The 71,465-nt window shown below is 42.0% G+C and overlaps 3 protein-coding genes across 7 annotated transcripts in view; 1 reads left to right on the plus strand and 2 right to left on the minus strand.

The window, feature by feature from the left end:
* Positions 1–1,952: 1,952 nt before the first annotated feature.
* On the plus strand, positions 1,953–37,410 carry CPM (carboxypeptidase M; the record flags this gene model as incomplete). The annotated part of the gene is made up of 8 exons (XM_080363434.1): positions 1,953–2,100; positions 23,115–23,212; positions 32,064–32,236; positions 33,724–33,908; positions 34,147–34,317; positions 35,116–35,268; positions 36,305–36,453; positions 37,177–37,410. Exons 2-8 carry the CDS (start codon positions 23,198–23,200, stop codon positions 37,408–37,410), a joined length of 1,080 nt encoding a protein of 359 aa, XP_080219560.1. The 5' UTR covers positions 1,953–2,100; positions 23,115–23,197.
* Positions 37,411–39,048: 1,638 nt separating this feature from the next.
* On the minus strand, positions 39,049–56,713 carry MDM2 (MDM2 proto-oncogene). Of its 5 annotated transcripts, none has more exons than XM_080342033.1 (12): positions 56,590–56,670; positions 56,109–56,191; positions 55,897–55,969; positions 54,023–54,097; positions 53,526–53,659; positions 53,318–53,367; positions 51,987–52,054; positions 51,742–51,835; positions 49,059–49,219; positions 47,985–48,140; positions 46,316–46,393; positions 39,049–44,825 (listed from the first exon to the last, which is right to left on the minus strand). In XM_080342033.1, the coding sequence occupies exons 3-12, from the start codon at positions 55,963–55,965 to the stop codon at positions 44,256–44,258; spliced, it is 1,455 nt and encodes a 484-aa protein (XP_080198159.1). In that variant the 5' UTR covers positions 55,966–55,969; positions 56,109–56,191; positions 56,590–56,670; the 3' UTR covers positions 39,049–44,255. The 5 variants fall into 5 exon arrangements, with proteins under 5 accessions (XP_080198159.1, XP_080198162.1, XP_080198161.1 ...); XM_080342036.1 differs by lacking the exon at positions 55,897–55,969 and adding an exon at positions 55,620–55,849 and having other exon boundaries at positions 56,590–56,669; XM_080342035.1 differs by lacking the exons at positions 55,897–55,969; positions 56,109–56,191 and adding an exon at positions 55,620–55,849 and having other exon boundaries at positions 56,590–56,713.
* Positions 56,714–68,138: 11,425 nt separating this feature from the next.
* MCM5 (minichromosome maintenance complex component 5) overlaps positions 68,139–71,465 on the minus strand; it is a gene marked incomplete at both ends in the record, with an annotated part of 10,044 nt that continues 6,717 nt past the window's right edge. The window contains 7 exons of the mRNA XM_080344801.1: positions 68,139–68,240; positions 68,686–68,813; positions 69,402–69,544; positions 69,805–69,933; positions 70,174–70,286; positions 70,392–70,568; positions 71,270–71,335. Of these exons, the coding sequence (XP_080200927.1) occupies positions 68,139–68,240; positions 68,686–68,813; positions 69,402–69,544; positions 69,805–69,933; positions 70,174–70,286; positions 70,392–70,568; positions 71,270–71,335 (858 nt within the window). The remainder of the gene's footprint in view (positions 68,241–68,685; positions 68,814–69,401; positions 69,545–69,804; positions 69,934–70,173; positions 70,287–70,391; positions 70,569–71,269; positions 71,336–71,465) is intronic.

The following is a 71,465-nucleotide window of genomic DNA, read 5'->3' on the forward strand; positions in this document are numbered from 1 at the left end:
AATATGTATATGTCGGATTATCACCTGAGTACATTTTCTTCCCTGCTTACTCATGCGATATCTCCAGATAATCTTTCAGGGAGCCCATATATATAGATATATATATATATGTTCAAGCCTCACAAATTCAAATATAAAGCTCACATGCTTGACTCCTTCCTCCTGCTTCTCTGCAGACATATTTGTAATGTAACCCCCAGTTTCACTCCCATTCCATGTAGTAAATGCAAGTAAATCTAACCAACTATTAACATATGTAAAAGACATACATATTTAGGTCTTGCAAGATTTTTTTTGTGTGATAGGTGAGAGAAGGTCTTGTCAAGTTATGAGAGTTAAAATATTATGGAGTCGGAGTAGGAAAGGCTCTGAGGCCTGCCCAAAAATGCCATGCTAGAAGGAACACTATTCAGCAGAAGCCTAATATTATATATATCTCTTTTAACCAAGTAGACTTGTACATTGCATACATCCCTTGTCATAGGTGACATGGAAGTTCCTCATATGAACTCAGAACACTTGCGCGTTCTCAATGTAGATACCTTACCACCATTTATATAGGTATATTCTTCTGGTACATTAAGAAACTATAGTATTAAAGTAAACTTTGATTTTCTTTTTCTCTAAAGCTTTGAGATTTAATAAAGTACTTTTAAATTTAACAGTAACTTTTTATTTAGCGAGAACTTTTTATTAAATACAGCATTTTCTGTTTGGAATGCAGGACTTGTTATTTGGCATTGGCTCACACTTTCATCTCCTTCAATATCTTTTTCCTGACATTGTCCTGTATAGCAAACTTCAGAAGAAGGCAGATGAAATCCTGCTGCTGGTTATAATAGAAACTGCTGTTTTCTTTCTCAGAAAAAAAATATGCAGAATTTACAACTGGTTATATTCTAACACTCAGCTATAATCACATCATATTTTTAAATACATGTAGATGCTATCCTAATTTTTGTTGCTGGAGGCCAGCTTCACACTTTTTTGTTGTTGTTGTTGTTGTTTCCTCCCTTTTAGTCCTTTACAATTTTAAAGACAATAAAACGTGATGAAAAAGTCTTTGTGGTGAATCCCAAAACTAGGATATCCCCAAGGCAATGTGGTTAGCGCAAAACCAAGAAAAGCGTTTAACTCTGCAGATACAATCCGGTCCTTTCAGTGACTGAATGCAAGCCTATTAAAAAGTAATCTTTATATATATATATATAAAGACACGAACATGCTAGGCAGAGATTTAGGCAGATAAGTTCTCTGAAGAGTCCCCCTGCATGCAGGAGGTTTTGTATATGGGCCCCAGGTGCTGACAGCTGGATCCCGCGCCAGGACCACACAGGCGCTGAGGACCCAGCTGCTGTCACATCTCTCATTTAAATAGAATAGAATAGAATAGAATAGAATAGAATAGAATAGAATAGAATAGAATAAAATAAAATAAAATAAAATAAAATAAAATAAAATAAAATAAATAGAGTTGCTTGAGCCCCTTCCCCCGCTCCCAGCCTTCAGGGAGCGGTACGCGGAGGAGGAGAGTCGGTGTGGGACTGCCGAGGACAGCGCGGGGAGCCGCTTCTGTCGTTGGGCGCAGGTGAGAGCCGTTGTCCCGGCGGAAAGGAGGGAGGGAAGAACGGGGAGGGGGGTGTGTCCTCCCCCCTCTGCCCGTTGGGCGGGCCGGGGGGAGCTGAGTGGATGGAGCCCGCGTCAGTCAGGGGCAAGGGCGAGGCCGGCGCTGGGGGATGGCGGCCCCCGCCCGGTGCTGGGGCTGCAGTTGTGGAGGAGCGGCGGCACCATGCGGGCGACCGCCGGGGTAGGAGCGGCGGGTACGGGTTTGGAGGGTGGGGTACCTGCTCCCCAAAGAGGGGATACGGGGTGAGGGAGGGAGGGCTTGTGGCTGCGGCGGCGAGCCCGCCGGTTCTCTTGGCTGTTTGGGTTCATGTGCCTCGTTCCAGGACGCGGTGGGCATCTTCTGCCTGGTTTCCGTGGCGGCCGCGCTGGAGTTCAAGTACCACCACGCTGAGGAGCTGGAGGCGTACCTGAAGGAGGTCCACGACGCCTACTCCTCCTTCACGCACTTGCACAGCATCGGGCGCTCGGTGGAAGGTAGGGAGTGGTGATGTGGGGTGGAAGCGAAGTCTTTCTGGTTTATTTCAGTCGGGACCAGCGCGGGTAAGAGCGGCTGCGGTGGCGTTCGGTGCGCGCTTGCGGGCGGCGGGGCTGCTCTCGCTGGTTCCCCAGTGCCGGGTTCCTCTCTGCTCACATCTCTGTCAAAGTTTCCTCTTTCTCTTGCTTAAGCGTGAATAACAAACTCTAATGGCACGTATGACTCTTCAGCTAGGGGCGAAGTTCTCCCAATACCATTTTTTTTTGTTTTTTTGCTGACAATTTGAAACTTTCTTAGTGGCGATTTCAGAAACGGAGCTGTCTTCAAAGAGCTTAAAATCCGTGGTACCCCATCTACTAAATGCGCATTCTAGGTGGGGCTGGAATAGGAACTTGTGGGTATGTTAAAAATATGCGGGTTTTTTTTTTTCTTTACCTATTATTCCAGTAAATCTGGACTGACTAGAAAAAAAGATTTCAAATTCCATACTGATACAAGGTCTTTTGTTTTAAATGAAGAATGGGGTTTCAGTCTCAAACTCTATAGGAAAATACACTGAAACCAATAATCACCTTTCTGACCTTATAGACATTTGAATGTATCTCTCTCTGACCAGTACTTTCTTACAATACATTCATAGAAAAAAAGTCTATTTTATTTTTTTAAAAGATATTAGAGAGTTTAGTGTTTATTAGCATATAAATAATATACATCTCTCTAGTTTTAAGCAAAAAAACCACCAAACTTAAATGTGATTTGGAAAATTAAATTGCTTTGGTAAGAGGCATGAAACTAGATAGAGAAGTTCACTCTTTAGAAGCATAATCTGTTCTTGTAATCCCATTTCATGCCATTAAATGAGACAGATATAGAATCTGTTATCAAATCTATGCTTGTGTTTAAAAAAATAATCTACAGCTTTCTGGGTAGATAATAATGAAGGATGCTAGTAGTTTCATTTCATACCTCATGTTAGCAGTTTGTTTTCATACCTACTTCATTGTGTTATGATGTGTGTATTTGGAATACTTGTGTTTTTCCAGGACATAACTTCTATTTGAAAAGAGTCTTCTGTTTCAGTGAGGTATCGAGCAGCTGTCATGTTGCCATGGATATGGCATCTTGTCTCAGTGCATGTCTATGTTCATTTTTTAGAAAGTCTCTTCTTGCGGGAAGAATCAAACTGGACAAGGAATCTTAAAGTTATTTAAGCTGTATTGTTCTTGGTTTTGTCAAAGGCATAATCATGTTAGATTATGTTATTCATCCACACAAGAGAAGTCTAGTCCATTTGAGTACAGTTTCCTCCAGGCCAAGCTACCAATTATCCACATCCTCATGTTCCTACCTTAAGGGGACTAAGTCCTATCATTAAAATATTAGCTAGATTCTAACATCTCTGGCATGAACTCTGGCTTATCTTCATGCAGGTAGGACAAAGCCTTTCATCTAACTGTAGAGATTGAAATTTTGGGTTTACCTCTCTAGATGTATGAAAGTTGATAAGATGAAGTATTCAACTTGTCTGAGTTCCATTGGCATGAAAACTGGAAATGCATCATCTCTTGATTGTGATTGAGCAATGCACTGGAACTTTATTCAGATTTTGGTATATTGCCTTCTTCTGCTTTGCCAACTGTGGGAGAGAAGAGGATTATGTGGGCTCTCCCTTGTTCTGCCAGTTATACATCATGATTCACAAAAAGGCAATCATCATGCTTTTTGCATGTCCTGTATGCCTGCAGCATACTGCTGAATGAAATAGGTGGGCAGTGGAAACTTTCTCAGAGCCATATAAAGCAGAATGACAGGGAGAAAATGTTCAGTGCTTCGCTGTTCTTTTTTTCTAAATGTTAAGAGATTTCTACCTCTGTTAAGAAAGGTACCTTTAGAATCTCCTGAAATATGGTAGAGGATGGCACTAAATTAGAGTCACACTCTCTCTTTCTTTTTTTTTTTTTCCCCTCAGAGTTTTAGAAAGTTTTGTGACAACAGTGGTTATATAGCTTTTGTGAAAATGAAGTTTCAATTTTGGTCAATGGGCTGAAATTCTATTCCTCTTAGATAAACCGACAAAAACATGTGTATGCGCATGCACGTGTGCTTACTTGTGTGGATTTACTAGTGTTGTCCCACTACCAATTAGCTAAACTGTGTTAACAAAATGTATTTGTTGATGATGAGAAGCAGAAATTAATTTAAACATTCTAAAATTGAGATCAGTGTGATGTGGTAACTTTTCTAATGAGCTGTTGACATTCCTGATGTGGAAATTGTGGATAATGAATACAAAATCCTATGAATCAGAGTGGTGGCTATAGAGCCACCAGACATAATTGTACTGGTATCATGAATGGCTATTGTTCCCATGTTATTCTTAAATCTAATCTAGGTTTTACTCTAATTTTATCTAATAATCTAGTATTATATACTACTGTCTAGACTTGAATTACGAAGAATGTGAAGTAAAGGCTTGAGTTTTGATTGGTGTGCATGGACCCAGTTCTGCAAGGCTATAGAATCCACTCCTGGAAGCCAAAATGTGGAGGGTAATAGGAACCTTTGCATTACCACTTCAGAAAGTGATTGCATGTAAGTCTTTAACAGAAATATCTGATCACTCTTCATGTCAGAAACCTCATGTGCAGATCACAAAGTAATGTGCAGATCATAAAGTAATTTAAGTCTGGAGGCCATCTAGTTTGAGCTCCTGTTCAAAGCTAGGCTAACTTGAAAGTTAGATTATGATGCTCAGGGCACTCTCCACCCAAGTTTTGAATATCTACAAGGATGGAGATTCTACACGGTCTCTGGGTAGCTGATTCACTGCTCAACTACCTTTGTTCAAAATTCTGTTCTTGCATTGGATTAGAGTTTCCCCTGCTGTGAGTTGTTACCTGCCCTTTTGCTGTGTATGTCTAAGAATGGTCTGGCTCTGTCTTCTCAGTAATGTCCCTTCAGGTAGTGGAAGGTTGTAGCTGTATCATCCTCCAGGTCAAACAAACCAACCTCCCTGAATGCAGTGTGATCATCTCAGCAGATCTCCATGGGACTTAAGTGTGGTGTGCCTCTTTTGCATTAGGGAACCCACCACTGAACACGCTACTCCAGATGTAGCTTTATTAAGGTTGAGTGGAGGATCATGTTTTCCCTCCAGCCGCTGGCTTATATTCTTGCTGATGCAGCCCAGCATACAGGTTGCCTTTTCTGCTGCGAGAGCACAATACTGACTCACATTTATCTTGTCCACCTGGACATTCCTTCCACACCCTGCAATCCTCAGGTTGCTGAACTGCAGCCCAGTTAGTCTGCAGCCTGTACAAGCATGTGGTTATCTTTTTGGGCTGATAATCTCAAAAGGGGGTTCTTCTGTTCCAGGTGCAGGACTGTACATTTACCTTTGTCAGACTTTGAGTTTTCTGTTAACAAATTCCTTCAACTTGTCGAGGCCCCTCTGAATGGTAGCCCCGGCCCTGATAAGATGTTAAACCAATATCAGCTTCGGTGTTGGCCCCTGGGGAATGCTGCTAATCATTTGTTGTCACTTAAACAACCAGTTGTGCAGTCTCACCAGCTTCTGACCTCTTGTGGTGGGTTGACCCTGGCTGGACACCAGGTGCTGCCACTATTTGCTGATGGGCTCAGCTTTGGTCAGTGGTGGGTCCATCTTGGAGCTATCTGCCATTGGCTCTATCAGACACAGCAGAAGCTTTTAGCAGCTTCCCACACAAGCCACTCCCGTAGCTCCCCTACCGAAACCTTACCACACAAACTCAGTACACCTCATCTAATCTATATGTTCCCAGCTTGTTTACAAAGATACTATGAGGTTGACTGAGCACTGGAACAGGCTGCTCATGGAGGCTGGGGAACCTCCATCCTTGGAGGTACTCAAAACCTGTCTAGGCACAGTCTTGGGTGACTGGTTTTAGATGGCCCTGCTTGACTTGGGGGGGTTGGACCAGGCAGCCTCCAGAGGTCCATTCTAACTGAGTCTGTGGTTCTGTTGAAAGCCTTGCTAAGGTCAAAGCTAAAGAAATAAAGTGGTTTCCTCTCTTTCACGAAGACAGTGATTTTTACATAAAAGGTAAGCAGTCAAGTAGTCAAGTATGATTTGTCACAGATAGACATCAGGTGAGATTTACGAAGTGTGTTTAGTTGATGTATGTAGACTACAACAGCAAGGTACACAACAGGACTAGTACTAAGAGCACCAGTGGAAAACAAACTAAAAGATGCTTAATCTGTTTTCTGGTGGTTTACACCATCATATGGAAATTTACCACCCCTCTGCTAGATTACTGGGAACACTTCTGACAGATTATGGGGAAGAATGTGTTCTAGACTGGCAATGGCCTGTTCAGTCTCCAGGTCTGTACATTTGGAAGCCATGATATTTAGTTATGCATCTCATCTGCTAAGTTGTTATCCATAAACAAAGGGAGAAGGGAGCTGAAAAAGATGTAGCACATTGGCTGAGAAACTGAGTGTTATCTGTTTGTTCTAATTTAGTAGGTAACCTCAAATCCCTCAAGATTTGTAGTTTATGAAAGACCTGATATGGTCTTTTAAGCAGGTAGGCAGAGGTGTGTTGTGGCCCAAAAAATACATTGATTGTTTTATATTGTTTCAAATGTATTGTTGAATAAGCTACTAAAAGATCTTTGGCAGGAGCTCTGTTTCTGATATGCACAATATCCAACCTCAGCACAGTATGTGTACTGTATAATAATAGAGGAGGCTGCAGATCTGTAGCAGTCTGGAGATCAGGACCTTGTGTAATATATTAACTTGTCCTGCCTAATGCTTGTGAAAAACAGACTGACTCTTCAGCAAGCAAATATTACAGTGTGCATTACCGAAAAGAGAATATTTTATATATTGTGTATGATCTGTGGCCTTTCATTGTTCAAGTTATCCTAGTATTATTCTTTTTTGAAAAAAAAAAAAAGTGTGTGGTGGCTCGGGCTTCTCTTAGATAGACCTGATGACCTTTTTAGGAGAACAAAGGCAAACAAGGTTAAAAGAGGTGAGTGGCTTTTGTAGGAGAGCCACACTCTTTAAAAACTCTTTTGAGATACACTCTGGATTCAGATAAAGTGATAGCATGTCAATTACAGCTTGGTTTAGATCTTAGCTTTTCAGGAGGCCAGTCTGCATTTTTAGAATTCCAGTCAAATTAGAACAATTGTAAACATCATCCTTAAACCGGATTCTGCTTACTGAGCAAAAAGCTGTGTATTTTTAAAGTACCTTTGTCTTTACCTACTGAAGAGCTTCAAAGTTAACTTAAAGGATTAATATCTCTCTGGCATATTCTGTCATTGGAGAGGCAAAAAGCAAAGCTAAAGATTTCGTTGTACTTTCATTAGAAATTTTCAGAAATAGCTTCTTGAAAAAGAGCTGTCCTGAAAGCTTTTCTAGGTGAGAAATGTGTGGTTTAATCATCCTATTCTGCTGCTTGCTATTCAATTGCTCTCTTTGTTGCCTTTATTGGCACATTCCATCCATTAATCTTAAGCACTTTGCTAACTTTCACTAGTCCACCCCAAGAAGTCTCACTGATTAGCCTTCTGTTATCCCTATCTCTGTGGAGAGAGAAGCTGGCTTGGTTTTAAAGTCCATGCATGAGCAGGACTTCCACATGGCTATGTGCATGGAGGATACTCTGTACTACAGGGAAGATGTGCTCAACAGAGCTCACAGCGGGCCAGGTTTCCCAGGGGCTCAGATGAGGTGCCTGTTGGAGCTCATTGTGTCTCCTTCCTGCCTGTGTTCATGGGTTTCACCCCTCGGAAAACAGAACAGAACGGTGCATGCCCAGTTTTCCATCTTATCCAGGTTTCCATCTCACAAGCAGCTGTAACTTCAGCAACAGGATGCACTAGGGCAGGGGTGTCAAACTCATTTTCACCAGGGCCACATCAGCCTCACGGTTGCCTTCAAAGGGCTGAATGTAATTTTAGGACTGTATAAATATAGGAGTAGTTACACCCCTGTGCTTGGGATTAGGAGTCGGGTAGTGCAGTAGGAAGGTTGCACCTGCCTGGTGCTGTGGTTAATAGAGAACCTAGGCAATTAACCTATCCCTAACATCATTTTGTACAAACATCAGTGGAACATGTGCCCAAGAGATGTCAGGGATCAGTTTAAATCTCCTGTCTTTTCTGAGACAGCGTGATTGATACTTTAAAGCATGTAAGGGAGGCTGTAGAAGGGAAGTGTTACCTTCAGGTTCATTTCACTCCAGTGGAACTATTTTAATAACAAAAGGCCAGGTATTGTACTTGTCTGTATATTGATAATCTGTGTTTTCAGATGAAAAATGATGTCTACCTGGGGAAAAATAGGAACTTATTGTCAGACATTGCTTGTGATATAGTATGAAGGAGCCTGGGTTACTACCATCCATAGTAAAATGCACTGTAATTTTATTGCATTTATATTAAAAACACTAATATTCTGGATATTTTTACTTAGTTTAAAATACCAGAAAACAAGTTTTACTGCTGGAGAAAACAAAACCTGAAATAGACACCCATAAAATGTTTGTACTTTACTAGAATTGTTCTTATCAGGTTAGTTTCAGGGGTCTTGGCACTGTACAAAAATAGAATGAAAAGGTCATACATAGCCCAGTGTACTTAGAGGTAAATTTCTCGTGTTACCCATTATTAAATGTTTTTACAAAATGAATGTGAGTACCAGTGTGTTTTTAAAAAGAGGGAAGGAAAAAAAAACTGTGATAAAATAGACTCTTTTCATCTTGAATTTAAAAACTGTCTAGAGGAAAATCCACAGGGAATGTGATGTGTTTAAAGAGAATATTGCAACTATTTTTCCTGTGGTTACATGATGTGAGGTATGTTTGCATAGAACACTATTACCTTCTGTTTGTTCCATTTGAATGACTGCTACAGATGGCTTTCCTCCTGTCTCCAATCCCTGATAATGTCTTGCTTTCCCTTCCCTCCTCCTCATCTCCCACCCCACAAATCTCCTTAGTATGGCATGTATAGATAATATAAGCATTGAGATTTTCAATGTTCATTTTTAGAAACAAGAGTGACATTTCCCACTCTGAGGGCCTCATGTAAAGCGTACTGAAGTCACTTGGCTCAAGTCCAGAGTTTCACTAAAAAATGGGCATTCTAAAACTTATCGTGGTAGTTAAACTTTTACCCCTTCTTGCCAACTTCTCTTTGAATCTTTTTTTCCCCTTTTGTGCCATTTACCCTTTTCCTTCTTAATCATCTTTGTTCTAGTCTTTTTCATTTGTCCTTGTCTAGTGGCATATACGTGACTAGTACTTGTGGCATATAAATCTAGGTTAACAAGAGTCTAGGTAGATTTATATGTTCATTTTATTATTGAAAGAGTGTTTGGGTTCATGGATGGGTTTGGTCTTAACAGCCTTGTAAGCTCTATTTGCAGCATATTATGTGAGTCACTGTGATGGGAAGGGAAAAAAAAACAGAGGAGGGAGACTGGCTCCTTCAGGGTTTATGTAGTCAAGGCTAAACCGTGACTTTAAAAACAAGAAGTACTAGCCTGTATTTTTAAGTCTTCAGCTTCCAACTGAGCTTTGCTCTAAACCATGTGCTTAAATAGATCTCACTGTTACTACATTAGATTTAACTTCTGAGTCCGTTTGTCCTAACCAAAGCTAAAAAGACTTTAAATGTTGAAACGCACTTTCATATTTCATCTGACTGCCTCCTCTAACAATTTAGTTACCAGAATTAGCTTAAATGGGTATACTGTGTATGTCTACTTCTAGGAGAAAAATCATAGCACTTCTACCATCTGCAACAAGTAGTTTGACTACTGTAATGTGATGGAGGTTTGTGTGCAATCAGTCTTCTGACAGCCAAGCACTAAGATTTCTGTGTGATGACAACATGACTTAACATCGCTTTCATGTCAATATGGTTAGGGTTTTTTATGCAAATAACATATAAAAAGTACACAGGTTTGTCAGCATCAGATGCTTTAAAGATTGGCAAATTAAGACATTACTCTTAGAGATGCAGTTACTCACTGACTCTGAGCATTCCCTTGAAAGTAAAATAATTTGCTTAAATCTTCTTTATGCTTGCTGTGAATTGGTCAATAGTCTTTGTCTTGCCATCTATGCTATCTCTTATACCTAAAAATAATAATGAAAGTGTGTGTATGTATTTGTATGTTATACAGTTTTATTTTACATACATGCAAACACACACACACAACACTTGTTGCAGACAATCTTGTGGAAAGGTTTTTTTCTGTGAAAGCTGCCGTACCAGAGGTTTCTGTCCCAGCCTGGAGAAAAAAAAAGTCAAGCACCTGTTTGAAGGGAACCTATCCTAGCAACGTAGATCAAACACTTCTCGTAAAAGAACTGTTATCTAGTACTGCAGTCTTTATGTTGTAACTTTGAAATGGAAAGATCCAATCTATTTAGAAATAGTCCCCTGTTCACGTGAGCAGCATTTGTTTAAAACTAGCATTGTGGGGAAAAAATTTCTGCTCTCCTGCCTTCGCTCTGCCCCTTGCTTTGTAGTTGTCCACTTGCAGTGTATATTTGTCAAGCTCTTCTTCAGAGCAGCAGAGGTCTGAAGCCATCCTGTTTTCCCTCAGCAACACTTTTCAGCTTTCCACATTTGTTTAGAAGTAGACAGACTTGACAACTGGATATCATAATTCACACCAGTGAAGTCAGCAATACTAGGGAGCTTGTGTAACATAGAATCAGCAATTGCAGCTGGTGGATGCAGTTTGATCCTTGTCTGTCTCCATCTCCTCTAACTAGTGTTGAGAAAGTAAAGATGTAGTAGATGTTTTCTATAAGAACAACCAAACACAAAACCACAGAGCTCAGGATGCTAAGAATGGTGCACTATGGACAGATACATTACTGGAGTTTTTCCCTCTCATTTGTAGGATTCTGCTTTTTGGAGAATAGTACATAAATTTTTAGCCATGTAAATAAGAAGTGTGATCTAGAAACAGCTTGTGGTCCTTCGTATTGCTCATAACTATCTGATAATATAACTGTAATTTATGGTTTACTGATTGCAAGGGGCAAATTATACCCGTACTCTGACTTCAAGTAACTTTTTACGTGTAACTCAGTGTTGACTTATACTGGTCCTAAATAAGTATTCACTTCCTCAGACTGCTGTTTTTCAGATGCTGTAGAGTAGCACACCAAGAGAAAGAGGTTCTGTAGTAAAGAAGAAAAAGAAAGCATAATCATTAATCAAGAGATGGATATCAGTTAAGGGTCTTCTACCACCAGATTAGGTTTGTTTATTAGCCTGTCACAACCTGTATTTGCTAGTCTTTTGGTCTAGCTACAGGGCTTATATTTCCCTAGTTATAGAGAAAATTGGGTGAACATTGATGGTAATGATCAGTGATGGGGGTAGAATTGCCCTTTCAGTACAATGCTCTTAATTTTTAAAGAAATTCTAGTAACAGACTTACTTAAAAAGAAACAAAACTCTCATCCTATGCCCATGTTTTACATAGATGGTCAATCTGTCTGAATTCTCCTCTTGAGGAGAGCTCAGTAACACATGCTTCCTACCTCACTTCAGAGGATGAGGATTTTTAATATAAAAGTGTTTCTAGTAGCTTTTTATTCATGTCCCACAGAAGGCAAAGAGCAATGCATCCCTTCTGGATGGCCTTTCTGCCTACGACCGCTGGCTGTAGATCCTTGGAGCTACCAATGTCTCTGATTCTCAGGGCTGCCTAATTAAAGCTTTACTGTATGTAGCTATGGTATGGCATAGTATGTTCATCTAGTCCACATACGTACAAACAGAGACATGCTCATAATACATTAATTACTTGGTAGGGAAGATGTGACTTCTTACCCTGAAGCATTTGTTCCTTAGGCAGTTGTTCTATGCATGACTTTGCATAGAAGAGAGATCTAGATCTTTTTCTCTAAGGCTTTTTTTTTTTTTTTTGTATGTTTGTTTGGTATTAGTTTTTTGTTTGTTTTGTTTTTGTGCTTTGAATGAAAGCTGGATATGCATATGATTGCTAGTTCTACTTTCAGAATTTTTTTATGAACTAGGTAACTACTGGAGATGAAACAAATAATGCATAGGTCTGGATGTAGTTCTCTTCCTCTCCCAGCTGAGATGCCACCCTCTACCCATAAACTACTCCACTTCTGGCACAGTAACTCTTATAATCTATACAGTGGTTCAGATGTGAGGAAAAGTTCAGAGGATGCTTCTAAGCAGATGATTCCGCAGCTTGATGCATAGGGCTGACTTGTTGTGGGAAAGGTCAGTTCATGGCAGCTGGAGTTATTTAATTAAATGACTGTAGCTGTTGTGTAACATGCCGACCTCACAGTGGATTTAGGATAGTTGAGTTACATTTCCTGTTTGTTCTGAGCCAATTGTTCTACATCCATGAGTCCTGCGGTTACCTGAGGCATCAAAGCAGAGCTTGATCAGGTCTGCAAAAGTAACATTTGTCCTAAAGCTAAAATAAAAACAAACTGTACTCTCAGTAAGAAATATAGTCCTACTGTATCAGTTCAAAAGTCCAGTCTGGTCCAGTGTTCTTTTTTCCAGTAATTGCTAGAGAAAAGCCTAGGAATAAGGTAGGCACAGAATGATACTCAGTAGCACTTCCAGTAATGAGCAACCTGGCTGTTTCTGATAAAGCGTTTTTCCGAATTGCGGTGGACCTAAAGTAGGTTAAGTACAAAGGTTGCTTTGATGCACAATTGCATTAAGCTGATCTCCAAATCCAAAAGGAAACAAAGGCCACCTAGAACATGTTTCTTAAAGAGACAAAGGACTGAGTTACTCTGTGGATAGTAACGCTGCCCGAGTTTTAGTTCCTTGTAGTGCTGCTGCCTTTCCTAAAAGGCAGTTCCTGAAGTTTCTAAGGAGACATTTTATTACCCTTTTTGAGAGAGAATCTGGAAGGAACTGGTCAAACTAATGTAGCTTGTTAACTAAACCAGAGACAGGTGATGATTATAAGAATTGGATTATTTTTAAAAAGTTATTCTATTTTGCATTTTTTCTTCTCTTGCCAGATAAAAAAGGGATGGAGGGGGAGCAAGAGAAAGCAGCTCGCTCTCTGAATTTGTAGGACTCTCTTGCCAGTGTTGAGGTGTGTATTGTTTGGGGCTTCCTATTCCTGAAGCCAACGTAGTGTCTGGGATCTGCCAAGGATGTTTGCAGGATATGCAGAACAGGTTACCTGATGAGGCGTTTTAATGCACTTAAACTCTCAAAGTGTACCAGCAACTTCTCAGCCATGAAGGAGCAACAACCTGTAGTCTCCTCTTGGTTTTCTACTCCCTCCATTGCCTTCAGGTGGCAGAAATAGTTTTGGCCTCCTTTGCTTCTGGTGGTAAAAGGGCAGGCCAAATAAAACTGTCAAATCCGGATAAATTGCACTTGAACAAACCAGCCCCATCTTTGTGCCTGGTTTGCATTATAAGTGATCACTTTGCTCATGATGATCCCACAGTACTGTTGTGAATGGATAATTTTTCTTTATGCGTACAATAGCTTTTCTGAAAATTACTGGATGCATACCAGTCTCACATCTTTCTCAGAAAACAAGCACTCTTTTTTAGAACTAGGTTTAAAAACTCTGTGGTCATAGAAACAAGAGTTGGTGAAAAGGAAAAATAGTCTGTTTGGTTTCTGGGAGTGAATATAAAACCAGTTAGTGTAAATAGTGGGGGAATGCCTGTTCAGGCTAATTCTATGTGTCTGTAGTGTTCTCTTCTCAGTGAGCAATACTGAATAAGGGTAGTGTATATTAATTTAAAAACAGTATTCTCCTCTGGGTTGCTTTTATTTGAATTTTTAAATTTTATTTTTATTTCTTGATTTGTTCCCATAAACCATAAGGAGACTGTGCTCTGGATTGGCAATTTTTTGTGGTTTTTATGTATAAAGAGTGTTCTCTGCTTGATTATGAGAACTGGAAATAATACAGCGTGAGTCATGTATACATGGGAAAGGGTTGTCATTCTCATAAGACAGAAGTCCTGTGAAAGTGTTTGAAGCAGCTGTAGATCGATCAACCAACGATTTGTAAACCTTTAGGAAGATAAGTAAGTACATGAACCATGAACTGTTTTGACTTCTTCCCTTCCCTTCCCAAGTGCTTTGGTTACAAATCAACCATATCCAGACTTCTAGAGTTGTTGGTTATTCCTACAGTTCTGCTTATAAGGTACTGACTCTAAATTGGATTGGCTTGTATAATATATGGAAGTAGACATGTGCTTATTAAATAGTGGCAAATTGTTACTTTTATTTTTTGCCTTGAGAGAGAGGTAACGTTATGTCTGTAATAAGGGATACACGAGAAGGGACCAGGAGTATTAAGTAGTGGCCCCAGCATAGTAACTACAACAGTGGTAGTGCATCTGTTGCTGAAACATTCTGGTCCTTTGTATCTCAAGAAATATCACAAATTGGTTGAAATTAAACTGTCTGTATCAGCACTCAGAAAGCTGACAGGTAGAAACACAGGGCACAGGATAGTCCTAACACTTTGAAATAAAATTTAAAAATGCTTAACAGATACTGTACCAATTGATCTGTCTTGCTGTTATCTTCAAGCCAGCATTGGCTTCCTTATCAATGGTTTTACTCCTTCCGACAGCTTATTAAGAACAGTATGGTTAGGTTAGTTCTTGTTAAGTATGACCTCTTTTACGGTCTTTCCATTAAGCAGGATACTTGGGGAAACAAAACAAGCAGTAAAACCAAAAAAAACTTGATAAAACAAAATAAGTAGTAAAAACCAAGTGGTAAAACCTTTGCTTCCCTCCCTAAATAAGAAGTGCTATCACTGTGGAGTGGGGGTGGCAATGGTAAGACCTGCAGTCTAATGTTACCTTGGGTTCTTTTGATGTGTTCTGCTTACCTATGCACCATGCCAAATTTTGCCAGATATGCCTAGTTAACATATGTGATTGATCTGGATCTTTTTAATCCTTCAAAATACCATGAAGAATTTCTTATATTCAAAGTGCCCTAGCTCTTGTTGGGATATGAACTTTGTTCACTACTACTGCTAATACATGCCAAGTCTTCAGATAATTCTTTCTGTCTCAGTGGACCATGAGAACATAGCATACTGAAAGTGAGGATAAGCTCTCACAAGAGAGTCTGATGTACTACAGTTTTTCATACAGATGTCTATGTGATCCCAGCCTCAGGTACGTAGGTTATTCTGAGTATAAACTAGACAGAGTATCTGTTTATTGAGCCGAGACAGCTGCCTTTTTTGGCTGGTAATTTATAAAATTTATATCCCCAAAGGATACATTTGTATTACTTACTGTAATCTGGAGGGTGCTTTATTCAACAATCTGGCTAGATTAAATTCACATATTTATTCATGTTTGTAAGGCTACTTCTGCAACGCTACTACAACAGTCATTCTGATTAAATGTTTCTGGTTATATAGGTAACATGTTGGTAACTCAAATTCTGTTAGAATTTGAATCAAGCTGTGTGTACCTTTGAGCAGTCCTCTTGTGGAAGACAAGTTCCAAAATAGCTTTAGGTTTTCCATCTTGAACTGGTGATGGCAGATCAGAGTACTGTAGGGCAAGGATGCTGCTGGTGCTTGCTTAGCAAAAGGGAATTGCTCCTGAAGTTCTTCATTAGCTGTGGTAGTGTTTTGCTAGAAGAGAGTGTTGCCCCACTGTTATCATGGAGAAACTAACACTTTGTCTTTATACTGAAGCTTGGAAGTACAATACTAAGTTAGATAAGCATTTAATGTTCTTATATTTCCATCTTCTTGCCTATGTGTGTGCACATAGCTGTGAATTGTACTCTTGTGTTACACACTGATACTACTGAGCTTTGCAGGAAACGCAAGCACAGATCAGAAAAATGAAAAGCTGAAGAACGGTTTGTGTTAGCACAGAAACTGATTCACTGTGAACGTGATTTAAAAGTTAGAAGGGATAAAGTCAGGATCGAGTTCTTGATCTCTCTCTTCCTGGAAGATTAGAAACTTTATGTGGTAATAAGCATAGTTTGACATAGTCTCAGAAAACGAGTGCCAGATGCATCTGGGAAAATACCCTGACATAGTTCTGAAATAAAAAGAAAACTGTAAAGATGTCTCAGTATCTTGTATGGTAACAATTAACCTAGATTTACACTAATATTACAGGTAGCCAGTAAGGATGGATTATCCCAAGGCATAACAGAGTATGTTGCCAAATGCAGTTAGGGAAATGTTTCCAGTATTAGTATGCACAGTTAAAGTGGATTAAAGAGCATATGGGGATTATGGTATATCTACAGAAGAATTATCAAGGAGTGACTCTTATGCTATCCTCTCTCCCCACAATATTTTGTGTAAGTAATGCAGATGCTAGTTATTTGCATAATTTCTCTTTCTTCTGTCAAACCATGATTATGTAGTGGTCGCTCTTGCAGTAGAATCTGTTACAAAAATCAGCTGGTATGTTTATTTCACTACTGTTACTTGTTGTTCTCATCATAGCATCTAGGCTGAAGCTCTTTTGCTTACACTGGAACTGAGCAGGATTGATACAGGCTATGCTGAAGGCATAGTCACCACCCTCTTATGTTCTCATTGAATAAAACCTTGTCTGTCTGGTCCCCCTTCTTATTTTGCAGTGCTTTGATTGCATGCTTTGGGGGTCAGAAACATATATTTTAAAAGTTTGTGTGGAGTGTGACAGAATGAAGCCCTGATAGGACAAGTTCTAAGGACTGCTGAAGTAACAGTAGTCAATAATCTGAAGAAAAATAATAAAGCTTTAAAGTTGTTTGCCATTTCTATTTAACTTATCTGTCTGTCTTCTTTTCTTACTACTAAGGTGGCCTTCCATACAGCGCAGGGCCACAAATTTCCAGGTAATAGGCAAACCACCCTGATAAATGCTACTTGGCATGTAGAGTTTGTTGCCAAACATGGGATAAGTAAGAGTAAAAATAAGTACATTTTATGGAAGAGGATATGAAATACAAGCCACAACAATTTGCTTCCCTTTGTATCAAATCTCAAAGGTATATTTTTGAGGTCATTACTTTTATCTGGTATAATGTCATGTTGTCTTCTTTCATAATCTAGTTTTATAGGTAGCATAGATGGATACAAATAGATTCATATCTGAGGCTTGGATCTAGACATCTAAAAACTCAATTTTGTAGCCAGTGCCAGAGCAAGTTTTGTATGAAGTATGTTCAGTGCTGTACTGTTCAAATAGGTATTTGGTCAGATCTAGAGCCGGAGTAAATGTTTTTTGACACTGTTTTCCCACAGCCCTCTCCTGGACAAACTGGCAAGAAGGAGTTTGGCTAGGTGGCCTATGAAATAGGTAGGAAACTCGCTAACAGGCCATATTTGGAGGTTATGGTGATCAGTGGTTTTTACTCAGGCTGGCAGCCTGTCACAAGCTGGATCCCCAGGGATCTATACTGGATCCTACAGTGTTCACCATCTTCATAAATGATCTGGACAATGGGATTGAAAGCACTGTCACCCTGTTTGCCGGTCACACCAAATGGTGGTGAGGTAGACAAGTCAGATGGGTGAGCCATTAAGATGGACAGAGATAGACCTTGGCAGGCTGGAAGAGGTGGATAGCAAGAACAGTATGAAGTTTAACAAATACATGCAAAGTCCTGCACCTGGGATGGAATAGCTCAAGAGCCCAGTACAGGCTAGGGTCTGTGTGGTTGGGTGGTAGCCTTGCTGAAAGGAACCAAGGAAGCCCTGGTGGACAATGAGTAGAAAATGAGTCAGCAGTGCACTGCTACAGCAATGAAGGCAAATTGGACCCTGGGCTGCATCCACAGGGGTGTCACTAGCTGAGATAAAGACGTGATCATCCTGCTCTACTCAGTGTTTGTCAGACTGTACCTGGAGTGTTGTGTCAGACAAATCAAGAAAGATGTGGACAGACTGGAGAGGGTCCAAAGGGGGGCCATGAAGATGATCAAAGGGCTGGAGAACCTGCCCTCTGAGAAAACAGTGAAGGAGTTCAGACTCTTCTTCCTGGAGAAGAGAATGCTTGGGGTACTTAAAGAGTGACTACAGAGAGGACAGATGCTCGCTCTTCACAAGGAGCCAGGCGGAAAAAGACAGGAGACAATGGATGAAAGTTGCACTGGGAGTGGTTTCATCTCAATATAAGACATTTTTATAGTGAGAACAATCACTCACTGAAACGACTTCCATAGGATGTCATGGAGTCCCCAGCACTGGAAGTTTCAAAGATGTAGTTGGAAAGAGTGCTCGATAATCTCATGTAGGCTCACTTTTCCATGGAAGGTTGGACCAGATGATCTTCTGAAGGTCCGTTCCAGCCCAGGCTGTTCTATGATTCTGTGACTGTTTCTATGTTTAAATTGTACTAGGACCTTGTATTCTAATGAGGGTCAGTCTGTCTTGTGCCTTTCTAGGTAGGGACTGCCTCAACATGGATCAGCATTACTGCAGTTCCTACCCATGAAGTCAGTGTGCAACACATGGCCAGCCCAGGAGGACTGTAGTAAGCTTCTGGGTCGAAGTGGACCTCCACACAAACTTTTGAATCAGTAGCCTAGCCTGAGTGGTACTGAGAGTGGGTCTGGTGCATTGCCCAGTCATTTCACTTCATTTCCTAGCCATAACTTCATTTGGAATTACAACAGTGCCTTTTTATATAAATGAATCTGTAAAGTGAAGAACAGTAGAAATACATTTCAGAACAAAATAAACCAGGGAGTGCAATCCAGACTGTAATATCTACAAATTGATTTGGTTTCTTTCCCGCTAGATCTGGAGATCAGATTCACTTATCCATCCTAATTCCCAGGTGTTGTTGATGTATTTAGAATACTGATACTGTGCTATGACCTGTGGCAATCCTACAAAACTGAAAAAGACTGCTCATTCTACTAGAACCTGTGGGGTCTGGATCTAGCTCTGGTCCAATGCAAGTCTTGTTGATTGTTGTGAGATACAGAGACACATGTTTGTCTTGCGTACTTGAAATATAATTCACTAATTAGTTAAAATCGGTTCTGGTTTGGCCGTGAGAAATGGCTTTTTGGTATACATTCAGTTGATTCAAAGCATGAGAGGTAGCTTAGCTGTTCACTTCATGTACAAAAACGGAGTTATCTAGGCTTTACTGATTAAAGGAAACTTTATCTGTATGCTGAATCGTTTTATATGCAGTAAATTACTGCTGTATGGGAAGAAATCTTACATCATCCCTCATAGGTACAATATCCAGTACTGCAGGCTGAGCAGACACAGGAATTTATTTTAATTGTTAATGGTAGGTTTAATACTTCTCACAAGCTGGAAATGCCAGGAAATAATTGGTGTCTCAGTTCATGGGAGTGTTTATCATTTAGATGGCCCTCACACAAACTATAAACAGTCTAAACAGCAATGCTGGAAAGGCCAATTTAAATCAGTACTGAATAGTAGTCTATACTTAGTTCTTTCTTGTGTTTCCCATGAGTGCAATTTCACAGTGATAGCAGAAGGAATGAACACTGCTGATGGCAAAGCACTGGAAATATATATATATTTAAATTGATATCAGAATACACTATTATTTGTAGAAAGTTTTAAATGACAGATATAACTATAGCATTTTAGCTGTACTTTGACTCTTGTTGATTTAGTATATATGGCATTGAATCAGTGCTAGTGCCGCTATGGGAAAGCGAATAAAGAATATGGCACTGTTCTACATTGGCTCAGGAGGTGCTCCAAGAAACCTGTATGTATGGATGTGGATGTTGTCATTGCTAGCAGCTGGATTTAAAATCGCCCTTGTGATCTGTTCCCTTTCCAGAGGCTCTCTGGTTATTTGTGAGATAAGATGCTTCATGTCCTAGGCACTACAATATTGTTTGGCTGTTGTGATTGGTTGGGTATTTTATGTATTAGATAATAGTTAAGTACAGAAAGGTAATATAAATGTGACAAATAGATTTTTTGGTTTAATGTCCTGATCCTGCACTAAGCTACCCTGTTTTCCCAAAAAAAAGTCCTAGCATGACTTTTCAGGATTTTCGAGGAGGCTTGAAGTATAAGCCCTACTCCAAAAATAAACCCTAGTTACAGTTCATTTAAAAAGTCAATTTAGATAGTATCCAGGCAGCTACACATGTAAAAAAGTAAAATTAATTTGCAATAGAATGCAGCAGGACAGATGTGACAGGATGTGATGACGTGACTATGTTTGAATAAATGTTGAATTTTTTTGTTCAAGAATAAACATAGATTGTCGTTCATGGAAAAATAAGACATTCCCCGAAAATAAGCCCTCATGCATCTTTTGGAGAAAAAAATTAATATAAGACCCTGTCTTATTTTCAGGGAAACAGGGTATCTCACCTTCTAGGTCACTGCTTTGTGCTTGTATAGGAAATCATCAGGGATGTGAGGAAAATAATGCTTTTAATTAGCACTTATTTCACTTGCTCTGGAAGGGCTTTTTACATGTAATTCATTGAATGCATTGTCTCTGAGATATTTTGAAGCCCTGTCTGCATCTTTGGTACTCACACAGACAATGGGCAGTACCAGGGCTGGATGAATTCATAGCCTCATAGAAAGTATATGCCTCCTCTGTAGGAAACCATGTATTATACAGTTTAACTGTATCCACCTCATCTAAGAGAGTGCTGGGACACCATCAGATCCCCAGTATAAGTCCTTTGCTACCATAATCTTATGATTTCAGCTCTGTCTTTTAGATGTTGGCTGTGCTCTTTTGCAACGGAGTTTTGTCTGATGAATCCCTAGCTAGGGAAGCTGCATGTTGTAGGTTCAGAGTAGTCATCTTACGTTTGGGCTGTTGTGGAAAGGCTGTGATCGCAATGGTAAGCAGGTATGTTCCCCTCAGTGCAGCAATCCATATGGCAACTGACAAGTCGGGCACCAAGGAGGGATGTCTGAATTTTCCTTCCAGTAGAAGGAAGAAGAGCTGGGCAGAATGGCTCAGAGGGCATAAGGACAAAGAATCGTAGGAGCACTCTGGCAGGACTTCCTTGGTACTATGTAAGTTGCCCCTGGATACAATCATGGAGAGGATGCAGAGGTAGAAATGGAGGTTGTTGTCCCAGCTTGATTTTGAGTAAAAATAGCATGTTTTTTCATTAGTAGGATTTTTTTTTCAGTTCCAAACATATACTACTGCAGCCAGACTTGTCCTCTATTATCACAGAATTGCAGGATGGTTGAGGTTGGAAGGGACCTCTGGAGGTTTTGGATGGGAGATGATCTGGGGTGGTGTTGGTGGGGACTGGTGATTCTTTTTCCTTTCCTTTTTGAAGAAGGAGGTGCTTAAAAACTGGCGTCTCTGGTTTCTCCACTCTAACTTGTCTAGACTTACAGAAGTCAAACTATTTTTTTTTGTTTGTTTTTAATGAAACTTGCTCTGCATAGAACAAAGCCAAATAAACAGCTTCCTCACCAAAGCACTTACTGTGAACTTACTTTTAAAAGCGTGGATTGCTTGCTCACATTGTCCTTTAATGAGTCAGTAGCAGCATCCCACAGCTTTGTACGTAACATATGGATGTGAGGGTTGAACACCAATGTCTTCTAGAGTGGCTGTGTAAAACTAGGGGATCCCAAGACCTCTCCTTGTTGGATCTGTCTGCTCTTAGTGCTGTCTTGTTGCTTCTTGATCCTAAGCCTGAGAGGATTTAAACCTGTTAAATGATAATTTATTGGCAAAAACTGACTTTGGTTTTACCCACCTCACAGTTGTTCCAGTGCATCTTGTAGCATTCCTTCTGTCTTCTTCAACTTCTTTCTCCCCTTCCTGAAGGTACTGCAGTTGCCACAGCATTTTTGTTTTCGTTTCTGTAATAGCTATGCCACTGGCTCACTGCAGCTATACCATGAGGGTCGTGGCAAATTGTTATGCTCCAGAGTTTATTTACTGTAGATTTGGCAACTCACAAAGATGAAGGAAATAATGTTTATAGTACTGAATATGGAAACACCTAGATTTTTCTTTCCTGTAAGTCACAATGACAGTTGGAATCCTCCGAGACAGCTCACAGGTCCCAGCAAGCACTGTGTGAGACCTGGGGACCAGCAGCATGTGTGCAAGGTTTGGGTGTTAGAAATCTATGGGCTATGACTGCTATTATCAAGGAACTGGTCCAGCTTCATTGCTGCCATCTACTGAAACTGGAGCTTTCCACCTCATTGAGCAGACTAGTGGGAAGCATAGTTTCACAAATGAGATCTGAAATGCCACAATATCACTAAAAATAATAATAATAAAAATGCCTCCCCTTTCCCCTTAGAGAACTTACAAAATGTATGTTTGTTTCATTTATTTTGTTACTTAGTTCAGCTTCCTATGCAGCTTCGGCAATCCAAACTAATGCTCTTTCTGTAGCTATTAATTCTTTCCCTGCTGATTTTTTTTTAATATATCTCTGATGCAGCTCTGCCCAGTATCACTTGTTTTCTGAGCAGTAACTCATGAATGTGTTTTGCTTTTCTGCATTATCTTTAATACAAAAAAAAAAAAGTTATTTCTTTGTGATGATGAAAACTTCTGTAAGTGCTTCAGAAACCCCCTGTAATTTAATCTTTTTTTGGGAGAAGAGTGTGTTTTAAGTGCTCTTTAGTTGCTTGGTGACTTTGCTTGACAAGATCTTGCTTGCTAAACTTGATTTAAAAAATATTTGTTACAAAAACCAAAACAACCCAACTACTTTCTAGCACTGGTTAAATGCTTTTGAAATTGTAGTGTTCATTACCAACTTTTGGTCAGAAGGCAAAACATATTTATTCCTATAACTAACTTATCAAGTACTCATAGAATAAACAAAACCTCACAGTCTACTTTGATATGCTATATGTAGTACTGACTGGGCAACAATGAAATAAAAGAGTTTGTACAGTGGTCTTAATGACCAAGTTTTTTGTTTTTTGTTTTTTCTCCAAGTTTTATGTGATTTTACACTTGTTTAAAAAAATGTCTTTTCCCCTTCCCCTCTTAAAGGTAGAGACCTGTGGGTTCTTGTTCTGGGAAGGTTTCCAACCCATCATAAGATTGGCATTCCAGAGTTCAAGTATGTTGCTAATATGCATGGGGATGAGGTACGTTTCAATTTTTGCAATGTTGTTTATACAAAATATGCTTACCAGAGGTTTAGAGTGAACTTCTCTCAGGCACGTGTTACTTATTTTGAGGTATGTTATACCTCAAAGAGGACCTAATATGTATGTATTTCTTAAAGAATTGCAAGAATAAAGTTCCTTCGTTTTGATGGAAGCGCATTATAAGACCTTAGATGATGGTAATGAATCCTACACCTAAGACCTCTCTTAAGTAGGGAGCTTTGTCTTATCCATGTGAGTAAACCCAGAGGCTTTAACTTTCCTGGTAATGAGTCAGATGCAATAGTTTGCTTGGGTATTATTACTGCCTAGGCATGAAGTATGACTGATTGAACTCTTAAAATATATTCTGATTGAATAATAATTGCTGTGAAGCACCAAATGATTTATTTAAGGAAGAAAATTTCTCTTGGGAACCTTAAGCTAGGAATACCTAGTTTCACCTGAGATAACATGAGTACAAAACAAAAAGCAATTTCAGGATTAACTTGCCCTGGAAACAATGCACACTTATTAACGATAAAGGAGAAAATGATGACTATCAGCTTTCCTGATATAGTACATGAATCTGGAACAGAAAGACTCAAAGCTTTGCTCTTCTTTATAATCTTTTCTTGCTTTCTGTTTCCCTTGTTCTCTAGCTTTACCTGCTTATATTAGTCATATTCAGGATAAGTTTAAATGACATAATATACTTCTATGTGGTCTTTAATATGAAGAGTTAATATTTCAACAGAAATGGAAAAAAAAAGGAAAAAATCAAAACTATGAATTCCCAAATCCAGGAAAAATACATGTAGTAGGAAGTGTATCGTGTGTATAGCGTAGCATATCACAAGATATTGCTATTACTAGTACTGTGTGTGAGCACTTTCATGCCTACAGGCACTTGTGACATTATGTGCCAAGAATTTTCCCCAAGTTAGACTAGTTTCACCTTGTTTGACAGTGGCTATACTCAAAGTGCTGCTAGGAGTCTGCATTGGAATTTAACTCTGTGTGGGAGGAAGCTGATTCACCGTTTCAAAGGGATACATGTGTTACTGGATGCCCAAGGTAGGGTTTGCAACTCCTAAATGGGGTTATGTTGGGCTGGCGACCAGTCACTAGCACAGTTCTACAGGGATCCATCTTAGGGCCAGTGCTCTTCAGTGTCTTCATAAATGACTTAGACTCAGGACCTGAGGGGTTGCTTAGCAAGTTTGCTGATGACACAAAATCGGGAGGAGCTGTTGACACTCTCGAGAGCAGAGAGGCCCTGCAAAGGGATCTGGACAAATTGGAGAACTGGGCAATCACCAGCCACATGCAGTTCAGCAAGGGCAAGTGCTGGATTTTGCATCTGGGACGTGGCAACCCTGGCTGTACATACAGACTGGGGGATGTGATGCTGGAGAGCAGCTCTGTGGAGAGGGATCTGTGGGTTTTGGTCAACAGTAAGTTGAACATGAGCCAACAGTGCCCTGGCAGCTAAGAGGGTCAACCGTGTCCTGGGTGCATCCAGCACAGCATTGCCAGCCGGGCAGGGAGGTGACTGTCCCACTCTGCTCTGCACTTGTGCAGCCTCACCTGGAGCACTGTGTGCAGTTCTGGGCACCACAGGATAAAAAGGATATAAAGCTACTGGAGAGTGTCCAGAAGAGGGCTGCAAAGTTGGTGAAGGGTTTGTAGAGAAAGCCATATGAGGAGTGGCTAAAGTCACTGGGTTTGTTCAGCCTGAAGGAGACTGAGGGGAGACCTCATGGCAGCTACAGCTTCCTCACAAGGGGAGGAGGAGGGGCAGGTGTCAAACTCTTCTCTTTAGTGACCAACAACTGAACCCGAGGGAATGGGAGGAAGATGTGCCAGGGGAGGCGTAGGTTCAACATCAGGAAAAGGTTCTTCACCCAGAGGGTGGTGCAGCACTGGAACAGGCTCCCCAGGGAGGTGTCACGGCCCCAAGCCTGACAGTGTTCAAGAAGAGACTGGACAAGCCCTCAGACACATGGTGCGAACTGTGGGGTTGTCATACGCAGGGACAGGAGTTGGACTCGATGATCCTTTTGGCTGCCTTCTAACTCAGGACATTCTATGATTCTAAACCCTGGTGTGCATCAGCAGGGTGGTCCAGGGTGCCCAGGAACTGAGGCTCCTTATGACACTCCCTGTGGACTGCCAAAGAGAATTGGAAACCAATGGCTACTGATGTCCCGGCTTTGGTGGGAGTGAGGTGGAGGGCAGGATGTGATCTTATCCAGAATGGCCTGGCTCTCAAATCCAAAACTGCTGGACTGCAGAAGGCCTTGCCTCCTATTGAAACCTCCACAACGAAGCACTCCTGCCATTATCACTGCCCACCTGGATGTGCATAAGGAACTTGGACCACGGAGGGGCTCACTGTTTGTGTATCCACAAGGTCAGGAAGTGCTGGAGAGCAGGCGACCTAGGTCACTGTCTAGGATCTAAATTTTTATATTGGCTTTGTGAGGAAATGAGGCAAGACTGTTTTGTGGGGGTTTTGTTTGTTTGTTTAGGTTTTTTTTGTTAAGGTATCTGGCACTATGTCTGAGTTTGTCTGAACAGCATTGATCCTTGAGCTGCTGAGGAACCATATAGCACTCAGCATCACGCTAAACTCTATTTTGTTCATTAGACCAAGCATACACCTAGAGAAGATTCTGGAAAGAGAGCTATTCCTCCTCTTCAGGCCTTAATGATGATCTTTGCCTTGTGCTATTTTGTGTATATTGATATAATGCACAGTTGGTGTTTGCTTTTCCTATCAGACCTTAAATGTATTTCAGATGGCAGGAAATGAATTCCTCATATAGAGAAGCATTGGAGAACTTGAATATTTTTTCCCATAATCTAAGAGTCTCCTGAACTAGTCACTGGGGAAGGATTCAACTACCCCTATAATATATTAAGCAGATTAGGTTTTGCACTAACTATGACAAGCTTCAACTTGTGTTCTACAGTCTTTCACAACTGAAGATTGAAGGATTATGGCTTCATTGATCTAGTTAGGTCTTTTGTGCTTCAATAATGCTTTCCACAAATGGTACAAAGTGAGAAAAGTTCTGTTCTCAGGTGTTGTTTGGGGATCCTGCCCTTCTAATGGGTCATGATCACACAGATGACATTTTTCTTTTTTTAACTCAGCTGGGTGGTTGCTCTTAAAACCTAAAAGTTGGGTAAGGAGCCCAAATTGTATGTGTGCAGGTGTTCACACACGCTGCTGGAAGAAAACCTAGGTTATTTGGAGAGCCGCCCAACAGGGAAGTTGTAATAAAATCATATCAGTACACAATACTAGGAGGAGAGTATTTTTTTCAGAACTGGAAAGATTAATTTTATGAAGTAGGTTAACTTTTCTTAATACTTTAAGACATGACCAGACAAGGTTTAAATGACTTTATTTTATGATCACTGTTGCCAAATAGAGCGAACTTTTGCCCCAGATCCCCAGAGATGCAACAAAAGACTTCCCCCGTTCTTTCTGTTCCTGTACAAAGTTGGACACCATTTTTTAGCCTTACTTTTTGTTGAACCCAAACCAGATTAAGACTGATCATTAGAGGTAATTCAGTCATTTGCAGAGATGTGAGACTTTAGTCAAAATGGCACTAAATCACTGCACAAAATGCACAAATCTGTAAAATGTTAGAGTCTGTGCTGAGGAAGATGAGGGAGAAGTTTCCTGCTGTTCTAGGGTAGCTCTCCTTCTCAATTAAAAAGCAGCCTCTCCTGTCTCAGGCTTGTACTCTTACTTGAAAGGCCTCTTTCTCCTCAATGTGTACACTCGCATATTCCCCCTGGGGAAAAACTCATTCCAGTTAACACTGACCACAACCAAACCCTCAAACACTCCTAAGTCATAAATGGAGCAGAACTATCACCTTTTGACCATCTGTACCAGTGACTGGAGTCCAATCTGCACAATGGAACCACAGGATCTAATTAAAAAGCTGTTCTTAAACCACATATATCACAGCTGGAAAACTCTTTAAGGAAAAGCATGTCTGAACAAAGTGTAAACAACCTGTACATTTCTGCTTGTTCCCCTTAATGTATTAAGTATAGTGTAGCAGTGTTTTACCTCTTTTGTTACGTGAAGCTGAGGCTGTACTGATACGGCTGAGCTAGCTCACGTGAAAGGATGTGTTTATCTTGCTGGCTTGTCTTGTGATTTAAGTTAAAGCAACTAGACCTTATTTTCCATGTCATCATATACACAGTCATATCCACAGAAGGATTTCCTAAGGTATGGTGACCTATTAGGCATTCAGTGACTGAGGACCAGGGTAGGTTTATTTCTGATTGGTATCATTGGGGCTTAAAAACAAATAACAGACTTATGAGTCTTCTGTAGATTTTCTCACTCTTATTTCCAAAAAATGAATGGAAGTTGCACGTACACTATCAAAATGCCAGTATAAAAAAAGGCTTTTTTTTTTTTTTAAATTACCAAGTTGGGCAAAAATAATTGTGTCCGCATACTGTACAACCTGCTATAAGGAATTTTCAGCACATATTCCTACATCCTTCATACTGTGCAATATAGTATGGAAGTGACGTGGCAGGGAAACAAATACAGGCTCCAGAAAAGAGAAATTTAAAAAAATAAATATTTCTTGTTTAGCAAACTTTTTTCCACCTGGCTTCACTATCAGCTGATGTGATGTAAAGGTCAGAAGCAGCAGAGGTTTCAAAATTCAAAACAACCACATCTATTTGCTAACCTCAGAGCGTAAAAAAAGCTGGATGCTACTTAGACCTCTTTCAACACAGGTAGGGCTGCTGCCTCACCCCAGTTACCCTTTTCTTTATCTTTACTCCCACTCTTCTGAGGGGGAAAAGAAACAGTGCTCCATTTCTCAGCCAGGTGAAGCCTATACTGAGAAGCCTGTGGAATTTGTCCAGGTGGTAACATCTTGTGGCAGCTACAAGTTCAAAAGGAGACTTTGTGTTGCCATTTCCTTCAGGGATAAATCAAGAAACGGCAATTCCCTGTCATACATGTGGTAGTTCTTATATTTCTGGAGTGATTACTGCTCCAGAAAGAAATGGATATGTGCCAAACTGTATTCATACAGTTGCTTTTGCACTTGTGAATTTTATAGTAGTAAAGGACAAACACAGTGGGTGTGTCGCGTAATAATTAGACTGGATATAATAATTAGTGCTTTACAAGTGTTAAAAAAATAACATCTTGTTAAGTGTGGCATTTAAGTGACAAATCAGGATGGACAATTGGTTTCTCTGCTGTAACTCTGCTTCCTGAGGCGGGGTTGTGCCCGGTATGCTGCACTAGGTCTGCAGAACAGTCAGGGCTGGAGCAAGGAGACCAGCAAGACCATGTTGCGCTGAAACAGGTCCTACCTGATGGTTTGGATATTTCTTTCAACATAGTGCAACTTACAAATAAGGCCATGTTTAAGGAAAGGATTTTAATCATAAAAATGGGCAGAGTCTGTACACCCATAGTCCCCTGGTATTAGGTCTCTATCATGTGGTAACAAAAATGTTTTAAAAACAGGGGTACTGCAGCGAAGCGCAACAGTGCAGGTGCAATTGGAGCTAACCTTAATCTTTTAACTGGCTGCTGGTAGCGCTTCTTGAGTCAGACCTTCAGTAGCTGCATGGGGTGCTGACCCAGCCGTGCCAGAAGCGACAGTCAGCAAGTTTAAAGGGTATATCTATGGAAATGGCAGTCACACCCTTTTCTACAGCACTGCTCCATGCCCTGACACAGGCTGGCTGCTTCATTCAGGACTTCCCCTGAGGCTCACTGAAAGCCTCCCCTGCTGACACGCTACCTTTGGGGCACACAAGGAGACCTGACAGCTGAAAGCGCACAGAGAAACTTCATATCTAACTGTGTCCCTAAAGGTGGGAGAAAGGGCTTTCATTTGCTTTTGTGTCACGCCTCATTTGAGGTATAGCAAAACAACACACCTGGGCATCACCCTTGGGATCCTGCAATTAAAACCAAATATTCATCATGTGTTCTCAAAGCCTCAGAGCACATAAAGGCTGTCCCTTGCTCCCTACATCTTCATATTAGACTAGAGGCAAGTTAAGTTGTCTGTCCTTGGCTTTACAGTCAGCCACTTATCTCCACCATGTCTAGAACCTTTATTTGAAGCTCTAAAGTAAAAATAAATGTCTCATAACTATTCTCCATAGGTACAGCTGGCCTCTCTAGTAACAGGGTAAAGCTTGGCTGGGCAGGAGATGCCTTCCAAGGGCTTGATCAAAACTTGAGCTATACTTTCCCAGAAATTAAAGCTCCCTTCAAACACCTCTAGAAATGCCCAGGTACTCTGGACTGAAATAAAACCACCCCTCTGTCACTCCACCAAAATAGAATGGTAATAAATACATATTCTTCCCCCACTGGTGAATGATCAAAGTGCCACCTCTCTGTGATAGAAATTAGCTGAATTGCTTAATGTACCAAGTATTAGGGTACAGCAATAACTATGCAAGGAATCCTATAAAATAGGGTTAGTTTTTGAAGTACTGTATATGTAAGTATGGCTTTAACTCTTAAGTGCAAAGAATGCCATTTCTGTAAAACTAGTAATCTTCTGTTCTTTATAAACATTGTCCTTTTTCTACTGCCTTCTCTGGTTGCTTTTCTTTACCTTTTTTCCACTTTCCTTTTCCTGCTTCTCCACCCTTTCTTTTCTGGATGTCTTTTTGTCAGGCACTGAAGACAAGTGCTGTAGGAGCAGAGGCACTCTCCCAGTTCCCCCAGAGAGCAGTCCAGTCTTGTCTGTAGTTTAGCTATCTCTGTGGTAGGGCTGTTCTCACTGCTTCTGAGTCTACTGGCTTTATCTTCCATGCCCAGGGCCATGATTTGGCTGACTACTTTCCCCTCCTTTCTTTTCCCCTGTTCCATATGCGTCCCAAGATGCCTATCACCCAGAGCTGGAACTGAGCTGCATGTACAAGACAGGTTCTGTTACATCCCTTAAATTTCACAGAATAAAGGTATCACACCTGCAGAGCAGTCTGCTTTCATGTACTCAGGTGCTGATCTAAAAGCTACTGGTAATGGAGGAAATTAGGTACCTTTTCCCCCCTTGTCAAAGCTCATTTGCTGTAGGGTCTAAAAAAAGAACCACTTAGTTATTGGGACAGTAAATACATTTGTGTAACACAGCTTTCCCTAGCAGATTACTGGGTGGTGGCTTGCAAGAGCTTACAGACAAGGGTTAGAAAACTTGGGAACAAATCTACTGAGGGGCAGGGTGGGAAGAGATCCTTCTTTTTCCCTGTACAAACAGCACGGCAGAATTGCTCAAGTAGCTACTCAGAGAGCATGGCTGCCTTCAAGCATGATGCCTAAAACGGTGTGATCCACATCGTGTACCAACCTAGCTCCCGCAGACAGAGATCCTGCTGGATGGTGTCTGTGTTCATGTTTACCTCAACACCCACAGCAGGATTTGCCACTTAAAATGCACCAATGTGAAAATTTAACTGGGCATTAGTGCAGCAAATAGCTGTGGAGAAATATTCCTTTTCCCCTGCCTGATTTCACTTGTCCTTTACCTAAGCCTGTACCACTTTGCAAGCAAGAAGATGCTTATCTGTGACACAAGGTTCATCCAGTAATGTCACTCCATGGTCCTCACTTTAGAAGAAAGAAAAAAAGAAATCTTTGCAGTATTTGCACTTTAGTGATGCAAGACTCATTCTAAAGAAACTGAGGTATTGTAGCTCTAGGCTGGAGCCTGCAGTGATTTACCAGGCTTTGTTCTTGGAGATAAAGTAGAATTATCTCCAGAGCTCATCTAGTTGCAAGACTTGATTTGTTCCCATCCCAGCCAGGGCTTAGGAACTGTACAGCGCCCTTGAGGCACGGGTCACAGTGCCCCAGAAAGTGCTTCTGGAAAGTGTGGTCCAGTGAACACTGTACTAGTGGTTTCTGGGGTAGAATAGGTTGTTCTTAACCCACAGGAGTTGGAACTTGCCAGTGTTTTGCCTGAAATCTGATAGTGTAGACTAGAGGGAGACATCCTGACAGCTTTCATAACCTATACAAAAATTAACAAAAATAGGTGTGTAGCTTCCTCTCTGTCAGTGCCTTTCCTTGATCCAAAGTCTGCATGCAAATATCCTTCCATTTCTTTTTTTCTAAGGATTTCTATATACCTGCTTGGTTTCCCCAGTACCTGTGTTCATGGCATTAAAATAAAGCAATGCAACAGAGAATGTAACAGAAGTGTCTGTGGTGCCTCTCTTGATCCCGTGTTGAAGTTGACTTCCCATAAAAGGAAATCAACAATAAATAAATCCTGCTCTGTAGCAGCACCCTGGGAAACATGGAAGGGGTGTCCTTCCTTCCTTGTGAACCATCACTGCCGAGCGGTGATGTGCAGCACTGACACTTACATGCAGGGCCCGGGGTCCCTCGGGCACCAGCACAGAGCTGACTCTGCAGCGCAGCTGAGATCATGCGGTGGTGCCTTTCCAGGCCCACGAGATCTTTTATTAGGCAGCCTATGCAGCTACAGTTTGTGATAAGGCCATGCCTTATCCATGCAAGATTCAAGCGTGCAGCTGACACAGTCACTTTCGCATTACAGAAAAAGCTCTGGTTGATCGGTATAAAACCCTTGTAAAAATCCTCCAGTGACTCCTTTCAACTATTAAATTCCTTTAAATATATTTAGGGGAGAGCATAGAACAAAAGTGTGTTGACCAGAATGCTATTGTGTGTCTGTTTAATCCAGAAAGAAAAACCTGTAGATGCGAGGTGGTGAGTCTCCTTTTTTTTCCCAGCCCCCCTTCTTCTTCCATAGCAAACTTAAAATAAAATCTGTGCTTCTTTATACAGACTGTTGGGAGAGAAATCCTGCTCCATTTGATTGAATTCTTGGTGACCAGCTATGGACATGACCCAGTTATTACCCGGTTGCTCAATAACACCCGGATTCATATCATGCCAACAATGAATCCTGATGGGTTTGAAGCTACAAAAGTGCCGGATTGTTATTACACACGAGGAAGGTAAGGGTGGCTTAGGAGGGTGGGAGTAGGTAAAGGAAGTGGGTGGGCAGTAATAATCAGAGCCTAGAGACTGAATCATATTTGATGGAAGGGATAGCGTAGAGGAGTGTTAGGGCTAATTTTGGCCTGTGCTGTTCTAAAGATGCACTATTGCGGCATGGAGTTTTTGGAAGACTGAGTCAGACTGGTGTTTATATGGGTTGCAGCTAGAGAAAATTGGTCAGAATGGTGTAATGACCTCACCTTTTAGGCAGGAGACCCAGATTGCAAATAGAAGCACAATAACCTATTTAGACCTTCAGGATGCTAGAAAAAGAGGAAGAAAATGCCACCCACAGGGATCTATTTCAATTGGAGAACACTAACCCTTCTGAATGAGAAAAAGGTGTGTCTAAGCTTGTTGAATGGGCTTCTAGAAATGTGTTTAAAAATCATATTTAATATAGATCTAGTAAGAGGGATGAGTTATGCAAGCAGAGCTACTAGCTATAGTAGGTGCTGTGCTATTAGTAGTGCTAGGAGAGAAGAGGAAAACAAACAAACAAACAACAAACTTATGCAGAAGAAAATGTAACCTAGTGTTGTATCCTGCACTACTTTTGCATTCTTTAGTGTAACTATTGCAGAGACCAGAAAGGGAGGAAAAGGTTAACAAGCTAGAAGAGGGAAGAAGAGGAAAGGGTGAGTGAATGGGAAGAAATACCAGTGGGACAAAGCTGGAATGCGCAGAAACAGCAAACTCATGAGCTAGAAGTTCTCTTGTATCATTGGCCATGGCAATGTCAGAAGCAAGTGAAAAGGCAGTTTAGTTCTCTAGGTGACCGGTGTAGGTCCTCCTTTTTATCAGGAAAGGAATCTACTCCTTAGCAAACAGATAAGACGTTAATGGAGGGTGGGATATTCAATCCCCTCACTGTCAAACAGAGAGAGTTTAAAAATTAATACAGCTGATGCTGAATACCCTCTCTACTTTCTGTACTGACCTGTCTGAGTGAAAAAGGAAAAGGGCATTGCCATAGGCTGGACCTTCAGGTACAGGGGGAAGAGAATTCATCCTGTGTTTGAATCAAACCTTTTGCTCTGTGTCCCAAGTGACAGCAGTACAAGGGACGCAGCCATCCAGTGGGTACCTTGGTCTTCTCTACAAGTGTGAAGAATGCACACCAGAAGACAACAGCCTCCTTATCTGGCCTAGGTTTTTCTCATTCATGTCTCTGTAGGTGTGTGCATGCTATAGGCATATTAAATATTATTCACAGTTTCTACCTGAAATATAATAGAATTGTTTTATTGTGTCCTGTGAAAATCCAGTGCTGCCAGAAAACAAATTAAAGTCCATCTCCTTAATGCTTGAGAAGATTTGCAGTGGTCATCTTGCATGTTTTCTGAAGATAGTAGCACGCCGTGGACCTTAAGTAGTGGGAAGCTGATGATGTGCAAGCGTCTACAAGCAAAACAGTAATGGGAATGTCTTCTCTTTTTCCAAGGTACAATAAGAATGGAGAAGATCTGAACAGAAATTTTCCTGATGCCTTTGAAAAGAACAACGCTAGTATTCAGCCAGAAACTCAAGCAGTAATGAACTGGATACAAAATGAAACATTTGTTCTTTCAGCAAACTTGCATGGGGGTGCCCTGGTTGCCAGTTACACCTTTGACAACGGGAACTCACGTAAGCTCTCTTCTCCATAGCTGATTTTGTTTAGGAACATTAGCTGTACCAAAGCAAAATTCGTAAGGATTTCTGCAAGGTTTTTCCATCTTTTGAGCTGGGATGGGCAGACTTTGATAAATCCCATCAAAGTTCACTGCCTGATAAAGTTATTTGGGAGATGTTTTTGCTGTATGCAAGCCAGCACTGTATGTTTTACCAGTCATGAGAGTTACATGATGGCTACTTTATTCTGCAGTCACCATCTCTTCGAAAGGCTACAGCAGGTCTCCAGATGATGATGTCTTTATTCATCTGGCAAAAACCTATTCTTCCAACCATGCCAGCATGTACAAAGGGACTGGGTGTGACAACAGGCAAAGCTTTCCAGAAGGCATTACCAACGGGTATTCTTGGTACCAGCTGGAAGGTAAGAATGTCAGTGATGTATTTTTCAGCTGCTTCATATGATGTTCTCACTTTCCCCTGCCATCTTTGATGATGAAAGGGCCGTGCTTTTGCCCAGGGCAGAGGGTTGATGAAAGGAATAAGCCAAGGCATTCACGTGGATCTTCTGAGCAGGATGTGGGTGCCTGCAGGCTCTCCCAGTCAGCAGTTCCACAAGTGAATGAGGCAGCCTCTGTTGTCTGGCTGCTTCTGCGCCCTTTCCTAAGGCTGCATTGCTCTACAGATTATACACACACACACATGCTGGTGTGTCACCAAAGTCTTGTCCTTTCAGAAGGGAAACCAACCTTCTGTCCATATATCATCTATTTTTTTATGGGTAGGCAAATACGATATATGTCCTGTGTACTTTGGCACCGCATGCTGCTTTCACAGTCTGAATTCAAAACCTTGAAAAGGCTCTTAAGGTGGCTTTGGCAGTGGCAAACTTTATGCCAACCTACAAATTTATCTGCCCCTATTTAGTTGCAAGTGCTTGAATGAATTTAACTCGAAGACCCACCCGTCATCAGCCATAATAGTCATCATTCCCAAAATGCCACCATGCTTTAGAAAAACAACACTCTATGTGTAACTAGAGTAATTAAGATGGTTTTCCACAGGGGGCAGTAAATACAAGCATAGCATTGAGGAATAATTTACCTGATTTACTTTTCTTACAGGTGTGATGCAAATACTAACATTTTAACTCCCCTGTTTTTCATGTGTTTTGAACTTGGTGTTTCTTTGCAGCTAAACACTGTTTTATTTCACTTTTAAGGTGGAATGCAAGATTACAACTATGTCTGGGGACAATGTTTTGAAATTACATTGGAGCTGTCATGCTGTAAATATCCTCCAGCAAACCAGCTGGAAAAGTTCTGGAGAGACAACAAAGTTGCTCTGATCGAATACATAAAACAAGTGCATCTAGGTGGGTATGCGAATATGGGAGGGAGGTATAAACTGAAGCCAGGCTGGTGGGCAAAGCGGGAAACTTCTGCAGCCTGGGTCTGCGTCAGGGCTCACAGGTGAGGAGCCCTGATGTGAACTTGGGAGCCATCGCTTCTGAACAGCGAGTGCGACAAGGCCAGGGCTGGGTCAGGGAGGAGAACTTACAGGTGTGTCAGGTGTGTGGTGATGGACACTGTTACATGGTGCAAGGGGCTTAAAATGCACTGGGCAGGAGCAAGGGACAGGCCTTGGGGGCCACCTTGCCATACACCCCCTCAGGGAGCCCGCTTTCCCGAGCAGCCTTGGGGCAGTCATTTATTCCAGAGGTCTCTAAATGTGTGTGTGCATATGCACGATGTTTTGCAGGTCTTTGCTGCTTGGACTTTGTATTTTTGTAGGGTGTTTCTAGGTGTGATCTTGACTTCACAGTTGGGAGAGCTGCTGCTTAGTGTAGCAGCAGCACTTTACAGTGAGTTGAAGGGTTCGCATGAATCTGTTGCTTATCTTGCATTCTGTGGCCCAGAATGTCTGACTTGTTCTGTCTGCTTAATGCCAGTGCTGCCGTGAAGGTGGCGTGTGAGAATTCAGGGAAACTACAATGCCAGCAGGCATTGCTGGTATTCTGCCACTGGGAAGTACTAGAAAAAGGGCTGACTAATTTTAAATTTAAAAGAAAGGGGGGGTGGGGGTTTGCAAAAATCTCCCAAACCAGTCATGAAAATTGAAGCACTTCAGTAAGCCACATACAAAAAGTATATATGATGCAGTGAATGAGATTTACAAGCAGAGATTACAATGCTGCTTTCTAACTTTATATGAGGGTAAACTATTAACAGCAAAGGGTTTTCTATTTTAATTCCCTTCAGTAAGACAGAAGTGACTAGAGATATTATTAGATGTGCTCGAAATCAGTGAAATAACCTTTGAGTGCATCCAGCAACAAAGTCTGACTTTCTCAGAGAGGGAGGCTCACCCGTTGGCAGTTGTGATCTTTCTTTCCTCTCCTTTTTTCATAGGTGTCAAGGGTCAAGTTATGGACAGGAATGGGAATCCTATTCCCAATGCCATCGTGGAAGCCAAAGGAAGGCCCCACGTCTGCCCCTACAGAACAAATGAGCATGGGGAGTACTTTCTTCTCCTTTTGCCTGGGACGTACGTGATCAATGTAAGTGTGCAGCCTTACTGAATTCTTGTTTCTAATTGCACAGCGAGATGGCATCCTTAAGAGATGAACGAGCTGAACTTGCTCAAGCTGTATATAGGAGCTGTAAAGACTCTTTAGCAGAAAGCAAATTGATACAGTAGGATCTCGAGTCCCCGCCTTGTCCAGAGATAGATAAACACTCATCTGACCTGGGTGGTGGAGCCAGCTGGGATGAGCTTCTGGACCAAGGTGACAGTAGCTTGAGGAGTTTGAAACAAACCACAGAGCTCCAGAAGGGTGAGGAGGTGGAGGCAGCACCCATGTAGCCCCAGAGCGATGGGCTGACAGCACCGTCAGTGCTGGTTATTTCCCCGGGTGGAAATGGCTTCTCTGCAGAGATTGGCAGTGGCTGGGACCAGGGAACATTGATGCAGCGCAGGCGCTGCCTCCAGTCAGCCAAGGGCTTCGGCTTAAGTGTGACCACAGGATTCATGCTCTTGTACAGCATGCGGTGCTCCCCCATTATAAATAAATATTCTATTAGTTTCCATCTCAGTTTTTGAGGGTTTACTCTCATTGCTGTAATGTCAAAAACTTTACTCTTTTTCTCACTGTGTTCTCACACTTATGTTTAGAATACTTTTTCTGATATGTTGACAGTGTAAATAAGCACATAAAATAATGATTGTTTCACAGCCGAAAACATTTCAAACCATGTAAGAAATCTTTCATGTTTGCTCCTAGGCTACTGTACCGGGATATAAGTCTATACTGAAGACAGTGGAAATAATTGACAATACGAGTAACTTCAGTGCTTTGAAACAAGACTTCTCTTTCTCAGAAGTCTCTATCAGATCAAGAGCTGCTTCGTGTCCCAAAACTCCCCTCTATCAACAGCGCGGACGGGCTTCAGCTGCAGTGAAACCAACTCTACATATCTTGGTTTTAATGACCGTTGTGCTTGCAATTTTCAAATGAAGTCAGGAATGACATGAGATGGCAAAAACCTTCCTGCACAAATGTGTTTTTTTCAGACAAAAAATTGTATATGCAAAAGAATGGATGTTTTTATAAACCAAATTCTCAAATTTACAATTAGGTCTGTTGTATTTTGTAAAATACTGGGTTGACAATCAGATGTTTTACTTTGATTATAATAGACGATCATATTTTTCTATGTAAGTATTTTATCTTCATAGACTGTACAGAATTTCTTTAGAGTAACTGTAGAAATTTTATGCAGAAAGTACAAACATATTCAGAAGAATTTACTTGATTTCAGAAAAGCCTGATAGTACTGTACATTGAACCAACAGTTAATGTGCCACACAACTGTTGGCAATTAGGTCAATCCTAACTTCTCATAATAAAGCCATTGCTATAAATGAGGAATTTTTATGTTTGCTCTTACCTAGACAGATGAGACTGCTCAGGGCTGAATTAAGGTAAGGATCAGTATGATACAGACATGTAAGACAAGAAGATGGAAATGAAGTGTGAGTATGTGCCAAAGGGCTGTGTTGCTGGAAGCCTGATGCTAATGCGTCCCATCAGGCAAAAGACTGTAACTCAAGAGTTCTGTCAATGGTGTTCCCCCAAGAGCTATTAAAGTGGAAACTCATTGACAGCTTTATACCATTGCTGTTGTCCATCTCCTCACTGAATTTGGTACGGAACACAACTGCACACAACTCAGAATTTTTGAATCCAAATAGTTTTAGCAAGAGCTTTAGAGCATTGAAGTACTTTTCCCAGCCCTGTTGCTATGTTGTTTAGGCCCTAACGTAGATGCTGTCCAGGGGCTGGTTTCAGTGGTGGTTGAACAACCCCTGGTCTGCTGGCTAGGTTGCACTGCCTGCAGAACAAGCAGATTCCTTTCACTGGGCTGGTTGCAAGGCATTTACAGGCTGTTTGCAGCTGCCCAATAAACACAATTTATCAATAAAAGCCAGCTCATACCTTACCTTCTCCTGTGTTTAAAACTTTACCTGCCAATAATTTTCTTAAGCAATTTCAAAAGTAATCAGAAGATATTATATTGGGAAACATCAACCTTTACCTGTGTACAGTAAATTAAAGAATGCAGCAAAGCAGTTAAATCTTTTGATGCATTTTTAAACATGCCACCTCCACCGAAATGGTGCTCTTGCCTGTCACATCAAGCCCCACCAGCTGAGCTGTGGAGCTTGGGCATCAGCCACTTGGTCTGCCTGCTGGCTCCATTCTGTGCAGCATAGGAAGATGTAGATACACTTTAGAAACTGATATGTCAACGCTGGTTTGGAATGAGGGCTGTGTGCGCAAGATTTTTTAACATCTTCATCATATCCATTTTAATTTTCTGCATTTTATCCCGCTTTTAACTACTTCGGCTTGTTTACTAGTTAGAGGAATGAATAATTATCCACTAATCCCTCCACTGATTCTGTCACCTAAAGCAAGAAGAACTAGAGACCCCACTCAAGTTTAAAATTCCCCAAAAGCATGAAATCTGTGAGAAGACAGCAGCTGAGCAAGGGCAGAGCAAGCACACAGAACTAAAAATCTGTCTGAAAACCAAGTGGCAGAACTGCTAACAATCAAGTCATTGACATGAAAAAGAAGAGCACCAAGAAATACATAAACAAATTTTTATTTAAAGCTTTTAAATGAAACATACTATTTAGTTTCCTCTGAAAAGGAAAAACTGAAAATCAAAATACAAATGCAATACACATAAAAATTCTTCTCCTAAATGTGCAATTTGAGTGGCTATTTGTATTTTAATGGTTACTGCCTGTGGTAGTAAGTGCACTGGGTATCTAGAAGGTACACACCGTGGCAAGTCCCTGAAAGCGTGATCATCTAGGAGCAGTGGCGAAGTTGCATCAGTACTATAAACCAGTCTGCTGAATAGTCATTCCAGCTACGTGTAGTCAGACAACACAGACTCTGCTTTTGGAAAAGCTATTCGGTATTTTGGTATTACGTAACTGTCATGCTGCCGGCCATTAATTTAGCTCAAGAAAGAACTGTCCTTTAAAAGTCAGGCTGTTAAGTTAAAGCAACATCTACTCAAAAGGGGAGACAACACCTTTTTAAGTACCACCACCAAATTTTACATGTAGAATATATATATACTACAGAGAGCTGTTCACTAGAAGCTTTCAGTGCATCTGTGCTAAATTAAAAAAAAAAAAAAATCACACATTAGTTAAAAGCAACAATTTTTCATGTTCAGTAAGTGCAATCTGCAATTGTTAAAATATACCTTAATCGCAGGTTTGATGGGGGTGGTGGTGTTATTTTACCTTACATTGCTTGTGCAACCTTTAAATGACAAGTAGCTCAAGATAAGACTTTGGTTCAGGTATGGATGAGCTGGAAGAGCTCAGTTGGTCAGGCAGGGATTGTTTTTCCCTCCTATTAATCTTTAAGAGGAAAAAATCGGCCTGAAGTCTTGCACGTGCCTTCATACCCACACTGACAGACACCAGAGACAGCAACACTTAAATTCAAAGCAAACAGAACTCAGTGAGATAACTGTAGCACACCATTAGAAAGAAATGCAAGGTTCTTCATCAATTAAAATTCTGTAGCACTTTTCCCTTTCCAACTCCACCTGCTGAGAGCAGCAGCTGCAGCCCCTGCACAGTTATGGCACAGGACACATTTCTTCCGTGGTGCTCGTGGGTAACACAACCAACATTCAAGGCGCTCTACTCAATAGCAAGTGAAATCTGTGCAGTGCGAATGCTCAACGCAACCAGCAACGCAGCTACCTCTTTTTTGAAGGACAAAAGCAGCAGATTTTGTAGCTAATCTCAAGTCAAGACATTGTATTAAAGGTTCTCAAATATTTTATTATTCAGCACTTGAGCTTTTTTGAGAAATGCCAGACACTGAAACAGAACAATTTTTCCTTGTGCCTCACATACCTCACTTTGCACTTCACCTCCTTGGGTGAAGAGTTGAATTTCAATACTAATAAATACCTACACAGTGAAAAGTAATATTTAATACAAAGGTGGGTTAATTGTATTTTTATAAAAAAAAAAAAAAAGAGTAAATGTGAGTTCTAGTATTTGTACATAACTATTGTCTACCTTAGGTACCTGAAGGAACAGACTAAGACAGTTACTGAAAATCGTATCCTGTCACTTCTGTCAGCATGTCCAGCTTTCCTGGACGCATTAGAAGGCAAAAGCAATTACCACCTGTTTCAAATTAAGCTTGAAACCTCTCCCCATCTTCCAGACCATCACCTCCAATGTCCACAGCACAACGAAGCAGTCTGTCTGCTTCTTGGCTGTACTCGGAGATTAAGTATTCCAAAGGAAAACAAACACCGTCTAAATATGTTCACTCTGCTAATGTTGCACCAGTCTCCATCTCTAATACGTGTTATTCAGGATCAACACAAAATTTGATTTAAGGGAAGGAAAAAAAGAAAACAAAGCCATAAATCTTCTTATGCTCCTCTTAATCAGAATATGATCTGAATAGTTCTCTTTATTTTAATACAATTTCTTAAATATTTTTCTTGTGACTGTGATTTACTAGCTATGCATATTTATGTATCTACACACGTACCAATAGACTAATTCAATAAATTAAAGCTCAAAATGCTAACTGTAAGCACAAGAATATTTACAAACTGCAATAAATTAAAGGTTAAAACGTCCTCGATATTAAATAACAATCCCAAAGACCTCACCAAGTAAGAACAATTGTCAACTTCTGTGCTAAAATTTTTCTGAGTTTCATGCTGCTATTCAAGGCCAGAAACATGTTTCCAGGCCAGAAAGAAGGGGGCGATGAGCACCAGGCTGGTCACCACTGTCCTCAGAGGTACCAAGCACAGGTGGGGGTGACAGGGTGGAAGCAGACCCAGACTTCACCTTTTCAGACTGCAGTCCCCCCAGGGCTGGGGCACCAGGGTCGCAATGTCACCCACACACCCCCAAGTCTGATGTGCACTTGCCTGCCAGCATCTCCTACAGGAACCAAGATAGGCACCATTCCTCCCTCCCCAAAGGCGTCCTTTGTAGGGGGGAATACCCCAAACAAACCAAACCCTAAAGCTTTACTAGAAGGTGTTACGAATAACATTAAACCCGAAAATATAGCTCAAAACAAAGATTCACTCTGACACAGTCGTTCAGCCATAGATGCAGAAATCAAAATTACCCACGTCCTCAGTATTGTATGAAGTGATGAGTAATTCCGGGGCTATTCTCCACAATAGGAGACACGCTAGGGAAGTACAATTTTAGATCATAAAAGGGAAAATTCATTATGCTGTATGCTCTCACTGCATCTTTTGCCAAAACAGAAAGCATTAGTGGGAGATGAAATCAGTTTGGAAGAAAAATCCCAAACCTGAGGGCCTGTGAACTGCAAGGATCATTGCTCTTAGAACACATGCCTTTTTGAGAGCTTTTTTTTTTTTTTTTTTAAATTAAAATACAAAGATCATTTAAGGGGAGTAGAAAAGAATGCCAAGAGCAGGATGGTACAATTTGTCCCAGGAGGAACTAGGTAAGAAAAGCTGCTCTCCTAGGAATGCAGTTATGCAGCCATCACAGTGACTGTAGAAAAAGTATTGCACTGAAAATGCATAAGACATAGAGACAATGTAATGGCTGAATTTTTAAAGTGCAGTCCTCACATTATCAGTGCTTCTCCTGAACATAGATGTCTAGAGTTCTCTCTCAGCTGCAGATTCCAGACTGTGATAGGAGCACGATTTGGTTCTGGTGCAATGGAAAAGCCTCTGCAAGCTTCACTGCACTTCAGTTTATCAAATCAAAAAGTAAGAAAAAAAGGAAACAGTGTGAATGAAGGTAGGTAAGCATGCCTACTTGAAAATTTTAAATATCTGCCCAAAGAACTTCTGTCTGGCTGAACATTTACCAAACCCCATGAAACCCATGAAAGGTTTCGACTAACCAAAGAACTTCAGGAACTTGCAGCCACCTGCTGTCCCTTTAAAAAATTGCAAATAAGAATGTGAAGAAATGCATACAACTGAGGTCTACATTTTGTTTAGTTCAAATCAATAGTGGTAAAACTTCAGAGTTACCAGTACCTTTTAGTAATATTTTTCAAAAATCAACTCAAATGCACAAACTAAACATCACCAATCCTGGAAATTGTCTTTATGATGGTATTTCTTTGGAGGCAAGTAATAACCAAGGGTTTGTGGAGTCACTCCTTACAGCTCTATGCCCTTTTCCAGGTACTTCCTTGTATTCCAGGCGTTTGCAGCCCTGGTTTACAAATATTTTATACTTGGGTAACTAGTAACTCTGACAGGAATTTAGTTATAGCAATAGAAGTTCATGCACTAGCACACGAGCATCAAGAGTTGGGCACAGGTGGCATTGAGGAAGCTGTTGAACCTTGGCCTGCAGGATGGTAACAGCACAACTCCTGCATTCAGGCTACATCTCTGTTCTTGGCACTCCCCTGATGCCAAAACTACTCATTTACCTCTGTTGGCCAGATGATGAGTAACTACCTGTAAAATTAGAAGGTGCTAAAAACCTACAGTTCCTCCAAAGGAAAAAATATAACTCGCCGGTACAGAAACTGTCCATCTAAAAAACAGCCCAGATGAGTAACCTAATTATATCCTGAAGATACCAGAGCTTACAAAAATTTACTCACACTACCTACTCTGAAGGCACCACAGAACTGAGTCCATAGACTCCTTAATAAAGGAACTAACAAGCTTCACAAAATTTTTGACAAACTACAGTGAGAAGACAAGAGCTAAAAGCAGTAAAGGACAGGTCCCATGAGACCAATTTAGAGTTGGCCACATACCTTGCGACAGATTTTCAGAATTCTTGTGATACAGTGTAAGCTGGAAAGACTGCTGAATTTAAAGAATGTCTATGTGAACTAGAACTAAACAGCTTGTTTCTGCAGATGGAGATGGACTTGTTCTCCTTACCATTTTTATTCAAGCAAAGGTAGTGATCAAGCTGCATGTTATACTGCTGAAGTCAAGAACAAGTGCACAAAAAGAATACCATCGTCTCCTAATATTGCCTGATTCGATTTTACATAGTATCTCCTTCATTTATCTTCCCTGTTCAATTATTGCTAAAATAATCATCAAGACAGTACAAACCCCCAAACAATTTTAAAAGCTAGTTTCTCAGGACACCTAGGAGAGAACTGTAAGACTGAACTTGAATCAATGACTTCTCAGGACACATGCAGACCTGAATTTACACACTTTAAAAGATACACAGTACCCTTTTATATTTCCAAAACCTTACATGATTTTCTATCACATCTTCCACTGCTTCCTGGTAAGAACTCCTCTGTGATCTGGTTACTTGGAGGAATTTAAGTTTTGGGAATAAGGGAGACAAGATTCTATTTATTTATTTTATTGACTTATTCAGAGGGTTCTGACTGAGCTTGGCGTCTTCATTAGGCAACAGATACTGGAATCTAGGGAATCTTTTATCTTCTTAAGAGGAGGAACTCACATTAACAAACCACATCTCTCCTCCCACTATCACTGAATTTGGTTTTTTAATCTCTGTATTTAATCAAGTAAAACAAACGTCACTAAAGCACTTGGAAAGGCAGGTAGTTTACAGGAATTGGTTATTTCTATTGAGAAGGATTTAAAATCTTTAAGTTGACTTACGAATATTAGGTTAACCTCTTCACAACTCCAGTGCATTTATTTCAGCAATTACGTTTCATACCAAATGTAAAGACACTCCAATAATTAATTTTCCAACTAGCATACAAAAATAGTTTCTAACTCTCTTAACCAGTTTATGAAGTTCTTTTGCTGCTTTCCAGTCAATATCCACCTAACTAAAATAAGTTAGTACAATCATTTGTATGGGCTGTCTGCACACCGGACAGGGTTTATTCCTCTTCTTAAGTTTTCTTGCGCATGTAAAACACGACATGAGGTGTCCCGTTTTGCCATGCACTATGCAGCCATTTTTAGGTCTGCTCTGACATATGACACAGGGCTCGATGCTGGTAACAGGCAGACTGGACTCCAGGCTTCCCTCTTTGTCTTGCAGTTCTCTCTTCTCGGGTTCCTTATAGTCCTCCTGACTGCTACAAAACATGCTGCTCGATGTCGATGGCTGAGAATAATCTTCACTTTCCTGGGACTCGGACATTTGTACTGCTTTGTCCTCATTCTCCTCCACAGCTGGTTCTTTATCCTCAGTCATTTTCACTTTCTTGCAGTCAGGAACATCAAAACCTTCTTCAGACTCTAAGGGGAAGGAACTTTCTAATTTGCTCTTTTCCAATTTATCACTCTTTTCATCAGGAAGCCAGTCCTCACGAAGGGCCCAGCATCTGTGGCAGTGTCGTGGAAGCGGAGGATTCATTTCACTACATTCAGGACACTTCCAATAATCCTTTAGTGAATTAAAGGTTGGAACAGCTTAAGCTACTTGGAAAGCTTACAATTCAAGTATTCAGAGATTATAAACAATTTATTATTGCCAAAATAATAGTTATCTTGAGCTTTCAAGTTGTTCATAGTTTAAAAATTCCATTCAGTGTTGGGCCCAATTTTATGATTCTAGAATAAATAGTCTTGCTTTTAAAAAGACTCTCTAATTTTTTTAATTTTGTAGGAAATTTATGAAATAAAAGTAGAGGTGAAACAATAATGATTTACTATTCCTTATGCAAAATTGAAGAAACCAGACCACAAAAGTCTTCAGAGAACCTCATGAAAAGCTTATTTCTGATAAAATGGTCACCATGCCCATTACTTTCAACAACAGACTTCTGAAATAGAAACTATTAAAGACTGAAGGACATTTAACCTTTGTGATGCTAAGCTGTAGAGGTGCAAAACGGCCGGGTGAGGGCACTGTGACACAGTACTATGAAACACTAGAAAACATCGGCCATTCAAAAAAGAAAAAGAAGGCTGCATCACTGTCTGATAGCTGAAAATTTTCCACTAAAAATATGCCACTAACTTATCAAAAACACACTTTGTTTTTAAGGAAAAAGATCCTTCTTAGAAATAATACATGCTGTATGGGGAATGCGAACAAAAAACAACCCAAAACTTATTTAGAAAATTTTAAGCGCTTAATGGTTGTAGTCCTAAATAACATCAGGGACATCAAAGGCTTCAGAGACCAATTCTAATTCCTAAAAATAATGTACAGATATATTTTTCCATACATAAGCAGTGCTGTGTTTTTAGATGGTGGCTAGCCCTGTGTTTTACACACATAGTAAAGTCCCTCAGTCCTAGAGACCACCAAGGGACTGGAACACTTCAAACAGTTTTGGCCAACAGCTTTGTTTCAACTGTGAAAAGCAAGTATAAATAAAAAGATAAATTGCTTTTTAATTCTAGTGTGTGCTTTTTTCACATATGTTTACAGACTTTGTCTCAAACTCCTGAATTTATTCCCACACTTAAAACTTTAGAAAAAGCCTCAAAATCTATGAATTTTACAGCACTGTTCTCAAAACAGGTTTGCCTTCACATCTGTATGCTACAGATCCTTCATTAGTGATATCTACTTTTATTGTCCAATCCTATCTATAGGAAGAGTTTTTTTAAATATACAGGACTTTTTTTATCCATTTTGTGCAAAAAGTCAGATTTAGGCTCCAAATAATTACCTTCCATTAAGTCACTGAAAGCGTAACTTAGGGGTTGTTTTTAATGGATTAGGAAGCTTACTTTAATATTGAAGTTTCTTGATACATGTTCAGTAATTAAAATATTGCCTTGGAATCTTCAGGCATACAAGAAAAAGTTGATTTCATTAAAAAAACCCCTATCACTGATAACAATAGAATCCATCTATATTCCTTGATCTACTCTGTCAGTTCACCCAACCTATGATGCTTTGCCAGTCAAGTTTTTACTCACAGCTAGAGAAATCTCTGGATCTTCATCAAATGAATCGGCATCACTATCTTCATCCTGATAAATAGTCAGCTGATACACCTGGTTTAAATAAGAAAGTACTGATGTAATTGTTTCTTGGCAATTAAAAATTGATAGATTTTTAATTCTAGATTTTCTGATAGACTTCTAATCAAACACAACAAATAGCACATATATGTTAATAAACGTTAGCAAATAACTCCACAAAATCTGATGGCTGGTTTTGGGGAAAATAACTCTGCTCACACTCTAAATATACAATTTGAAGAAAATGTAGACTAGACCAATTTCTGGAGTAGACGTGATTCCCCTCCGCTCAGCACTGGCGAGGTCACACCCGGACACACACTGTGTCCAGCTCTGGACTCCCCAGTACATGAGAGATATGGAGCTAACGGTGAGAGTCCAGCGAAGGGCCGCTAAAATGATTAAGGGATTGAAGAAGCTCTCACATGAGGCAAGGCTGAGAGAGCTGGGACTGTTCAGCCTGGAGAAGGTGCAGGAGGGATCTCATCAATTGTGTGTAAATACCTGAAAGGATGGTGTAAAGCAGAAGGAGCCAGTGCCTTTTAAGTGGTGCCCAGTGACGGCACAAGAGGCACATATTAAAACACAGGAGGTTCATTCAGTCTGAGCATCAGGAGATAACTTTTTCTACTGTGAGGGTGACCAAGCACTGGCACAGGTTGCTCTGAGCAGCTGCAGAGCCTCCACCCCTGGAGATACTCAAAAGTCATCTGGACATGGCTCTGGGCAATCAGCTCTGCTTGAGCATGGGCACATGATAAGGTGTCCTTCAGAGGTTCCTTTCAACCTCAACCATTCTGTCATTCCCAACACTGCTGCTGGAGGCAGGGACACACCTCAATCCTTTTCTTCCTCCAAATCACCGTCTTATCTCAGGGTGCAGCCCCACAGTGCTATAAACCCAGTGTACATCAGTACAGTCAGTCCCATTCAGCCCTTCAAGTACCACAATCATGTGTGTCCCCAGCAAATTCTGCCTCTGGATCTCAACCTGAAACACCTCTTTAAAGCAGCAGAAAAAGAACACAGAAAAAAAAATAACTTCCCACTTCATCCATGACATTCCAGATATCTAAATCTCTTAAAAATGATGGTAATCACAATTTTACTGTCTTCTTCCCTCCTAATGAAAATTTCTAAAACTGTGTTTCAGCATATCTATGAAACATTTATATTAAAGGAGGCAAATAATTCAGAAATATCCCTTTGCAAAGAATTAGGAGGAAAGTTTTCACTCCATATTAGAAGTGTTGCCAAAGCTCAACACATACTTCTATAATTAAAAAAGTAAGAACAGATTCAAGTACACATGCTGTCACTGACTCCAACAGCTAGTGAGTGAAGTTAAACAGACTTTTCCAGACTGTCAAGAGTATGTTTCAAAGCCTCCAGAAAGCCTTAGCACTGCTCTGGTTACTGCCTGGTGGGTGTATAATGGTGATGCAACTGCACAGGCATGTAATTTAATGAACGGCTGGGTGCAGTTTGTCACATAGCACGCAGTCCTGAAATAAACCTGAAAAGTTACTTCTTCCTGTTGGAATCTCAGCATGAAATATTCCTGGAAATTTCCTCCCCACCTCACTGAGTCAAAAAAAAAAAAACAAACAAAACAAATATGTACCTCATCATCTTCATCTGTGAGCTCCTGTCCTTCTTCATTATGGCTATAATCTTCTGAATAAATAGACTCAACTTCAAACTCTACACTGAACTGGTCTGAAACAGAACTGCGGTCAAACCAATCAGAGTTTTCACTTAACGAACTGGCATCAAGATCCTGAAAAAAAGAGAAAGTACACATTGAACCTCACTAGTCCATAACCAGTACTGTTAAGATGCTTGTAACATAAAACCAAGCTACTCAGTTTAATTAGATGTTGAAGAAATGAGACCAGCTGATGCTAGGTAGAACATCTTTTATGAGACAAACAAATTACAAGTGGGTAAAATAAAGTTAGATCTGAAAGCCTTTTGACAGCTCTGAAATAGCGGCTGCTGTCAGCTTGAAGACTGTTGCTACTATTTGACAAAGGCTCTCCTACAAGTGAAAGAACAGATGCAAGAAGATACTGTCTTTCAGCTGCCTTCATTAAATTTTCTATTCTCATCGACTTTCTTTAACTGTAATTTGAGACTAAATTATAAAACAACACAAGTGAAGATACAGTATTTAGTTCTGTCAATTGAGAATACAGTATATGACTAGGAATACTGCTAGTTTAGCTCTTCGCGACTTGACAGATAATTCGCTTCAGTGTTTGTCGAAAACACTAAAAAACAGCAAAGGCTTGGAAAATGAATACAGCTTCTCTTCAGGGCACTACCACTTCCAGTTACCGAAACTTTACCAGAACTACCAGATACCCAGAAGCACCAGATACCCAGAAGCACCAACCATTCTAAATTATGGCAAGTCTGTGTCTGCTTTTCTTCTCTTAGCATTCTAATACTTACTTTAAAATATATCTGGCATTTTTTCAACACTGTGCCAAGCAGTAAGAATCTGTTTTTTCAATAATATCTAGAGTTAATATTAAAAAAAAAATCCCTTCAGCTTTGGCAGCTATGAAACACCACTCAACCCACATACCATCAAAGACACTGCTGCTTTAAATTAATAACATGTTTTAAGATGCATATTTGCACTTGTGGTATCTACAAAATCTGTACCACAAAAATACATGTTTTTACTTACGGGAATGGAAAAAGTATCTGTTGAATCACTGCTATTGCTTCTTTCACGGCACAGACCACTGACTACACACCATGAGAGACTTTCATCAAACGTCAACGAAATGCTGTCTGACTTGTGTCGTTTTCTTCTGTCACTGTGCAGATCATCTGAAGAATTTTCTTCTGGGCACATTGAAGAATTTTTATTACTCCAAAAACATCTATGCAATGTACAGTTTTGAATATTCTTAACAGAAGTTTAAATTCTTATATATGTAAATTGTATTTTAAGGAAAATATAGTCATTATTTTATGGGGAAAAAAGTAAAGGCACTGAGTAAAGACAGAATAACACTAAGAAACATGAAAAGTATGAAATATTCCTGAAAACAGTATTTCAGGTGGGTTTCCCCACTTGTCCCATCAGTACAGCTTGTAAATAGCAGTCTCCACATGCAGGAAACAGAACAATTTCAAATTTGGAAGCATTCGTAAACCACACATGACACTTTAAACCCCTCCTAATTTTAAGAAATACAGTTAGGATCTTAATTATCCTAGCTCCCTCTACAGTCAGTAGACAGAAAAGCACTTTCAGAGAGCTCCTTGGTCAAACAGAATTTGCAGGGGGACAGAGCAACTAGCTCCCATGTCACATGTATATAAAGTACCTCACGCTACGCAAGGTAAGTTCCGGTTTAAGTTTCGGATACCTCAAAAAATTTAACAGTTAATAGTTAGAATTACATATAGTGCATTTACTCAACCAGATTTCTGTTACAAACCATTACGACTTTCCACACATACTAGCAAGAAAGTCTCCAAGTCATAATATGTAAAAATTGAACTCTGAAAGCATCGCTTTAAGCCGTGCTTATTAAATATGCTTGAACGCAAAAAGACAATGCTTTTTAAGTATATCGTGTTTTGAAACAACCACCTACAGCAGCATAAGGAGTAGGGGGACAGCATTTTAGGGGTAGGTAAGTCAAAATTCAGCTCCACTGACTTTTAAGAGTATTTGGTAAGAAACAGTTTCATTTTAAAAGGTGTTGCAAAGTCGGTATGTAAGTGCAGTGGAGTGAAAACTCCCCCAAGAAGCCTGACAACTTGGTTCACAGACCTCAGTGAGAGCCTGCTTCCCCCCTACACATGCCTTTTGCACCCACCCTCTATTGCCCAGCCTCTCCCTTGCCTTGCAAAACACATCCTGACAATCCACGAGTCTTCAAGTCTTGGATCTTTCATTGTAAAAGAAAAGAGAACAAAACGCTTGTACATACTTTGAGACTTCTCTTACTTTCCCTTGGTGCTTCTTGGCTCAGCCCCTCTCTTTTCTTTTTTCTCTTTTCTTTTTTCGCCCTGAGAGCCCCACCAAATTTGGTGCCCCCAGGCCCAAGGGTTGCTCCTGTCCATCGTTGTCCTCATTTAGTTGTCATGGCTCCATGCCGTACTGATACTGTACCACCACAAGGTTTCTATACACTATATAAGCGGCTCCAAAGGAGCCGCTACCATCCCAATTTAACAATAAGAGTGGTTTAAAAGGAAGATTTCCTATAAATTAGAAAAAAAGTGTATATAAAAACACTATATTAAAAGAACTTTTAAGGCTGTAACAAACTAATAAATGGATGCAAAGACCAAGTTAATAATCAAACCTACAATAAGTAAGCACAACACAGGACCTAACATGCTCTGGGTTATGCCTAAATATTACAGGTTATGATGTTTAACTGAGACTTTCCATCCTTTCACCAGTTTTTGTTACAACATTAAAATGTTCTTTTAATTTAGTGCAAACCGCTCAGCAACACAGCACAGTTTCTGGACTGACTAACATAACAGTGGCCTATGATGAACACACAAAAAAAAAATACTACACAAAAGCTGAGGAACTAAAAAATGTTCCTGAGAAATTCAAGAAAAGAAAGATCTATGCAGTGACAGAAGGTTATCACTGCCCATGTACTTACAACTGTCAAGTCATGAGGTAACAGAAGTGATGGAACAAACTAATGTAAGAAATTCCACAGAATAGTATTTAAGTAGAACTGTAGAGAACACTTCCATTGAGAAATTAAAGTTATCCAGGTTTATGCTGAACAGCTTGTTAATTTGCTTGTTATTTGAAAATGTATTTGCCAGTGACTATTGAACGACCATAGCAAAGGAGGCAAATGTGATGCTTAAGTCAACAGACTTTTTAAAAGTGCTTAAGGAATGGCCAAGTACCTATACATATCCAAAATCATCCTATGTTACTAACCAGACCTTTGATGTCTTTGCCACCAATTGAAATCCGATGAAAACTGCTTTTAGAGAGCAAAGTGTAAATATCTGTGGCTATCTAAAGAGGGAACTTATATGAATTTGAGTACATCAGTCTATTACAAACAAGAGTGTTCTCATCACAAAGATAACATAACTGATAAAGTCCTGCTGATGTGAACAAGTTTAACAGATCTGTGGAACAAGTTATTCCATCATCTTACTAACAGTTCTAGAGATCCAAACTGTAACATGACACTGGAGCAATGCAAGGAATCGTGTATTTCTTCCAGACTGAACATTTTGTTTCAGATAAGCAGAGAAATATGAAAAGTATTTGTCAGCATCTTTCAAAGTCAGTAAGGCAAGAGAACATACTGTTTTTCCTAAGCAGCCATGCTACTGAAAGCTCTGCACCATAAATCTACACCTACCAGATTCACTGTGTGTTCTCCTCCTAGAAGATGTAGCTGGTCGGGAAGTCATGTTTGAGGAAGTCTGCCTCTCTTCTAACTCTTGCATAGATTCCTGGTTAACAGAAACACTGAGTAAGCCTGAGCATTAATAGGAGGTAAACGGCTAGAATCAACTAATTGCATCTAAATCATTGACACTATTATGCAAAGCTAAATAAAATTTACATCTCAGAACATTTATTAAAAAATATTTTTTTAATCACCTTTAGAACATTTTCTTCTTCAAGCTGAAATCTGGCATCGTCCTCAGGTGTGTCAGCAAGCGGGGAGCCTGAAAACAAACCAAACCACCCTAATACAGTACTGCAGGAAAAGTCAATTTCGGGCTCAAAACGAGTAGTGTAACAGCAAGAGACATAAGTTAACTGCACATAGTATTTACAAAGTAAATTCTAAACAGAACTTGCAATCCAGACATTTTGACATCATGGAAAAAAACAACCCTGTTCGGTTGCTTTTCAGGTGTGTGTAGCACCTTCCCAGTAACATTACTGAAGTGGCAAGGTGGGGAATAAGAAATCTCAACCACAAAATGGCTCAGAATTTTATTACAAATGTCTTCAAATGAAGGCTGTGCATTAACTGGGATTCTGCAGATACGAAAGAAGATAAGCAGGAAATATTTCACACTTCTTCCTCTTGAAAGTCTGTTTTACTAGCTATCATATTACAGGGAAACTGAATTAAAAAGACATTAAATACAAGAAAATATAACTGTTGTTAATTATATATACGTACTACCAGACAGACCCTGAAATAATAAATTTCAAGAAAATAATTTGATAATCCACATTTGCAAACGTAAGGGATAATAAAGAGCATGTTTCCCACTTTCAGCAACTGCACACTTGTCTTTAGAAAGAATCAGAAACAAAGGGTGTCTTAATATGAATTTAGAAGCCAATTTACAGAATGGCTTCCATTGTTTAATGTCTGTTTCACTCTGTGCATTAGCCAAAAGTTACAGCCATATTGAGCATTTTTATGCTGCAGGAAAGGCGACCATATGTAACAATTTTCTATTTATGGAGTGGCTATCCACAAAGTTACCACAAAGCTGCTTTTCTAAGTACACAGACCTTTTAAAAGAGGACTCAGTGTAGCTGAGGGTGACCGGTTCTAAATGTGCTCCACATTCGGTTTTGAAAATTAAAACACTAACAGAAAGAATGAAAAGCATTTGCTCTGACTTCATTAACAGCACAAGTTCAAGACGATTTTTTTTTATATTAAAACCTTTTGTTGTTGAGGGTTTTATCTGTAAGAAATACAAGCAAACGACTGATCTTTCAATGTAGTCCTCTGCGCTGAGCTCTGATTGTGCTTGTTCTTGTCCTAGTCCAAAAGAACTACTCAAATGCTGTTCAGATTTTTTTTTTCCTCCCCGAGGAAAACAGTGTTTGCTTTGATTCACTATTGGTGATTGCTCTGGACAGTACTGTGTAAAGCCAAATAGCTAACTATGGAAAGACTGATGTATCTGATCACTACATGCAAGATCCATTAATGTAAGGATCCTCCCAGACTAGCTTACCTTGTTGATTGATTGCTATCAGATTTCTGGAAATCATTGAATACAGCCTCCTTAGATGGGGATAAAGAAAGAGATGTTGCAAATTAGCTACATGTAATTGTAAAAGAGAGCTTACCATCTTTGAAGATGCAAAGAGTTAGAGAAGGCCATACGCATTATGTTCTCTGTTATTTCACAACCCGACTCTCAGAAAAGAATCCCATTTTACCTGTGTTCTTTTACTGAAAAGCTTGTTACTCCAAATAAATCCCCCAGGAGATCATTTGCACAGTGTACAATATGTTGCTGTTTTTCATCATATAACTGTTTAGACATAATATATTGTCCAAGATAGAATATTACCTGTAAAATAAATGACACAGATACTTAATACCAGGTTCAGTTGCTTCAAGTTTAAGCATAGGAAAAAAAAAAACATCAAATTCATCACTCTTCTCACATGGATTGCCTAAAAATCCCTTTGAGCTGCGATTTTAATCTATGATTCCCCAAGCACTCTGCTATTCTGCTGAACACCAGATACTTTTGTTCAGCTGAGAAACCTGCTAAACATCACCTAACAAGTCAGCAGCAGAATAAAAACAATACCTTGTCTCAATATCTTCTAGATAAGCTGTGAACTACAGTGCCCCCCATTCACCCAAAACAAAGGAATAATCTATCTGTATCCACTGTAATCTACTTTTACTGACTAAAAGTTCTCACCTCCTTCATAGTAAAAGTGTCCTTTTCTGCACCAGCTAACTTTAACAACTTCAACAATAGTGGCTTTGGTTTAACCTGTATGGGGAAGAAGAAAACAGTACGCACTAATTATTCACCAAACAAAACACTATTTATACAGGCTGGCTTCCTCCTTTTATATTCATCTGTTAGATAAATACGCAAGTACATTAAAACCCGAACACACTCTGAAGACTTTTCTGAGTTAAGCACACCCTGTCCTTTCCATTTTATTTCAATCACTCCTCCCTCTGCAATGGCCTCCCACTATTGCCACTGAGCCAGCAGAGTTACACCTGCAGCCAGTCTATGACAATTTCAGATATAGAGGAGGTAAAAGTTAAAAGAAAAAGAGTAAAAAAAAATAACTTCCCCCCCCCCCCCATTTTTTTTTTCCTTCTGGCCAGAATACTGTCCTGATCGCAATTCCCTGCACTATTCCATATTCCAGAAACAGCTCTGCCAGTACCAGTCCAGGAGATGAGAACAAGCTGCAGGGGCTGCCAAAACTGCAAAGAAAAAGGCTGTGGAGCCACTGATGGTTCCCAGTGCACTATATTCTAGTATTTTTATATTAACAATAGCATAACCATTGTAAGAACAGGCTATTATTTAGCTATCCTAATATATTCCCCAAAATGAGAAAAAATTATAGATAACATTTTACAGGAAAGTATGAATAATACTATGAGACCGGGAATAAATACTTAAGGGAAGGGGGGGAACTTCCCTGCATTCCATTTCAAATATCTGCTAAAACCGATGTTACGTCTTAGTGCATTAACCAGAGGTCACTTGCAAGAATCACACATAATTAAAGCAATAAACAAGCTTGTGGACAATATTAGATGTCTGTTTACCCCTTCCTAAGTGCTGCATTATTTAGAGCGTGCAGCATATATTACAGTTTCATAAAGGAAGCACACAGAAACATATTGAACTACTAATGACAGCTGAGCATAAGAAGGCAAAGTACAGTTTGAGATATCTGAATGCACAACTAGACCCATGGGTTCAGATTCTTTTACTCCCCAGCTGTCTCTCCCTGACACAAGTATGAACTTGCTCTGCCTTGGAGATCTGACAGCAGACAGTAGCATCACGTTATGATGACTTAAAAAAAAAAAAAGAAGAAACAATAAAAAACAACAAACAACTTTGAACAGTCTGCTGTTCTATCACTTCACTTTTTTGAACTCCTGCTATCAGTCTACACTTTTAAGCTTTACCCTTCTACAGGAAAAGTAATCGAGTTCAACCATCATTGTAGACATGACACTTTGAACTCGCATTTCAGGTAAAACACACAGGCTTCCATCCTCAGGAAAACTTGGACGGGAAGCCAGGACAGCAGAACTGGCACTGTATCATGGAAAGCCTGGATATGCAAAGCCATAAACACAAAGGAAGACTCTTATTACAACTTGCTTATGAATCCCAGTAGAGGAGGAAGTGAAAATGCCAAATTTAAAAAACCTTCAGATGTAATGACAAGATTACGTCACAGTTTTGCACCACAGAGATCCTCCACAACTCTTCAGTTATGAACTGATAACGATTTCCACCACAAAATACTTACCGTGATTAAAGTGGACCGAAAGATTCTTTTTCATTTAAAGAAAGCAAACTGCCCATCAAATTCTCCAGGAAACAGTCTAGACCTACACCATCACCCTCAACTCTCAACCATGAATGAGAAACATTTGCTTCACAATTGCTGAATCAAAGAGAGACCATCTTCACCGGATGTCCTGGCTTTAACCATCACTCGCTGAGCAAAGCCGCCCTTCTGAATCAGCAGATAAAAATCTGCAAAAAAAGCATGAAAAATTCGCACGTCCAACAGAGCTACTGACCAGCGCTTCTTGCTCCGAAGCGGTGACAGAAGAGGCATCCGTAAGGGAGGACATCTTGGTATTGCACATTTGCCTGCAATTAAGGGGAGAACCACCTCACAACGTGTACCGCAGCTACACAACCCACGTCCCCCCCCGCGCAGAGCGACCCCGGCGTGGGCACAGGGCCGAAAGCCGGGGGCGCAGCCGCCACCGCGGCAGTGCCCACTCACCTCGGCTGCCCTCGTCCAAAACACACGCCGGCGGCGGGTGTATGGGCCAAGTGGGACCGGGCCGGGATGAGCCTTATATAGCGCTGCCAAGAGGAGGCAAGTCGAGACTTAGCTCCTCTGGCGGCCGCGGCCCGACATGCCTGAGCATGACCCGCAGCGGCGGCGCTGCCGAGTCCCCGCAGGGGGCGAGCGGGCGGGGAGGACAACGCTGACTCACCGCGGCCGCCAGGAGTGGGTGGCGGCGGCGCGGATAAACAGCCCCGGCTCCGCGCCTCCCCGCCCCGTGCAGGCCCCGCTCCCCCCGCTGCTGGAGGAAGCAGCAGCGCCCGCCCCAGCGCCGCGCCCCGACCCGACCCAGCGTCCCCGCCGCGCCTCAGCTGCCCCCCCCCACCCCCTAGCACCCAGGCCGCCGCGCGCGAAAAGCCAGTCCCGAGCGACGCCTCAGCCCCTGCCCCGCAGCAAAGCGGGATCCCCCACGCACCACCAGCAGCGCTCACTCCGCTGCCCGGCCCGCGGCGGGGCGGAGGACCGGGGCCCCTACCACGCCGCAGCGCGGTCTGCACCCAACGCCGCCATTTTGGCCGCCGCGCCGTGCGGCCCGTTGGTCTCCCCAGCGCCCCCTAACGGGCGCGGGGCAACGGCCGCGCCTGGGGCGACGCCTGTCGGGCCGGGGTGGCCGCGCCGCCCGCCTGTCCCTGGGGCCACACGGGATGGAGAGACCGGGCCCGCGGCCGCAATAAAAAGCGGTTCCCGGGCTGAGGGCCGAGCAGGGTGAAGGCCTGGCAGCAGTCAGGGAGACCCACGCCGGGGGCTGCGGGGAAGCAGGACGCTCGGGTTTTGCAGGCAGCTTTTTCTCCTCTCGTCTGCGCCCTTCCTTATTTTTTTTGATCCATCGACCCTTTTATCCCGTCTCGGTTGTGTTGACAGACACTGCACAAAAACAGTCGGGTCGTGGTAAACAAAGTCTGTGGATGTGCAGCATTGAGGAGATGGAGCGGGGAGAGCCGGGCTTGTTGCTAAGAGCCAGCCTAAAACAGTATGAGCGTTTCCTACAGAGCTTCCACTTCACTGAAAATTTTAAAAAAGCTTCCGTGGATGTTGAAAATCTCTCTGACTTCCCCTCAGTCACATCAGGCATGTTCGGAGCGCAGCCCAGGGCAAGGCTGCGCAGGCCCCACCGCTGACAGACCTCTGGCCCCCAGCTCCGTGAGCTCCGGCTCCCAAACATCGGACCTCGTTTGAGGATAAACAGCCTTAAGGCTTCTGATGGCAACCTCGTACTAACATTCTGTGATCCCGTAAATCCAGCCGCAGCACATGTTAATGACAGAAAACTTCATCACGTCAATGTATTTCGAGGATAACAAAGGCTCTTGCTTATAGTCCTCACAAATTCAGGGACACAATAATGAAAATGTTGGTTGCCCAGCAATGACACCTTTGGATACTGGCTTGATTTCCAATGCTCATTTGTGCCTTTTGTTTTTTTTTTTTTCACTGATATTTAGGAGAGGAAACTGGGAGAAAAATTAACAACCAAAGAGGGTTATTGCAGGCTGTCATATTGTCCTGTATTCCTGTCAGCTCCTGTTCTATAATTTTGAATATCTTTTAACGGTAGGATATTTGGAAGTTTGGTTTGGTTTGAGTTTTTTTGCTAGATACTTATTAATTACTACATTTCAACTAGAATTGCTTAATTTTTAGTCTCCTTTTTCTAATTCTCAGGTTTTTTTTCTTTGCCCATGGTGATATTTAAAAATCATATTTGAATAGTGAAAAGATTTGTTAGAGAACATGAGTGCTGGAGATAGTGTTTTAAGATACGTACACTAGAGCAGAGTGAGCGTAATGCTGATTTTCCATGACAACTAACTTGTCCAAACAAGCAGTGGATAACTGCCTGGACTTGTCCGTTGCCCAAATATAGATTCTCAGCAACCATGGCACCAGGAATGCTTTCAATCTAGTTATTTGTGTGATGACGGATTTTCAAGACGAGCTTCTTATCCCTCTGGAGCATAAAGCTCAAGGTCTGGTGAGGGACAGTTGAGAAGCTGCCAGAATTTTGCAAAGCATGTTCACTTCTTGTTAGCACTGGAGTTTCAAGGCAAACAGAAATCTGGTTTAAGTGAAATGGCATGCCACGGCAAAGTCACATTACTGCTCATTTCCACACAGCACCCCAGCTACTGAGTTCCGTAGCTAGATTCATCTTTAGGAGAAAATTACATCTACACAGAAATGCAAGAGGACAGAACCGAATGGCTATATTCAGTTGATGTAACACTGAACAGTGGTATTATCGGTGCTCACTCTCATCCTGATGTGGCATGAAAACTATTTCATTCCTGTACCAAATGCATTTTACTGAACTGAAGCAAAACAAAAATAGTGTGTTTATGTAGTTCTCCCAAAAACATAGCACATTACTGAGCCTCATCTTAAGCACAGTATCATTTTGTAAGGCTGTGTGGAAATTAAGGTGCTTTTTCAATTAGCAATGAATTTTCTGTAGTCTCAGACTTACCAAACTGGTTACTATGACTTTCTATTTCCACTTCTCAGCCAATAAACATCTTGTGACCAATGGCTTTGAGCTTAAATTTGGATTCTTTAAATAAGAACTTACCAGTTCATTAACTGCTAAGAATAAACAAAACCAGTTTCTGTTGAGAATTTTTGTCCTCAGTCATCTTATCTCTTTTCTCAGACAGACTAATCTCAAGTAAGGTGAGGCTGTGAGTAGGAAAATATGCTGTCTGTGCTTGCTCAGGGAAATCAAGGGATATTTTCTGACATGCATTGTTGCACCACTTCTGTCCTGTTTGTCACCAGGTTGTCACTAACGCAGCACATGCTACATCATCAACATGCGTAATTATTTTCTTATGCTTGATAACTCTGGACAAGTATAATGAAGTTTTACTTGAAGGGTGAGGAATAAACTTGTATAAGCTGACTTCCCCACTATTTCAAGGTCATACAAATAAAAGGAGACATCACTACGGTGAGACCCGATCTGTGCATTTTATTTATGATGCTATAGAAAATACCTGGAGCAGATGTCGCCCAACTGATTTAACTGGAGATACCCACTCTACATTGTGCTTAACTAACATGGTATGAGACCCTTTTAAATATAAATGCACATTCTAACTGTACACATCTCATTGTTTAACACTTGCAAGTCAAATTCTTGTCTGAGATCGATCTGGTCTACCTATAGGCGCATATGCTAGAGGAAAGATGGGTCACTGTGCTGCAGTGGTGCCCAGCTCAAGTGAATGGATGGACTGTTAAGGACTTCAATTTCAGATTTTTATTCCCCACTGTATTTTTTTTCCCAAGATGTCCTAGTTACCCTTTCCCGACTGCTGCCTAATCAGCATCCAACACATAAATGAAATGGTCTCAGGTTCCCAGGTGCCAAGCAGAGGCAGAGGTGGCCAGGGCTTGTCAGGTCTCATCTCTAACCTGTTTGCTGCTTCTTGGCTATCAGGTGGGTTAACCTCATGTGCTATCGGCTGCTCCCAGAAACAAAAAAAACCCCAAACAAATTCAGAAGAAGCCTGTGGGGCATTACATTGTGCTGATGTATCGTTTCCAAAGCCTATAGACTGCATCTCTGTTAGCATGAAACAAAGCAGTGATCAGTCGTGTGCTTCAGATTGTCAGGCACAGCCACACAAAAGGACAGAGGCAAAAGGATGCTGACATGCAGCTGGGGCATGTGTGGCTTAACGGGGCTTTCTGCCAGGCCTTGACATTCCTCTTTTGTTGTGCAACAAAAAGCACATTGATAAGAAATGCTTATGCCAGAAATAGCATATTTGGTTCAGAAAACTTATACTTTATAAGCTAAGACCTGTCCTAACAGAGAGGTCTGTCAGTACCATCACCAGACACATGTTACTCAAAATGATACCCGGATTCAACTAAATGAAAATGGGGATGCAGCCTTCCTGGAGGTTAATTTTGAACAGATGTTAATGATGAGCAGAAACCAAGAGCAATGCTCATAGCAGCAGTGGGAACCCAAAGACCACACGCCATGCTATTGCAGCTGTTGAACATGGAACACTAAGCTGTGCTTTGCTGTTGAACTTGTGTTTTTCTGGGGCATAGGAGCTGTGTCTTTGGGCTGCACTGTCCTTCCCAGCATACCCAGCTGCTCTGGGGACTGGGTGGTTTTGCTTGTGTGCACACCCTGGGCTCCACCACCAGCAGTATTTCATAGGTGGTTTGGATATGGGATTGAGAGTTTCCTATATTTCTCTAAATCCAGATTTGACCTTGTTTGATTCAAAAACCATAGAATTACTTAATGTAGACCAGCAGAGGTAGTCTCAGATAAAATGTTTGTCTAGCAGCTTTTCACAGCCTTTTACCTCTTCCCCACAGGCACTCTGTCCAGGTGTGCCCTGCTCTTGAGAGATTCAAATACAAACTGCTTCAAACCCACCTGGAGCTGTAACAATCCCACATCAGAAGACAGAAGCTCTTCTGGTTTTGTTGAGTTGGTGTACACATTCCTTCATGCATCTGGGAGACACTGGTAGTCTGTCTGCCCAAATCTGATTCCTATTTGGTAGCAGCTCAATCACAACAAGCAAAATTAAACAAAACAATAGTGTATGCCTTCTGAAGGGAGGCCAACTAGCAAAACCACAAATCTTGAACTTCTCCTTAGATGTGCTCAATATCTAACATGGAATGGAAGGTTTGGGTGTTTTTTTTACTCCCTGGTTTTCTGTTTAGTCCTCAGTTTTGGAGCCCATGGACCAACTGTATAAACTGAAGGGGAAAAATCTCAGGAAAAGGCTCTTCCTACTTTCATTAGTTTTTGTTAGGAACATCACTGAGTGAAGAAATGGGTTTTTCTCCTACTCTCATTAACCAGGGGTGAAGTATCTGGCTAGATTGTGACCAGTTCCTGCTTTACTAATCTGTAGCTGTGAAAATTAGATAATTCAGTGATCTCTTCGTCTGTAGGAGTACTTGATTGCGTGTAATTAGATCAGAGAAAACCCCAGTTTAACAATGGTCATTGCCTTGTTTAAGCAAACAAGGAAGACTCCAGTTCAGGTTAGAACTGTTCTATCAATTCAGTGTTCATTTGTCATTCAAATCTACTATTCAGTCCAGCACAAACCCCGTTTCTGCTCAAGGGAGTGGCCCAGAAGGGTTTGTGCGGTGTGCACAAGCTAACAGCCTGAAATCTGAAGCTGCTAAGGAAACACTGAAATGTATTTAGGGAGAACCTAGATCTAGGAGAGGCTAAGAGCAAACGTAGGGTGCAGTCTGTTTGGGGTGCCATGTACGGACAGAACTACAGCTGATTATGAGGTCAGGCCTGAAGTCAGGCTGCCGTTTGGGTTAGAGGAGGGGAAGATTAAAAAAATATTTTAACCGTCTTGTTGCTCTTGAACTGTTTGTTACTAACAACAAAAGCCTGCATGGCATTTTATTACACAAGCAGCTTCTTAACTCAGACCTGTTCTATGCATTGGATCACAGATCTCGTAGAATTGCCACAGCCTTGCTAACCTGTTTGTCTACGTCTCCCCTGCAGGCTTCCATGCTTGCATTCTAGCTGCCTGTTATACAAGGAATACATCCTTTATTTTGGACCATAGAGTTGCTGTACCATCCTCCCTTGCAGACTTTGTGGCCTGCTCCACAATTTAGTGTTTGGTTGATGCGGCCTTACAGACCAGTGTATTATTTTACTTGAGGCAGAAAGAGCTGTCCATTCCTGAGAAAAGTTGTATTGCTGCTAATACGGCTACTTTTCCTTGTGATTTACAAAGTCACCTTTCTGCTGGTATCAAATAGCTCTTTATTTTTGAGAGCATAGCTTTGGCAATACAGCTTTTAACATGCAGCTTGCAGCATGTACAGTTAAACAACAATGCTAGTAGCTAGACAAGGAGGTTGGAGTGTTTACTAGAGGTATTAGTAGTGCCTTGGTGCAGCCTTGACTTGAAACCTTGAAGGTTAATTTGAGTAGGTTTCCTGTGTGTTCCTTAAAATCACAAGCAGGGCTGTTATCAGTCTGGGACGTGTATTCCAAAGTCCACTTTGGAAGTGGGTTTGCTGAGGAGTTTCTTAAAGTTTCCCTAAGATTAAATCTCCCCCAACTCAGGCATGGATGCAAATACCTCCTGAAATAAACTGTTGTACCTTGCTAAGTCATCCTTCTGAAGAGCCATGTTGCTTTCTTGGCTACCCAATCTGCATTTTTCTTTACCTGTGTGCCCTCCCTTGATTCAGGTGGTTCCTGATCAAATGCCACCTCACCATTGAATTGGTGGCATGCAACTATTTGTCAAGCATGAAGAGAAGTTTTTTGTAGTGTCCAGTTGCCTGCCTGTTAATCAGTACTTTTTTAAACACAGACATGAAGCAACAGCATCTAAATACAGAACACATTTGTGGCACTGAAACAGAAAGGTTCTCTCTGTGCACCAAGGAAACAGTAACATCAGCACAACATATGAGAGGGAACGGGTGCAATTTTACTAGGAGGGGAGCTATAGCTGTGCTAGTTCTGTCCTCTTTCAGTGACTATAATGATCCAGACTTTACCGACCAATACACAAACCTGATGTTTGTGCATCTAGTGAAACCTGTAAACTCCAACATTCCCAGAGGTCCTGGAGCAGCCTGGATCACCATCAACAAAGCAACTTGAGCTCCACTTGAGACCCAAGGTAAGAAGAGGACTGAATCCATGGGTTCCTAATACTGAGTTTGTGTGCATTGCATTGCTTTCTTTGTGAGTAAACCAAATCACTGCTTAACTTTATGTCCAGACAGTGGTTATTCAGTCCTCTTGCCCTTTCCACTTCAAAATGGGGGCTGTATTGGGTCTGACTAAAAGTCTGTCTTGCAGGAAAGAAAAAGAAGATAAGAGAGAGTGCACGTATGTACAAGAATGACAGCCTGGCAGAGTAGAAAATAAATTCATCCGTGAATCCCAGACAAATACAGACAAACTTGTACGAAGTTGTCCTTTTATCTAGCTGCCAGAGTCGTCTGTGAGACAGTGCTTTACATCTTAAGCATCCTGAGCTTTACACAGAAAACAGGCTATTCTGGAGAGACAGTCATCTTGAAGCATGGGATCTTGTGATCTTTTAAGTTTGTGTAGCATAACTAATATGCAGTAAAGTTATTTTTAATTTTTTCTTCTTATGTTCTCAGTGGTATATTAGTGTTCTGATTTAAAAAAAATCTATAAGGAAGGAGATTTACACATGATATATAGAGAGGTTCTGCTTTAACTGCCCTAACCTCCAGAAAGCCTAGTTATGTTGTAGTTGCAGTGGGACACACACTACACTTTCATCCGGAGTGATCTTTTCCTGGATTTCTTCTTCTAGCAGTAGTTAGAATTGGAGGGTTTAGATTTCTGAAATAATTCAAAACTTGGAGCCTTCATTTTTTTAATGGCTGATCATGTATATTTATTTCCTCCAGTCCCCATGTACAGCTTCTGTGTACTTGCATCTCCACAAAGAACATAACTAGTCATCTTGTTCTCCATTGGCAGAACCTGACAGGATTGTTAAAGTACTTTATCTATAGGACATAATCATATTAGTGAATGTTAAAGATGTGATAAAAGTTGTCTATTCACTGATGTTTTTAATGGTCTTATTTGACCTGTTCCTTCCATTGATCTTCAAAGTTTGTCCCTTGCTCTCAGAAAGGCTACCTAAAACATGAAAAGCAGCTCTTTAGCCTCAGCATTTAGGCTCCATCTGTGCATCAATTGTATCATTTTGCTATTCTGCAGCTGCTCAGTTAATTTCACAGCACTTTTCCCCCCCCGCCCCTATTTAAATGGCTGTTAAGAAAGGGCTGGGAAAGTAGGGACTAAACCTCATCTCCCAGAATTAATCATCTACTACTGTCAAGGGAGACCAAAGCAGGAAATATTTCAGTGCTGTAACAGAACAGCTGTATGTCCCTAAAGATCTTGGAGATCGAAAGATCTCTGCAGAAATTATTTGTCGTTCAATGGCCATCTACCATAGAGAAAACCATTCTGTGGGAGATCTGTAAGGTGAGGTACAAGGCACTCAGGCCCTTTCAAAGGCCTGGAGAACTTTAGGGGACTGAGCTGGCTAAGAAGATAGGCGGGTGTTCCTGGGAGGAGTTCTGCCACCCACAGAGACCCAGTGGGCAGTTCTGCTGCAACAGCCTTGGTGATTCATGTCCTTGTGCTAAGCTGGGTGCTGAGGCCATGGAATGGGACAGCCACAGAAATCAAGGGGAAAGATCTCATACATGTTTTCCACACTCACAGCTGCAGTGAGAAACGCTGAGAAAGTGGGATTTTGGCATTCTGGAGTTCAGGTGCCAGACACTGGTTGGGATGACCAGCACTGTCTTAAGCTTCTTTTTTACATTCACTTCTCAGTTTCTCCACTTTGCCCCCTATAGTGTTCTTCTTCCAGTACTTGCATATTCTTTGTCTCCTTCTCCCATCCATGTCATTGCTGTTTTTCAGATTTTGTTAATATTTCCACAAGATTTTAATATATATACTCTCTAGACATAAAATAGTTTAATATGAAGAGCTCACAAACTATTCTGCAAATATTCTTATGTATCCTAATTTTTGGTAATTACATGTGAAAATGTTTGTAGAATTAAATCAATAAAGATGCATATAGCAAGAGAGTTTACTCCTTTTAAAAAGTGTTTTAATATCCATATATTTCATACCCTGCCTTTCTTCTTGTATTGTAGAGTTTTAGTTCTTCATAGCTTCCACCTGAAAGCCACCTGGTATTGGTTTCCAGTGCGTGGCATGTGTTAGCCTGAGAAGGACTCTGATGGGCCCAGCTGCACTAGAGAAACTTGAACAAGACCAGTGTTTCTGTCTGTGACTTGTTTTTGTTACCAGATTATTATTATTATTTTTTACTAAATATGGAACAGGAAAAGCAAGGGGAATCCCTCACCCCAGCTGCCCTACAAATTGAAACTTCTTTCTAAGTACTGGTGGTACTAGTGGGCAACAGAGATCAGGATGACATCCACAGTCTTCATTAGGAAGGGATGGTTTGGAGAGAGAGAGGACATCGGGGCTGGGGAAGATTATGGAGCAGATCATCTTGAGTGCCATCATGTGGCATATGTAGGACAACCACATGATCAGGACTCGTCAGCATGGGTTTGTGAAAGACAGGTCCTGCTTGACCAACCTGATCTCCTTCTATGACAAGGTGACCCATTAGTGGATGAAGGGAAGGCTGTGGATGTTTTTCACCTGGACTTTACTAAACCCTTTGACACTTCCCAACAGCATCCTCCTGGAGAAACTGCTCATGGCTTGGACAGGTATACTCTTTGCTGTGTAAAAAACTGGCTGGATGGTTGGGCCTGAAGAGTAGTCATGAGTGGTGTTGCCCAGTGCTCAGTATTTGGGTCAGTTCTGTTTGATCTCTTTATCGATGATCTGGATGAGGGGATTGAGTACATCCTCAATAAGTTTGCAGACAACATGAAGTTGGATGGGAGTGTTGATCTGCTGGAGGGTAGGAAGGCCATACAGAGGGATCTGGACTGTCTGTATGAACAGGCTGAGGCCAATTGTATGAGGTTCAACAAAGCCAAGTGCTGGGTCCTGCACATGGGTTGCAACAAACCCAGGCAGCGCTACAGGCTTAGGGAAAACTAGCTGCCTGTTGGAAAAGGATGTTGAGGTGTTGGTCAACAGCTGGCTGAACATGAGCCAGCAGTGCCCAGGCGGCCAAAAAGGCCAACAGCATCCTGGCTCGTATCAGCAGCAGTGTGGCCAGCAGGATGAGGGAAGTGATCCTCCCCCTGTACTTGGTGCTGGTGAGGCCACAAGTTTAATCCTGTGTTCAGTTTTGGGCCCCTCACTACAAGAAAGACACTGAGGTGCTGGAGAGAGTTCAGAGAAGGGTGAAGGATCTGGAGCACAAGTCTGAAGAGGAGCAGCTGAGGGAACTGGGGCTGTTTAGCCTGGAGAAAAGGAGGCTGAGGGGGAAACCTTATCGCTGTCTACAACTACCTGAAATGAAGTTGTAGCATGGAGGGGGTTGGTCTCTTGTTCCAAGTAACAAGCGATAGGATGAGAGGAAATTGCTTCAAGTTGTGCCAGGGAAGGTTTAGATCAGATATTAGGAAAAACTTCTTCATGGAAAGGGTTGTCAGGCATTGGAACAGGCTGCCCAGGGAAGTGGTTGAGTCACCATCCCTGGAGGTGTTTAAAAGACAGGTAGATGAGGTTCTTAGCAACATGGTTTAGTGGTGGATTTGGCAGCATTACGTTAATGGTTGAACCTGATGATCTTAAAGGTCTTTTCCAGCCAGATTCTATGATTCTGTAAAAGAGGGATGCTCTTGAATCCCCCAAGAGTTGCAGCAGAGCTCAGCCCTTGTGTGACAGCTGTCAGGCTGGGTGCACCCTGCACCCCACCACCCAGGCCCAAAGGGACCCCTCGGTTTCCCCTCTCAGAGGAGGCAGCACTGCCTGCATTGCTGCAGCTCAGCATCCTTAATGCTCTGGTACCCTCTGCTGGCCCTGAACGTTTCTGTTGCTAATGAAGCCTCTCCTGGGGTGTGTTTTTCAGCCTAAAGGCCACTTGCAGACATGACAGCAGCCTCTCCAGCACCACAGCACCCTGAAATGCCCAATGCTGCACAGTCTTCAGTGTCCCCCACTTGTACTCTCAGACATCTGAGCTGGCCCCAAGATGCTGAGGGCAGAGACCTACCCATACCTTGCATCTTCAGGAGGTCACTTAAGAAAACCAATACTGCCTTGCTAGCAATGACAAAAACCTGCAGTTTGACAAGTGCAAGGTTGTGCAGCAAACACAGAAGAGTGAGTGGCTGCACAAGTGCACCCCAGGGCAGAGAACCCAAGAAGCTCCTGGCAAGTGGGACATCCCTCCCCCTAATGGTTTCACACTAAAAGAGGGGAGATTCAGGACAGACATGAGCAGGAATTTTTTTACAATAAGGGTGAAACACTGGCCCAGGTTGCCCAGAGAGGTGGTAGATGCCCCATCCCTGGAGACATTCCAGGCCAGGCTGGACAGAGCTCTGACCAACCTGATTTGGTTGAAGATGTCCCTGCTCGTTGCAGGGGGCTGGACTAGATGACCTTTGAAGGTCCCTTCCAACCCAAACTATTATATGATTCTATAGCTGCCAACACACAAACAAGGTGGTAGACGCATGGGGAGGAGAGCACACAGCTCTTGGACATCACCCTGCATCCTCATCCTCACTGCGCACTGCTCCACCCCACTGAGGGAAGCGGAGGGCTCTGCCCACACCTCCAGCAAGGGTTTCACACAGCCCTTTACACTGCAGGGTAAAGCATTTGCCTACCACAGTCCTTGGCGATGAAGAGGGATAAGCAAAGAGCAGCTTTGAAACAGGGAACAGCAGGTCATTTCTGCTGCTGCTGCTGGCAGACAGGGAAGATGTCTGCAGCCTGCACGCAGTGACTGGGTAAGGAGCCTCCCACGTGGCTGAGCCCAGCAGGGCAGCCTGAGCCAAAAGGATTTATGCCTTAACAGACAGATCAAACCACAAGTGAGAAATGGGTCTTTGCCTTCAGGGCTGCTGGTGCTTCCCATGCGGTTGTGTCCCACCTTGAGGTGGGCACTGGGCAGCGGGTAACACAGAGCACGCAGGAGGGATGCTCTTCCAACCAAAATCTAACGGTGGAAGACGATACATCCCCTCTGTCCCTCCAGGCAGCCAAAGACCCTGGGCTACCAATATCAGTTTTTATTTTAATATAATCTAAAAGATTTTGGAGTTCAAAGAAACACTGATGTGATACAGGATCAGAGCAACCAAGGGGAACCCCAACCACCCCAAACCCTGGTTTAAGAGGGAAGCTCCTGGCTGTTTGGCTCCCAAAGGAAAATCTTCTTCCAGAAGCGGGCGCTGACCCCATGAAGCTCTCTGCCCACACATGGACAAGTGCCAGGCAGCAGAAGGTCCCTCCCCACACATGGGACAGGGAGGTCACTTGATGCGGTAGAGGACTTTGCGTTGCATGCGGTGCTGTATCTCCCCCCGCCGCATCATCAGCTGCAGCACCTTGTAGATGGCATGTTCTGGATATTTCTGGAAAAGGGGAGAACAGTGGAAGATGAGCCAGCAAGGAAAATCTCAACAGAGTCCAGCAGGAATCTGCAACCAGCCTGAAGCCTGGCTGTGCCTCTCCAGAGTGAGGAGCCTGAGAGCACCAGGTGCTGATGCTCCTTTCTCATTTCACTGTTTGAGGTCTGACTGAAGCCAGTATTACAAATCAAACCATTCTGGTTTCAAGGGTAGAGCCCCAAACTACCTGAACAGCCTCCAAACCCCAGTGCTTTTGCAGAAAAATGAGTTCTCGCCTCACTCTTTGAACTCTACAATCACATCCCGCAACACTCCCTACAAACAACTTCAAAAGCAAATATAACGAAAAGGCTGTCTTGCCACCTCTTGGGGAATGGCTTTGACCCCTGAGCAGCAGTCTGGGGTGCCTGGTTTCACAGCCCAACCCTCTGTAGGGTCCCTGGCGCACCTGCCGCATGAAGTCCTGCACGATGCTGTGCTCTGACACCTGGGAGCCGATGGCAAAGCGGCGCTTGAGCTGCTTCTCAATGCGGGACAGCATCTCTTGGTCCTCCTGTGTTGTGAAGCCTTCTGCCCCTGGAGGGAGAGGCTGCATGAGTTCTCTGCACTGCCCAGACATCACTCTCAAAGCCAGAGTGCCCATCTCCCATGTCTCCCACCACACCTGCATGTCTCAGAGACTAAAGAACCCATGAGCAAATCCATCAAAGGTTGTGAAGCTTCAAAGACACAGCTGAACATGGACCTTACTGCTGGAGCCTCCTTCCAATCCTTCATGCCATGCTGCCTCCCAAGCAAACGTCTCCACCCCCACAGGGAAGCAGTTAGAGGACAAACACATTGGGGAACCACTTCCATCACTGTATTCTGCCCCTGGGACCACGAGAGGCCAAACCATCCCTCCCCTGCCCCAGCATGAATGGAGACCCTTGGCGTCATTTGTTCTTGCCCTCACTGTGAGGCACAGCCCCCATGGCCCCTTGGTTCCACAGGCATCGCTTTGCCTTAGCTCAGAAAGCAGGTCCAGCACCTGCTCGGGGGGTATCTGGCAGACCTCTTGATGCTACCAGCCCGGTCCCAGAAGGGGAGCTCAGATCTCTATGCCCAGAGCACCCAGGGCCAGCATGTCCCATGTTCCCCCAGCACAAAGCACGTTCCCCTCACCTGACAGACTGCCCGACATGGCTGCATCCAGTGTGGACACCTGGAAGAGCCTCAAGGCCTCCTCAACATCCACCTCGGTGGCAAAGGGCTGAAGCTTCATCTTCGCCAGGGACTCTGCGATGCGTATGATGGCCTCCAGCTGCCTGCAGCCAAAGGAGACATTGCCTGCTCTCTTCTGCAGCTCTATGGGGTCTTCTTCCCCTTGACCACTGACACCCTCACCTACCCCACTCCAGGCATTCCTGCCTCCCATGTGGCACCTCCAGTGTTGCCCTGTTCACATAGGGCTCCCTCAAAACCCAGCACCCCACTAAACCCCTTCTTGAGCTATCCCAGGTGACACCCAGCAATGTAGCCCCAACCCCGAGGGTTTCGGTGGGGCAAGAAGGGCAGGGTCGCTCACCGGATAGTGATGGGGATGCTGGAGCGGCGGTCGCTCTCCTGCTCATGCTGGCGAGTGCCACTCCGCATCAGGATGTAGCGGTTCTTCAGCTTCTCTGCCGCCGCTGCCGACAGCCGTGGGCCACACTTCCTGCAAAAGGGGACAGGAGCTGGAGACAGCACCACTGGGGAGGGTCCCCTGGGCACCCCTTGCTACCTCGAGCCACACTGCAGCACCATTGCAAGTTGCTCTCGCTTCCCTTTTTTCAAGGCAGGAGTTAAAAAAAGGTCATCCAGATAGCTTGCAAATATCAGCTGCGTGGTTTGCTTCTCACCACCACCTCCCACCATGCAGCCTGGGCACAGCCGAAAAATCATGCCTCTCACTCACGTCCGGCAGAAGGAGATGAGCTTCTTCAGTTTGTTCAGTTCGATTTCGCCCTCCACAGCCTGGGTCTGCGTCAAGGCGCTCACGTGTAAGGACATGACGTGCTTGGCCAGCGTCTAGGAGAGCAGAGGGCAATCAGGCAGCTGGAAACCCCACTGTCCCCACCTTGTGAAAAATGGGGCACCACAGGTCCCAGCTGCACCCACATGCCCCAAACCTACCATGTCTCGCTCCTCATTGTGCTCATCCTTGACAATGAAGATCATGTCAAATCGGGACAGGATGGTGGGCATAAAATCAATGTTCTCCTCACCCTTTGTCTCATCCCAGCGCCCAAAGACAGAGTTGGCAGCTGCCAGCACTGAGCAGCGGGAGTTGAGGGTGGTTGTAATTCCTGCCTGTGGGGAGAACAAGAAATGGATGGGGTTAAGACCATGTCCACGTCCCAGCAGGGCTAGAACGCTACTAACTAAGTGTGCAACCTGAGACAGAAACTGGTCTGTTAGGGCTCAGTCCCCCTGGGCAGCCCTTGGGGCAAAGTGCAGGTTGGAAGGTAGTATGGTAAGAGTGACCAGCAAGAAGTCATGGTGGATGCTTTGTTACCGGAGACTGAACAGCTAAGGGGTGAGCCAGAGCAACCAGGAGGGAACAGAGGTGCTACAAAAAAGAGCAGTGGAAATTAAGAGAAACTCTGATTTGAGAGAAGACCTGGCACCAGGATGTCAGGCAGTTTCTGCAGATCTTCTGAGGAGGTGGAGAGCAGTAGGAAGGAAGATAAAGAAGTGACATCAGCCTGTGACAAAGGGATGTGAGCAGAACTACTAAACTGAGAGGAGCAGAGGGCAGGCAGAGCAGAAGGACCTCATTTGAGTCCTCCTGAAGTTCAGGCTGCCTCAGAGAAGACAACCTAAAGCCTACGGTCAGGGCTGACTGGTCTCAGATCAGAGAAGCCAGTAAGCATCAAAACCATTGCCTGGACAAGCCAATCTAAAATGGGCAATTCTGGCAAAAGATGAGTGATCAATAGTTGCTGGGCTCTCAGGGAAACCCAGTGGCAAGTCAGGCTCCTGCCCCAGGGAGATGTGTGCCCACAGCTCACCTTAGCAATGGAGATGGTCTGCTGCTCCATTGCCTCATGGATGGCCACGCGGTCATCCTCACGCATCTTCGCATTTGAGGTGGGAGAAACAAAAAAAGTCACCATCAGTCACCTCCACCGGACTTCAGCTGCGCACCCACTGATGCTGACCTCCCAAGGAACCTCTGCCCTAGAGCGCAGTATGTAACCAGAATTT

The sequence above is a fragment of the Nesoenas mayeri genome (assembly GCF_963082525.1).
Source record: "Nesoenas mayeri genome assembly, chromosome: 1".
In the NCBI taxonomy this organism is placed as follows: domain Eukaryota; kingdom Metazoa; phylum Chordata; class Aves; order Columbiformes; family Columbidae; genus Nesoenas; species Nesoenas mayeri.

Excerpts from the sequence above, each read along its gene's own strand:
- MDM2 (XM_080342032.1), bottom strand. The coding sequence starts at position 55,965 with ATGTGCAATACCAAGATGTCCTCCCTTACGGATGCCTCTTCTGTCACC. Across the intron at positions 51,836-51,986 it reads AAGAAGAAAATGTTCTAAAG|GAATCTATGCAAGAGTTAGA; the intron begins GTGATTAAAAAA and ends TCTGTTAACCAG. Across the intron at positions 46,394-47,984 it reads TCACAGATGAAGATGATGAG|GTGTATCAGCTGACTATTTA; the intron begins GTACATATTTGT and ends TATTTAAACCAG.